This window comes from Zootoca vivipara, chromosome 10, assembly GCF_963506605.1.
Source record: "Zootoca vivipara chromosome 10, rZooViv1.1, whole genome shotgun sequence".
NCBI classification, from domain to species: Eukaryota; Metazoa; Chordata; class Lepidosauria; order Squamata; family Lacertidae; genus Zootoca; species Zootoca vivipara.
In genome coordinates this window covers 39,529,180-39,599,852 of record NC_083285.1, presented here as the reverse complement: position 1 = coordinate 39,599,852, position 70,673 = coordinate 39,529,180, and the positions used below count along the sequence as shown (strand labels likewise).

At 45.8% G+C, this 70,673-nt stretch overlaps 3 protein-coding genes and 1 long non-coding RNA gene across 11 annotated transcripts in view; 1 reads left to right on the top strand and 3 right to left on the bottom strand.

Annotated features, from left to right (window-relative positions):
- The window catches only part of MGP (matrix Gla protein), a 9,380-nt gene extending 8,126 nt beyond the window's left edge, over nt 1–1,254 (bottom strand). The window contains exon 1 of the mRNA XM_035128537.2: nt 1,166–1,254. The gene's annotated coding sequence lies outside the window, so the exon portion shown is untranslated. The remainder of the gene's footprint in view (nt 1–1,165) is intronic.
- Nucleotides 1,255–12,401: 11,147 nt separating this feature from the next.
- Nucleotides 12,402–22,953, top strand: LOC118090733 (uncharacterized). Its single transcript, XR_004693303.2, has 6 exons — nt 12,402–12,501; nt 13,868–13,981; nt 14,481–14,589; nt 15,590–16,743; nt 20,905–21,013; nt 21,341–22,953. It is a non-coding gene; the product is annotated as an uncharacterized LOC118090733 (long non-coding RNA).
- On the bottom strand, nt 22,774–48,680 carry ERP27 (endoplasmic reticulum protein 27). 6 transcript variants are annotated; one of them, XM_035126803.2, is made up of 7 exons: nt 47,512–48,680; nt 47,133–47,233; nt 43,583–43,720; nt 33,797–33,913; nt 30,748–30,873; nt 27,594–27,791; nt 22,774–24,607 (listed from the first exon to the last, which is right to left on the bottom strand). In XM_035126803.2, exons 1-7 carry the CDS (start codon nt 47,723–47,725, stop codon nt 24,560–24,562), a joined length of 942 nt encoding a protein of 313 aa, XP_034982694.1. In that variant the 5' UTR covers nt 47,726–48,680; the 3' UTR covers nt 22,774–24,559. The 6 variants fall into 6 exon arrangements, with proteins under 6 accessions (XP_034982694.1, XP_034982693.1, XP_034982695.1 ...); XM_035126802.2 differs by lacking the exon at nt 22,774–24,607 and having other exon boundaries at nt 24,614–27,791; XM_035126807.2 differs by lacking the exon at nt 22,774–24,607 and having other exon boundaries at nt 27,594–29,327.
- Nucleotides 48,681–48,795: 115 nt separating this feature from the next.
- ARHGDIB (Rho GDP dissociation inhibitor beta) lies at nt 48,796–69,601 on the bottom strand. Of its 3 annotated transcripts, none has more exons than XM_035126799.2 (6): nt 69,331–69,601; nt 55,139–55,399; nt 52,702–52,785; nt 51,188–51,264; nt 50,001–50,064; nt 48,796–49,513 (listed from the first exon to the last, which is right to left on the bottom strand). In XM_035126799.2, the coding sequence occupies exons 2-6, from the start codon at nt 55,314–55,316 to the stop codon at nt 49,314–49,316; spliced, it is 603 nt and encodes a 200-aa protein (XP_034982690.1). In that variant the 5' UTR covers nt 55,317–55,399; nt 69,331–69,601; the 3' UTR covers nt 48,796–49,313. The 3 variants fall into 3 exon arrangements, with proteins under 3 accessions (XP_034982690.1, XP_034982688.1, XP_034982689.1); XM_035126797.2 differs by having other exon boundaries at nt 55,139–55,402; nt 69,331–69,598; XM_035126798.2 differs by lacking the exon at nt 69,331–69,601 and adding an exon at nt 58,293–58,848 and having other exon boundaries at nt 55,139–55,402.
- Nucleotides 69,602–70,673: the final 1,072 nt, after the last annotated feature.

Genomic DNA, 70,673 nt, shown 5'->3' with positions numbered 1-70,673 from the left:
GTGATGGAGAAAGAACAGAAGAAAAATAAGCTTGGGGGAAAGGCTTCAGGTGAGGAGGGGACAAGCTGTAAAGAGACTTCTAACAGTGATACGTTGTCACAAAAAGCGGAGCCCAATTCACTTTCTTAACAGCCGTTCTCGTCTTCGGCCTTTCTCCAAGAGCATGCTGCGAGAAAGACCGCCACCGTTTCTCTGGCTAACTTTTTCCTCCTTGGTCTCTTTTGATTTGTTACCTCTGTCACCACATTAATTGCCAACATTACCGAAGCGTGGATGGGTTTTTTAAACACCATGTTGATACTATAAACATCTTACCCACAAAATGCCTAACATTTTCCGAGGGCAACTAAGAGCTTGGTAAAGATTTTGTTAACATAATAAAGTTTCAGTGAAAGGCCTGATTTTGATCCATCCAGGTTTTCATCAGCATGTCAATGACCTATGGCTGGCAACTCAGAGAAACTCTGACATTTTTCTGGGTGTCATCATGATAACACCTGGAAGAATTTTACTTGTTTATAAGTAAACAAGTGCTCAATATGCTCAGGAAGTTCTTTGCCAGAAACATTGCTGCTTTCAGTTCTGAGCCAGAATTCATGGAAAGTAATGTCAACCATTTCCACCAAAATTACCTGGCTACATACAAGCAGCTTGTTCCTTCGTTGTCAACGATGGGGAGAATCATTTAGAGAAATGGAACAGCCACCAATATTTTTACACAGCCTGATCTGGAGCCTCTTTCATAGGGGAAGAAGAGTATTATTGCTTGTGTGCCTGTCCTAAGTCTTTTTAATTATAAGCAAGTACCATTGAGACTGATCTTGAGTTTCCCAATCAGCAAAAGCCCAGATCAGCCCATTTTAAAACCCTACAACCCCAAACAGGTAATCCATACACATTAGCACCCTCAGATCACTTTTCTTCCCAGCCTTTACAATTTTACAACATCTTTCTTTTTGTAGGCAAAACCCAGGAGCAAGTATTGATTCAGTAAATGACGATTCTGCATTTGTTGGGCTGGCAAAAAAGTAGCTCTCTGGATCTTTTCACATCGAACTGGTTCGTAACAGCAAGTCACTGCATCTCTGCCATTTACTTATTATTATTTATTTTGCATGTGCAAGGCACCCCCAATACAGACATTAGTAAGGTCCTGCATACTCACTGTAATGTGCTGCACTTCTTTCTGTAGATGGGACTTGTCTGAAGGTTCTCTTCTCCCAGTGTCCCTGCAGTCATTCACTGGCAAAGAAGGGGACCTTTTTATCTGTGATAAGTGACCCCTCCCTCCCAAAGCCCTCCCTCTCCCTATGCATCCTCCTCCAGTCTGGCACCTCTTTTCTAAACATCGGCCTTCCCTCACTCAGGAAATCAGAAACCTCAGGAAATTGAACCAGGAGAGAGTATGAACACGGACGTCAGTGGCGAACGGGGTCAAAGCCACATCTTGGGGGCAGAGTGTCTGTGCCTAAGCCATTAACCACTAAGGGCCTTGAATGGAGGCCTTGAAAGGCAGTAGGAGTTTTGAATGGGGGCTCTTTGATGGCCAGATCTCCTCTGTCCTCATTCCCTCCTCCAGCAATCGTCCTGTGCCCTGTACCACAAGCACTCTCAGACAAGAGCACACTTGCAAAGTCTTGTGGATAAACACAGAAGCCCTCGGAACCTTCACCGTTTGGTTTGCATTCCTTAGTGGCAGAGGAAAGTAGGAGTGAAAAGTACTTGGGCTTTTCTGTTCAAATTTGCTTCTCTCCCCCCACCCCATCCCCCAGCCAAAAAAGAGAGACATGTTGAAGATTAAGAGAACACAAAACAAAGTATTTGAACTGAGTGGGAGTTTGGCACCCAAAGGAACCAAATTCTAAATTAGTTGCAGCAGGTGAATGAAGGTTTAAAGAAATCCGTTGTGCATGTAATGACAAAAGAAGCAGCCCATTACATAAGCACATGCATGGCCAATGCAGCAATTCTGCTTGCCATCAAAATATCATTTTGTGTGTGTGTGTGTGTGTGTGTGTGTGTGTGTGTGAGAGAGAGAGAGAGAGAGAGAGAGAGAGAGAGAGAGAGAGAGAGAGAGAGAGAGAGAGAGAGAGAGAGAGAGAGTTAAAATCCCCATGCTTGGAGGAGAGACCACCTGGTTCAACAGAGTGTAAGTATAGCTAGGTCTTATTTTTCATCCAACAGAGTTCGTATTAACACCACATGACAGCTCCCTTTAGTGTGTTTGTTCAATATAACAAATATTTAACCACTTGAACCCATCAAAGTTTTAGTGCTACAAAGTTTCCTTTCAGAGGAGGAAAATCCAGACAGCAACCTTGCATACTCCTGAGTGGGTGCAACTGGGCACACACATTAGCAGCGTCCCGATCAAAGACTGGTACCTATCCCAATGGGATGCTCACTGCAGGCAGTGGTGGATTTTTTTTTAAAAAAAAAAGTCCTCATAAAACACCAGCAGCGTTTTAGTGCGGATTTCTCTCAATACGTATTTGTATGCAATTTTGCCTAATTATACATGTTTCTGCAAAACAATTTTCCTTAGAATAATTCATTTTTGTATGTTACTTTCGCTAATACTTGCATTTCTATGGGTTTTTTGTGCATTTTTGTGCACATGACTGGGCTGGACAAATGCATTGCAAAATCTGGAGTCGTGTGAATAACACAGCTGGTGTGTTATTTCAGAAAGTGTAGATTAAGCTGTTTTGCCTTTACGTGTGAACTGAATCACATTGCTCCTTCATCCCTAGCCTCATTCCCCCCTTCAAGTGCCCCCAACTGCTGCATTCCCCAAATGGTAAGAAGTCCCCAGCTTAGTTTCCCTTGAATAAGAAAACTCTGGAGCCCTGTGACGTATTTGTAGTGCCTGTTTCTTTACACACATACAAGAAGATAACATGGATATATTTTGTTTAAACATTAGCAGACACATCTTGATGGTAAGGATAGCTTAACTATGGAACCAATTGCCTAGGGTAGAGTGGTGTCCCTCACGGATGGTCTTCAAGTCTTGGCTGAACACTCAACTGCTGGAGATGCTATAGTACTAGATTTCCTGCTTTGACGGGGGTTGGAATAGATAGCAGACAAAGCCCTCTCCAACTCTGTGATTCTATTACTGCCCAGGGCCGGCTCTAAGGCAAGCCTGGGTGGCGCAGGGCGCCAGGGCACCGGGCCACCAGGGGGACGCCGCGTGGCTGCGCCCGCTGCAGCGGCGCTGTGCGCTGCGCCCGCCAGACAGCCACAGTGGGAAACGGGGCGGGGGGGGCCGTCGGAGCGATCTTCGCACCACGGCGCCCGGGCGCCCGATATGCTTAAGACGGCCCTGTTACTGCCATAGACATTCATGTTAAACTCAGACCCATCCCTACAGATAAACAGGAAAACATTGTCAGTTGTTAGCGCCTCTTTGAGCAAACACTTACCATTCTTCACCATTACCAATCAATCAGCTTCACAATCCAGCAGCCATAGCATTGTGTGACACACATCTGTTGCGTGCCATGTCCCTGAGAATATCTGGACGTTTGTCTGTGTAATGGTCTGAGAACTGTCCTGATCACATGTTGGTTTTTGCTTTAGCTTAGCACATTGCAAGAGAGTGTGCAGAACTAAACGATTGTAGTGCATGAAATTGTGATTCCTGAAATTCTTCCCCACCCCCATACCTGCCAAGTCCTGGACTGCAAAATCCGGGATGGGCAGCCGTGTGACACCGGAAGTTGCGTAGACGCAACTTCTGGTGTCTCTTTGCCTATCTATGGGCACCGAAAATGGCCGGCGCCAGCAACGGAAGTCACATCTACACATATCCGGAAGTGCGTAGACGCAACTTCCGGTGTCGCTTTGCCCGGAGCTGGCCATTTTTGGTTCCCATAGATGGGCAAAGCAGAGGAAAAAAATGTCCACCAGCAGGAGCGGAATAAGGGAGAATAACGGGAGAGGAACTGATACGGGGGGCTGCCGGGAAACGGTATGAAAAAATGGGGGTTTTCCGGGAGATACGGGGTACTTGGCAGCTATGCACACACCCTAAAATGAAGGGCCTAAAAATGGCGGACACCCAGTTGTCTGCATATTCCAAGAGATCTTCCTGTTATCCCAAAAGAGCTTCATGCATGGGAACTGAGGTAGAAATTCTGTAAAAACCTTTTACCGGTGAAGCCACTGTCATGTACACAAGAGTGTAGCCTGATGACAAAACTGACAAGAACCAGTTTATGAGGAACCTACTGGCTGAATGTTAAAATTAAAAAAAATTCCAGATAAGGTACAAAGAGGGCTCTGCATGTACGGTAACAAAAATGGGTTGAGTAAGTGTTTCCATGGACTGTGGTTCAATGAGAGATTGTGAGGTGATGGGGTGGCAGAAGGTGGTTGGGGAGAGGATGAAACGGCCAAGATGACATGTTGATATTGTGTGTTTCATAATGGAAAGTTTTTGCAGACTCTCTAGACTCTGTCCTGTAATGCATTGCGCAATCCAGTCTGACCAATTGGGAACTTGGTGTGAGCCTCTGTAATTGATCCCCCAAATGGCGTTTTCTCCCACAGGATGCGTGAGGAAGCAACAGGCAAGTACAAATGTGCTACAATCAATGCAAACAGATATTACACACGGCAAAAGATGGCTACCTGGCCATGCCTGCAGTGCACCATTACCTGTGAGCACCACAGCAGATGTTCTGACCAAATAGTGAGAGGCTCTCACCATCTAGGGGGAAATTATGTAAATGGATTCTCTAAACTTAGCTTCCACTCAATGATTCCTTCATCACACTCCCCCAGACTAATCAAGCTATTACTCCTACGGACAGGAAAGGAAGGAAGGAGAGAAGGAATGGGGTTTGGGTTTTTTTTAAAAGAGCTGTCAACATTATTTTGATCTCTGTAATAGTTGCTGGTGCTTTGACAAGGGGTCCGTACAACTAATCAAATCCTTGTAAGACTAAGCGAAGCCAGGCAAAACATCAAATAGCTCATTGAAATATGAATCAGAAGCACTCATTCCTCTGTATTTCCTCTCTCATCTATCTCCTTGTTCTTTTGCACAAATTTATGTCCTGAGCTGACTCATTCTCTGCAGCCAGATGTGATTTATCTACATTATTTTCCTGCCCAGACTTGAAAAGTGATAAGAAATGCTTTGGACTACAAGCTGCTTTATACCAGTAAATAGTCCTTTTTTATCCTTTGCGCCAAGTTGCCTTAGGCCAACCCATTGCGTAAGATTCAAAGTTCCCAGATGTTTTCTATATTGAGTTGGACTCCATCTGTTGTTGTAAAATGGACATCATCCAGGTACCAATTTTCCCCACCAGGAATAGTCCTGTTTGACAATGTTTTAGCAAACAGTATACTTCATTTTTACGACGATGGAACTGCATTCAAATGCATACAATTATTTCTTTCCAGCATATGCACAAAATCCATATGTTATCCCAGGATGATATACCATAAGGGAGAGAACTTCTCACTGAATGGAGTAACTGCCAATCCCAATATTTTAAGCCATTCAATTAAAATGATTTCAACCTGAAGCTCAAGCCTGATACATGCTTAGGCAACAAATCAATATTTACATCTGGAATAGATTGTGGTGGTGGTGGTGAACACATTTATAGTATGCAAAGTACTTTAGGGCAGTTATATTCCCTCTATCTATAGGTCAAAAAGTTAAAATGAAGGTGGGGCAATGTGATCTTTGCAGAATCCCTAAAATACATCAACCTAGATTATGTTTCTTTTATTAATACATCTCTGGCAAGTTCCTGCATCAATGAAAAATGGGGCAGTGGTACAAAAAATTCATTCATCCAATTCTGCCATTCATTTTGTAAGGAGAAGGAAGAAATTCCTATGCCTTAAAGTACATGGTTCAGATAATCTTATCTTACTGCACAGGACTATAGATGGAATTAACTGCAAAGAGTCTAAACTCTAGTCAAATAATTTTGACATGATTGCTGTTTTGTTGTTTAGTCGTTTAGTCATGTCTGACTCTTCATGACCCCATGGACCAGAGCACGCCAGGCACTCCTGTCTTCCACTGCCTCCTGCAGTTTGGTCAGACTCATGTTGGTGGCTTCGAGAACACTATTACCTTCTGTGGTAATAACTTCCACAGGCCAAGTGCATGCTTTTTAAAGATGTATGGCTTCTTTTTTGCAGTCAGCTTAATGGCAGTTAATTTTTGGCACTTGGATTCCATGAATTAGAGAAGATACAAAAGAACTGATTAATATTCAAATGCTGCTTCATCTAGGTAAAGGTAAAAGGTAAAAGGACTTAACTGGATGGTTAAGTCCGGTCAAAGGTGACTATGGGTTGCAGCGCTCATCTCGCTTTCAGGCCGAGGGAGCCGGTGTTTGTCCACAGACAGCTTTTCGGTTCATGTGGCCAGCATGACTAAACTGCTTCTGGCGCAACAGAACACCATGACAGAAGCCAGAGTGTATGGCATTATCAATCTTCACTGTTGCTGGTGCTTTCAGTCCACAAATGATAAACAATTTATTATGTTTTCCCCATTTTCACTGTGTTCCCTTTGCACTGAAATTAATGGAGTGGAATAATATAATGACAACATAATTTACATACTTTTAAGCAAATTTACACAAATTACATAAGTAATTTTGCCACAGCAGACAGTGAGATGAATAACATATTTTTGGCAGAAGATGAACTGTAGTGGTATGGAAACAGTGCCGCATGCGGCAAATGCAGGGTGAAACAAAAAACAATGCCTTCTTTCATCCCTAGTGTTCAGTGGAACTTAGCCTCCCACAACTGTATTTGGCATTCCAGCTTCAGGCTTGTTTCTCTCACTCTCTTGCCACATCCTTGGTGCATTCAACAACAGGGTATGAAGTTTGATGATAGCTGCATCTGACAAATGCAGCCTGGGAACTGATGGGAGCTGGCACTATTTCCCAACTTTTACTGGCTAACTGACTGTGTGTGTGTTGGTACCTTGTGGAAAAGCCCCTAAAGTGGAGTGAGTTTCTCTCCTGCATGGCAGAAGGGAAAAGAGGGGAAGAGGTAACAAGAAATGGTCCTTCAGGCCCTGATGCTTGGCAGCATGCCCAAACTAGTGAGTCAGAATATGCACAAGGAAATGAGGCAGGCAGGGTTTTGTGAGCTGCTTCCTCTCATGGCTGGCTTCAACATTCCACATGATCTGCAGGGTGTAGTCAGGCAGTGCATAGATCTCATTTTGTACTTTGTGTAAATATGAGCTCACTTGTTGCTTCCACTCTTTTCCTCCCTCTGAGAAGCACATGGCTGGATCAGCAATGCAAGATGGGATGCAGCTGTTTCTCTCCCTTTTCAGACTCTGAAATACCAAGAGTCCCTCAAACATTTTTATATTCAAATGGAGTCGGATTTTCTTGCGCATGTAATGGATTTAAATAGGTACCATCCATTATGTTGTCATTTCAAACAAACTTTGGAAGTGCCTTTGAACCCCTGGATACAGTGGAGACATGATATTAACCTCAGCTTGCAGCAGACAGAAACTCAAAGTGTGCCAAAAACAAAATAGCATCTTAGGATCACTTCACAAATTGCAGTTTTATGCTCGCCAACCCTGCCTACCAACCACCCCTCCCTTTACACTTCACTCATTTCCCCCATTCCCTCACAGCTCCTTCAAGCCCCCTGCATGTATCCTCGCAGCCCCTCTGTGTCCCTCCAGCAACCCTCTGCTGTTGTTGAAAACGGCCGTTTTAAAACCTGCCTTCTCTTATGCGTCCCTCCCATGCCCTGACTTCATGCAAATCTAGGAGTGTATTAAGGCACTACAAATTCTCCAGTGGGGACTGCATGATGACGGCCTTACATTTTTATGTATATAGGAAGATATAAACAAGATGTTTTCCTCATGCATGCAGCAATATATTTATGAATGTGGGAAAGGAGGGTATTCCAAAGGTATCCATATCAAGATGAGGTTGGCCTCTGCTTCCTTGCACTCAGTGTCAAGCATATTACTTGAATAGTTCTTAAAGCTTGTTTATGAGTAAAGTGCCAAAGGTTAGCTTTTCAAGGAACCACAGATGTTTTCAGTACACACCCTTGCTGAGTATGCTGGGTCATTTAAAGTCACTCATTTTGTTTTTCTCAGGAATGGTAAGCTTACCCATCAACTCTTTCATAACCACTTAATCTGGATGAAATATATGTTAGTTAGGCACCTCTGATCTTGATGGGAGTTGTCTAACTCCTGTAGCAAACCAATTCTTTATTCATCCCTGGAATATGTAAACAAACTAGAGGGTTGAATGAGTTCGGTGGTTGCTATCCCAGGATACCTGGCTGTGTAAACAAAGCCCTGAAACATATAGCTTTAATGGGAAAAACTGTTTGTATATTAGGTTTGTCCAGTGTTTGAATTATAGGAGAAGAGGTAGGGGGCACTTCAGGAAATCCACAAGCCTCCTCTGACTCTCCCAATTTTAGCTGAATAATGCCCCCCAAGCCTTCTAAGGCAGCCAACACAAAAAGTGAGGGGCAGCAACGGGCCTCTGCCCCTTGAACGCTGGGCTCATCTCACGTCTTCTCCCTCCAAACAACCCAAATATAACAAGGAGCCTATTCTATTAAGAATGTGACCAGAGACCTTCCAGACAACATGTTTATTGAACATTCATCCTGATATGTTTTCAGGGAGGTTATACAATGTTGCATCAAACAAGGGTCATCCCAAACTTTCCAGTGCATTTCCCATTTATTTTCCTTATCACAGGGATGGGGGAACGTTTTTAAGTCGGAGGGTCATATTCTCTTCTGGGCAATATTCTGGAGGCTGCATACCAGTAGTGGGTGGGGCCAGAATAAAAGTGGTCGGATTAGTTAATGTTAATTTCACCTTTGTACAGTACACTAGTTTCTATACCCTTCTCTGTTCAAGCAAGCAAGAGTTCAAGGAAACATTCCAAACAGGCAAAACATTCAAGGATAGTATGGCTGGGCAGTGGTAATGGACTGGGGAGAGTCTCAAACGTCAGATAACAACACTCAAACAGCTGTTTTGGGCCCCTGGGTCTGAGGTTCCTCAACCCTGCCTTGTTGCAAAAAGTCTGTTGGTTTTGTTTTTTTTTGCTGGAATTGAGTTCCAAGACCACTGATCAGCTTTAGATGCACAACCTACTTGGTAAATGATTAAGTAGTTGCCAAAAATAGCAACATTCTTGAAGGTCCCTAATTGTAGTTTTCAACCAACATCTAAAAGCTAGTTCACACCTTGTGCAGAGGCAAACCTGGGTTTACTAGTGAATTACACACTAAATAGGATCTTGGAGGTAAATTTGACTCCCTCACATACAGTACCGACCTTTATGATAGTTGTGCTCACAAACATTCACTCTTTATACGTTTATGTGTGTGCTCGGAAATACCATAGGTGCAAATATTTAAAAATGTGATGCATGAGAAAGCTCACAGCTCTTTCAGCGAGCTAACAATTATTACTATATTTCCTCTGATATGGGAACAGCTACACAATTTCGTATGTTGCCGCAGGTTTCAAAACATAAGAGCTCCCCCCAAAAATGTCTTGAATGCAGACGGATTACTGAAAGCAATACCCTGTAGGGTTTGAAGGTCTGGCATGTGAGTTGAAGACCGCCTGGAATGTTTGCCCATCCAGCTGCAACATGCACCTGAGTCTGAAGGAGGCCTGCTCCAGCTTGCTATCAGACAGAGGGAAGAGAACAATACTTATACAGCTCAACAAGCAGCAGCTTCCTACGATTGACTTTGTTGAATACAACCCACCAGGAAGCTCATCCCACTGAAATCAATGGGAGCTGGACAAGTTCCCTCATTTAGCTCCAATTCATTTCAGGGGCTTCTGTGCAGAACAACTTCATGATGAGGAGATAATAATAATTTATTATTTATACCCCACCCATCTGGCTGGGTTTCCCCAGCTACTCTGGACGACTTACAACAGAAAAATGAAATAAAATAATCTATTAAACACTAAAAGCCTCCCTAAACAGGGCTGCCTTCAGATGTCTTCTAAAGATCTGGTAGCTGTTTTTTTCTTTGACATCTGATGGGAGGGTGTTCCACAGGGCGGGCGCCACCACCGAGAAGGCCCTCGGTACTGGACCTCAGTGTCCAGGCAATACGATGGGGGTGGAGAGAGACGCTCCTTCAGGTATACTGGACCGAGGCCTTTTAGGGCTTTAAAAGTCAGCACCAACACTTTGAACTGTGCTCAGAAACGTACAGAATGCAATGTTTGCATTCTTTGGACTACATCTCTGACTGAAGCTATCCAGAGAAGGGTGTTCAGGAGCAGCCCACTGGAGTGTGGTGTAGCATTTTAATTAATTAATTACAAAAAATATCATTGCACTCAGAAAAGCTGTCCATAAATATGTAGAAATGATGAAATTCAAATCGCTAGAGATCAGCAGCACCATTTCAGTCACATGTAAAGCAACAGAGCACATTTAAGCCGCAAAATAAAAACCCACTAAAGTTGACATTTGGAGAGATCTAGGAAAATAAAAAGGCCTTCATTTGGTGCTGAAAAGACCTAAGTGCAGGCATCAAAAAGCTTTCCCAGGAATATCATTCCAGAAACAGAGTACTATATTCCAAAAGACTTTCACCCCAGTCACCACCTGGCCCAAGTCTCTTGAAACACAAAATATTGTGTTGATTTATATATTTTAAGAATTTGCTGTACTTGCTAACGTTAGCCCAGCTTTCAATATTCTACAAAAGAATGCCAAGCAAAAAATCATTCCAAGTCTCACATTCCTGGTTAATAGACTCTATAGATGTATTTCTGTGGCATCAGTGGGTTGTAGGCCTCTCGTTTCATAGGCCGTATTGACCGGAAATCCTTCGAGATCCAACATAAAACCATTTGGATCAGACTTCAGGGGCAGAACATTTTAATAGACCAGGGTTTCCAAACTGTGGTCCGTGGACCACCAATGGGTGGCACGTTTCAGTGGTCCCTGCATTGATGCTTAGGAGAAGCTTCCTCTTCACTCCCCATGAGATTCTGAGTAAGTGAGTAAGTAATTGAATAGCATTTAGGCCAGGGGTTCCACAGGCCCCTCGTGATCTGCAAGCTTCATTCAGGTGGTCCATGGAGTGTCTGTATAGCTGAAGACAGGAGATGGCACATCCATTACATTAAATATTCAAATGGAATTTGAATTCTATTTTTCATTGTATTTTATTTTTTATTTTTTTGCAAGTGGGGAGGGAGGCAGGCAGGCAGGCAGGGCCTAGTTAGATAGAGTTGCCATACGTCTGCAATTTCCCATACAATTTCCAGAATACTGCAGTCGGAAGCAGAAATCCAGACTTATGGCAACTCATGTTGGCAGTGCTTTGGGGGGGGGGGTTGCAAAACTAAAAAAAAAAATTTGGCCAATTTTTTTTTCACTGTTTGAAATAGTTGGGAGAAGTTAAAAGCTCCCATTGGTAGTGGGTGCAAAAAAGGCAGCGGCGATGACACCAGCCGTCCTGTAACCCCACTTACCCACCCCAGGCAATTATCATCCAGCCAATCTGCCTCTTATGCCTCTCACCCTACACAACTAACTCTCTTTCCGCAGCCAGAGCAATCTGGGGTGATTTTTGAGCTTCACCCCGGTGGGGGCCGGTTTCGCCAACTCCTAGGTATGCCCAGTGGCAGAGGAACCCTTTCCGGCACCCGGGGCAGGGCAAACCATCCAGTGGGGCACGTGCGATGTCCATACAGAGTGCACATGTGCAGCATCCCGTATGATTGCACACGCGTGGCAGCCCACCACTCGTGCGGCAACCATATGGGCTGCCGCACATGCTCACTCTGTACAGGATGCTGCACATGCGCACTCCGTACGGGATGCCGCTCATGCGGTGTCCGTACGGGCTGCCGCTCGCGCGTGCCATCCATACAGGTGTCTGTACGGACTGCACATGTGTGGCATCCTGTATGGAGTGCACATGCGCAGCAGCCCGTATGGACGCCTGTATGGACAGCGCGCGAGAGTGGCGGCCTGTACGGACCCTGCACGAGCGGCGCCCATACCGACTGTGCATGTCCTCAGCCGCTCTACAGCTGGGGAGAGGCAGGGGCCATCTTGTTAAAAAAAAAAAACCCCAAGTGGCACCCGGGGCGGACTGCCTCCTCTGCCCCCCACTTCATATGCCCCTGGGTAAGCCCCTGGTGAAGCAGTGAAATGGGGAATGATTAAATACCCTCCCAAGACTGCTGAGCCAATTAAAACAAGGCCACCTTCAAACAACTTCACACACACACACATTCTAATCTCATCTCTCCTACGTTAAATCAGATTTTGCCAGTGTCAGCAGCCATAAAAGTACATGCCCAGATGCAAAAGTGATGCAAGCACAGTTCTTGTTTACACTGCTGTATTGACAACCCAGTGGGTGTGTGATTTACGGATCAGGAACCTGTGTTAGTGATGTTTATGAAGCCGAGGCTTTTCACAGATTTTACGAAGAAAGGATGACAAGGTAGGAGAGTGTTTACCTTGAAATTGAGTTCACTCCCCCACACATGCACACCTCTTCACAGCCACAATAACATGATATGGTCTGGACCTTGTTTTTCAGCCACAGACAAATTCTCTGAGACCGAGTTAATTTATTAAACAAAAATAAAACATGGGCTGAGACTTGGCGCATATTCGCCGCCCAAAATAGAAGCTGTCTCTTTCTCAGTTTTGGGGTTTGGACGCTCTGATTTGTTAAAGCAGGGGAGGAATGAGACTAAACATGGTTTATATTAAACAGCACGCACCACCCACATATTTTAGAGCAGGATAAGGTTTCAAAACACAGAGCCTCCAGGATATATGACTAAGCTCAACTAATTCCGTGTTCTGTACTCAGAGGGATGAGGGTGCTTTTCTCTCTTGGGCTCAGGAAACATCATTGGGAAATGGATTTAGTGGCAAGGGCGTACCCACCATGCGGCAAGTTAGGGCAGCTGCCCTACTCTAGAAGCAGGGCTGGTGGGCAGAGGCGGAGCACAGCCCGGCGGAGCGCGAGTTCGCCATTCCTGCCGCACCGCGCCACACCCTCCCTCCAGCTCCCCGGCGCGCCCTCAGGCAAGGCCAAGCGCGGCGGGGAACCAGGGAGCGCGGCGCGGCGGGCGGGAACGCTGAACTCACGCTCCGCTGGGCTGGGCTCCGCCTCCGCCCACCAGCCCTGCTTCTAGGGAGGGGCACAGCCCGGCGGAGCGCGAGTTCGCTGTTCCCGCCCACTTTGTGGCCCCTCCCCTTCCGTGCCTTGGCCCCTCCCCTTGCCCCCCCCTAGTTTTGATCCTGGGTACGCCCATGTTTAGTGGTATGTACATTATGGTATGTACATTAAGCAGTAACAGAGCATAAGCAGAGTATTCAGACACAATGCACAAGCTTGTCCTAGTATCAGTTTAAATTGATGCTGGGGAAAGTAACTCCCAAAGTTTTTTTTACAGACCCAAAGAATCATCTCCAGGCATTGTAGTTTCTTCCTGGGGAACATTTTGTTGTTGCTTTTTAAGTGAATGAGGATATATGTATATCGAACCAAGTTTAAATGTGCTTGGAGCAAACACCATTGTGCTAGCTCTACTACAAAACTCTACTTCCAAACCTCTCTCTCCAACAAAAAGTACAAAGAAAACTCAGGGGAGAAACTCAACATTAACTTAATGTGTAGCTTGACCCCCTCCAGTAGGTAGACTTGGGTTGTGTTTTCCGTGATTTGCCTATCTTCTTGCTGTTTCTTGTGTGACTAATGTGAATCATCATATTCTCCCTCCCTGCATCCTATTGTTTTGTTTTGTTTTGCAGAAAATTAGACATGCCTTTTCATCCTTGTGCTCTCTTTGCAGGAAGAGAAGTGTGTTGGATTTAACTGTGCGCTGCTAATGGACCCTTAAATTCAACACACAGAAAGGACTTTCACCAAAATCATTTTCGGTGATGTACAATGGATCTAGTTACAGGTAGGTAGCCGTGTTGGTCTGAGTCGAAACAAAATAAAAAAATTCCTTCAGTAGCACCTTAAAGACCAACTAAGTTTTTATTTTGGTATGAGCTTTCGTGTGCATGCACACTTCATCAGATACACTGAAACAGAAGAAGCCAGACCCTTATGTATATTCAGAGGGTGGGGGTGATGGGAATGGGTGATGGGCTGATAGGAGTGGTAAACCTGTTGGTGACTGTTAACGACTGTTAATGACTGCAATTGGTCTTGCGGGGGGGAGCAAGGGCTGAGGTGCTAAGGAAAGCTTGATCATATATAATGAGATAAGAATCCTATGTCTTTGTTCATTCCAGGTGGCTCCATGGTTTTAAGCTTGCTAATGAGTTGCAATGGACAATGTACAATGGATGCATGTGGCATCCCAGGGGCAGGCTTCCAGCCATAGCCTATGTGCATTTATTGTTAGGTCTGAAAAGACTCCCTGCGTTTACAGCTGTCTCTCTTTGCACGCTCAGGAATGCTGTGAAATGAATTTTTCAGACCATACAATGAACACACGAAGGGGAGTTAGGGGCAGAACCAGCCACCACAAGGCCATGCTCCCTCCTCCACGCATCTGACAAGGTTTGTATGGTTGCATCCAACTAAACTCTCCTCAGAGTAGACTCATTTAAATTAATAGTCCCAAGTTGGCCATGTCCATTCATTTCAACGGATCTGCTCTGAGATTATGGCAAATATTGACTACAGCTCATAATAACTAACTGGGCAGGATAGTGCCAGGCCCATTTATTTAAACCTGGGTCTGCCCCAATAACAGCTTTTCTGCCACCGGAGCACATCTCAGCTGTGGGGAAAGGCCAGAGCTCAGTGGCAGAGCACTTGCTTCATGTGTCCAAGATTCAACCCCTCACATCTCCAGAGAAGACTGGAGTCAGTGTCAACAGCACTGGTTTAGATGAACCAATGTTCTGACTACACCATTATATTATTTATTTTATTCTTTATTATGTATTAAATTCGCGCACCACCCTTCATCTGAAGATCACATGGTGGTTCACAACATAAAAATACAAAATGAGGACACAAAATACATAATAAAACGAAAACAAATCAATAACCCCCCCCCCCACCTTCCCACAAGCACATTTAAAAGGCCAGCAAATGTTCAATCTGCCAAAGGCCTGGTTATAGAGAAACATTTTCACCTGGCTCCTAAGGATACGTGATGAAGCTTGGCTGAAGAAAAAAGCACTTGGAGGGGGGACAAAATATGGGGTGGTCAGCTTTGAGGTACCTTTCTGAGTGCCCCTTTTGATCCCACCTGCAAGATCCAGACAGACAAATTTAAACAAATGTGTCATCTGTTGTTGCTAAGTCTAGCTTGACTTTGGCCCCAAGGCAAGGACTAACAGGACTGGGAATCTGTTTCCTGTATCCTCCAACCTTGGCTCTGAACGGTCACCTGCCCATCCTTGGAGCTGTGGCAGGTTTTCTCCAGCAGGTCTCCTCCCGTCCAGTTCTCTCCCCTTTCAGCTTCACAATCTGGAATGATAACCTCACTGGGATTGTTGGCAGTGCTGGTACATCTGTTACCCACAATGCTCTTGCCTTCCCTTTGCAGCCGTTGTCCTGACCAAACCACCAGCCTGTGCCCTGAGGACACCTACTCAAGTTCCTCCGGACATTGTGAGAATTTGAAGGTAGGCAAGAGAGACTTGAGGAAAATATGAAATCCATAGCATAAACACAATTCTCACAAAGGACCAAACCCATCATAACAAATCATTCAACGGTGATGCTTAGTAGCAGCAGCTGAATAGAATCAGTTTGTCTAATTGGGTCTAATAATTTCCTGTGGAGGAAGAAGCATCTTATAACCCACTGCCTTAAACAGGGCTGGCAAACCTTGTCCAGCCTGAGGGCCACATTTTCTTCTTGGTAACTTTCTGAGGGCCAAATGCCAATGGGGGTGGGGCCAGGGCAAAAAGTGGGCGGAGCAGCAAATGTGAATATTACCATTTTAAAACAGGCACATTTCTATGAAAATTCTCACATGCCTTGCTATCCTCTATCGAGGCAAGCAAAAGTTCTTTGACAACACATCCCAACCAGGCAAAAACAGTCTGGCTGAGGCCAGACTGAGGTGGATGGGGCAGCACCCCATGAGCCCAGTGGACCCACATCCATTGGCCTTCCTAATGAGAAGCAGGTCTAGGTAATAACCTGGATGGGACACAGCCTGGAAACTTCCTGTATTTATTCTGCCTTATATTCCATCATGGAAGAAAGGCAGCATTAAGTGGAATCAATACTAACATGTTCCTCTTGCAAGTTTTTTTTAATCTCTTCATCAGTGTGGGATATTTTCCCGTGGATGAGAAAAGGGCTGGGAAACCAACATAAGACCTTCATATTTCCAGGAGCTCAGGAAAGACATTGAAGATGGGAAGACCTCATGACGAAGGCCTACGTTGGAAACCTCTGGGATCCCAAGAAAACATTAACAATTGCATCCCAAAGAATATTCCCATTGGCGTGAAATGCAGTGAAAGAGGAGCTGTGTGGGATGATGAGGCTGTGGTATTTAACCAAAGTGTCTCAAACACAAGCCAATACTCCCTCTCCTGAACAGATGTCATTGCCCTGCCTTGGAAATAATTGCTACGCAGCTGAACCTTTTATTTGTATATTTTTTGGCAGGGAACAAGGATCTGCTGGTGGACAGTGAGCTGGTGCTTAGGAGAAGCTTCCTCTTGCCTTTCCATGTGACTTCAAGTAAGTCATTACATATCTCTTAAGTAACCTATTTGAAGCAAAGCTGAATAGCTCTTAGGTCATGTCTGCAACACAAGTTAAATCACCTATTTGACACAAAGTTGGTGTGCTACATTTGATTCAATCAGATGCTGTCCATTTGAAGCTAACTACCATGTGTTCATACGCCCTTGGATTATAAAATCTCCTGCTATAGTAGTCCAATGTAGACATTCTGCTCAGGTGTAAACCTACAGGTGAGTAGGGAGAGGATGGAGGCAAGTGTCCACCTGTACTCACAGAGGCACCTGCCCATGTGATTTAGAACTCTACACAACTGAGATCTGGGGGGGGGGGGGCTCCATGAGTACAGGAGCCTCCTCAGATCTCTGCCCTCCCTGAGCTGGAACCTAGAAGATACTCATTCCTGCTTATGTGTAGGTTTTATGCCAAGTTTTTGCTCAAGGTTTGTATGACCTCTAAGCAGAGGGTGGATGGTATACCAACAACAGCCATTGTTTAGTGTCTCCTTGGCCCAATACTGGGTGCAGGCTCTCACAGCTGATGAAAGATCTGTGGAGCACAGAAACTCCTGTGCTGATGCTGTACCAAGTGTCCAGGTGGGCACAGCTGGGTCAGATCAACTCCTCTAAGCACACCCACCCAGGTCTTAGTAGATCAAATCATGGATGAGTGTGGTCTTATTATGTAGTGATCCAGCATTAAACAGCAGTGGTGGGCACAGCAGGTTCTTAATTGTTGAACAAGGCAGAGATGCCTTCACCTTCCATGGTAACTTATCACTTCCACCCCCACCCCACCGGCTCTATCTTACTCTACCTACGATCATTGAAAATAGGGTGGCATTATCTCTCTGTCCTCGCCATAGTCATGCAGCCTACCTCCACGCATCAATGCGCACCTTTCAGTGGGCATTTGGGCTGTTGAGACAGCCACTGCCTCTTCTGCTTCATAACAATGTTGTTAGTGGTATTGGAAAAACTAGTTATGTGGCAAGTGACTCAGCCTTGTGGTCGGTGGAGGTAGACGTAGAGGTTTGGTTCTAATTCCAAATCCTTGTCTTGGCTCATTAATTCCCGAGAACCACCAGAACGTAGCAGGCTGCCCTCGGTAACAGCCACAAAAGCCACCCACAGAGTATCTATCGTGCCATATTTTGGTTCCATCAAGACAAGAAGGGAATCTCAGGGGACAGAGAGTCGTAGAAGCAAAGCGTCTCATCTGATTGTCCTACCCCTACAGGACTCATAGCTGTCAACTTTCCCCTTTTTTAAGGGAAATTCCCTTATTCCGAATAGGATTCCTTGCGAGAAAAGGGAAAAGTTGACAGCTATGCTACAGGTATCGCACAAAACTAAGATAACTCAATATTCAAAAGGCTGAATACTACACATCTAGTGTAATAGAGGTTAAGAGCACTGGGCGTAGAAAGCAGGGACTTCCAAAGGAATAAGTATGATCATCCAAGCAAAGTCCCAAAGGCTATTCTAGCTAAAATCTCAAGGCTGTTTCTGAAAATGCTGTGGGGCAGCAGGAAGACTGGCATGGGGCTTCTCCAGACTTTGCCTTGAGAATAATCAGTTTCAGTTCTCCTTTTCTGAACGCATGGGCTTTGGAGGAGGAGGACTTATGTTGCTCATCATCAATGACATCGCAGACACTACCCAATAGTCATCTTCTAAACAACTCTCCTAATCGCAATGCGGAAAGAACTGCAATTTGGCAGCGACCCCACATTATGAGCGGTTTGAGAAAGCATAGTATTTTATTTTATTAACAGGATTTTATACTGCTTAACTGTAAATAAAATATCAAAGTTGTTTACCAAGAATATAAAATATACATTTAAAATGTCAACAAAACCAATGTTAAAAACAAATTAAATTAAAAACATAATGAATTAACACAACAGTTAAAAGTATGTGCTATAAGCTACAATTGTGGATAAAAATGCATGTTAGCTTTACATGTTCTTTAAACAGAAGCACTCCTTGGGATGGGAAACATCTGTACAGCTGCTTCACTCTATGACATTGTCTTGCAACAAACTAGAGTGGAGCAGCTGCGGCCAATTTTTCTTGCAATATCTCCTGGCAAAGGTCCAGTTCACACTAGCTAGTGGTTCATACCAGTTCATACCAGATAGTACCCTGGGGTGGGCAGATCATCAGCTGGTTTGAACTGGTCTAATAAATATGTTCTCCATTAAATATCTGCAGCAACACCATCATAGTGTTTACGCATGTTGGTCCCATTTCTCAAAAGTGCTGACTTGAGCCTTTTGAGGAAATCTTCTGCCCCCACACTTGACAACTACTCCACTAACTGGAGGGTCTTGTGAGGACATCTGACTGCAACTTTCTATATTTTAGCACTCTGGCTGTGGCCAGCTGTGGGAGGATAGGGGATGGCTTCTTGGCCACACGGTGGTTTAAGGGCTTGTTGTTTCGAATGCGGTCTTCTAGACAAGAGAGAAAAGGAATTAAAGTTTACCAATGTACATAGCAAGCCTCTTTAAAAAGTTGTCTCTATAATTATCTATGTACACTCGTGGGACAGGCGTTGAGGAAACATCTCCTCATGAACACGTTAGCATAACCACAAGGTCCCTGTACATCCTGTTTTGTTTTTCCTCTGGCTTATTTGACTGAAAATGATTCACATTGCTACAATCTGAGAGGCAAATCAATATAGCTGTTCTGCTCCTTATTTTGTAGTTAGCCAGCTCTTCAGACTCATAGAACTATATGGTGTTTGAAGGGACCCCGAGGGTTATCTAGCCCAACCCCCTGCAATGCAGGAATCTCAACTATCCATGAAAACATCCTTGTGGCCTAATCCTTTTGAACATGTTATACCCCTCAATTCCTACATTCCCATCATAGGTCTCATCCCATCAGGTTTCAGTAATGCCTACCGGGTCATATTTGCCATCCTGCATTAAAAGCTCCAATTCGTCTTGCTTGTTTCCCATACTCTGTGCATATGTTATACAAGTTATACAGTGCCTTTGGTTGGCCCATTCCCCTGTCTTTTGTTATTTGCATGAAATAGGGACATGGAACCTGTGGCTCTCCAGAGGCTGTTGAATTCATCATCCCTGACGATTGGCCATGCTGACTGGGACCAGCAGTGGAGGGAGTTGTGGTGGGGTGGAGACACTTGACTGACCTCCCAGCAGATGAGTCGCTGCTGCTTACCAGGAGGAGGGTGAGGATCAAGGTGGTGGAGAGGGTGGTTTGGTGCAAGAGCACCAGCAGAGCCACTGCAACACTCCTATTAGCTCGTATGCACTGCGCTACCCTCCCTGACACCTTGCCCTTCCCTTTAAGCAGCAGCCATTCACCTGCCAGGAGGTCAGGAAAGTACCTCTACCCCACTCCGCTGTCCACTACTGGATGTCATGAGACCCGTGGGGACATTGCAGAAAGGGTAGTCAGATGAGGATGAGGAATGGGAAGAACGCAGGGAATTGGAGGAGGCTGACCCAAGGGAAGACCCTAGCAAGTTGAGGGATGAGCACTTAGGACCACACAGGAGATTGACCCAGGGATGGTCCTAGTAAATTGGGAGGTGGGAGGTGGGGATCTGGATTCAGGGGAAGGGTCTAGTGGCCTAGCAGAAGAACAGCCTGCCTCTATGGTACTGGATGTCCTATGCACCTCATCCCTCAAGGAAGACACCTGGGAATAAGTCTGACAGGGAGCCAGCTATGTCACCTCCACCTTTGTCTCCAAAGGAGCAAGGGAACAGTGCTGGCTCAAGCAAATCTTGCATGTCCTGCCTGTGTGAATAGCTGTACACACCACTCTCTCAGAGGGAGCATGTCAAGTGTTGGATCAATAGCTTAGTTACGCCTAGTCATGTATCATAGTACTCTGTCATGCCTTACCTGTGTGTAACCTGTAGACCCGTAGTGGGATGCTGTACAGTGGTACCTTGGGTTACAGACGCTTCAGGTTACAGACTCCACTAACTCAGAAATAGTACCTCGGGTTAAGAACTTTGCTTCAGGATGAGAACAGAAATCGTGTGGCGGCAGCAGAAGGCCCACTAGCTGAAGTGGTGCCTCAGGTTAAGAACAGTTTCAGGTTAAGAACAGACCTCTAGAACGAATTAAGTTCTTAACCCGAGGTACCACTGTACTGAATTCATCAACAGAACTTTCAAAACCTCCAGATGTGACAACAGTTCAAGTTCCGAGTTCAAGAGGGAGAGACAGGGCACTGGCTGGGACCAATGGGATTTGGATCCAAACAACATTTGGAAGGTAAAAGATTTCCTAGCCTTGGTATAAATGAATTACAAGTGTGTGACACTTAGGTATTTAAGGCAAGGCCCTCCTACGAAGTGAATATGTTCTGAAGCCTAATTTCCCCAAAAGAGATTTGCCTATGAAACCATTACATTTCACCATGTGCTGAGATCGTGGGAAAGATATTGTGATGGTCATATGATATGAACATCCTCTTGCTCTGAGGATCTTTGGACACCCAGCAGTCAGTGGAAACAGTACAGGACAAATAGATATGTATGGAATTTGCCAATAGGACTGATAAAGGTGGGGAACTGGTTTTGACAAATTTTCTCTTTGCAGGTCGGGTGATGGAAACGTTCCTTTCCATTGGGGAATATTCAAAATGTCTGGATAATTATAAGTTCAGATAAATAGGAGTGGTGATGATGACATGAAGTTCTATGGATGTGAAGGTCAAACTGAAATGATGAGATCAGATTCATTAGGCAATACAGATCAGCAAGGTTGAGTTGAGAGTTTATGTTTACCATGTTCAGTGGAGGCAGGACTGATGGAGAACTTCACCCAAGAAGAGCCCAAATAGATCATCCCAAAGGACCATCTGGTCCAGCATCCTATTCTCACAGTGGCCAACCAGATCATTGAGAAGCCTGCATGCAGGACATGAATGCAACAGCACTCTCACCCCATGAGCATGGGCATTGCCATTGGAGAAGGTACATATCTTACCTGCCATGAACTTTTCTAATTCCTTCTTAAAGAAATCCAAGTTGGCTGCCCTTGCTACTTGCTGCAGTAGCAAATTCCAGTTCAGCTATGTACTCTGTGAAGAAGTGATTCCTAACCAGTCACTTCTGTGCAGCGCTGATCTCTCTATCCATTCCAGACAGTAGGAAAGCAGGTGTGGGGTTTTGTGTCTGTAGGTGTGCCTGCAATACGTTCCTGGGTGTTGTTGTTGTTGTTTTCAAGTTGGCGATTTGCGCTTGTGTGTTTCTGCACTGCCAGTTCTCAGCAGGGTAGAACCCAGCGCTTTAACCGTGTGCCAACTCCACTCACCCCGTTGTGCCAAGATCCCATAGTAGGGCTGTTCAGCTTTGAGTTCTGGTGTTGCAATTCAGAGTGGAAAATGAAATCCTGAGATGAGGAAGAATTAGCAAGGGACAAATGGAGGCACCCAAGAACTTGTGAGTGGCCTTGTAAGTTGCAACAAGAGGCTGTTTTAGAGGACAGAGATCCTTTGACTGCTGCACTGTGGGCCATGCAAGTCCATCTCATTCCCTTGGCTGTTGTGTCTTGCTGCTGCTGCCGCCACCACTGCACATTGCTGCTGGTAACTCCACTTTCAGAGATGGAGGCGGCTGAGCAGGGATTAGGAGAACAAGAGTAGCCTTTTACTCCTAGCTTTGCCCTTGGGGACAGGGGGTGTTCTGTGGTTTCTCTGCTCTGCAGTACTTAGCAGTTCCCCTCAAGTCAAATGCCTTCCTGAGAGACAACGTGGCAACTGTTCACATGGCAGCAGCAATCTGTCAGGGTTAGAAAGGGTATCCCAAGAGCGAAGCGGGATAGCTCTCTGCCACATCTTGGATGCAGTGATATTCTTCATCTGTAGCAGCCTTCCTCTTCCCTACTCTTCAGCAGTCTGACTCAGCAAGCACTTCAGTTAAAAGACAGTCAGCTATAACCTCCCCCCCAACTACATTTTTACAATTCTGTTGTAAAGTGAACCCCTTGCAGACTACGTTTTCACTGGAGACTCTGACAGGATGCATTTTAAACACCCTGGCTGAAGTAAAACAGAATCTTAAGTATTGAATTGGACCAAGCAATGCTTTTTGTGCCCCATAATACAGTTGTGAGGTTTGGGCGGGGGGGGGGGGGTCAGCCTGCATGATGCCAGAATCCCTTGTGATGCTGGAATCCTAAGTCCAGCAAGGGCTAAAATCTAATGTAGGATTTCATTGTTGAATTAGCCAAGGATTCTCATTACTATTTACGTAAGTACAGTCCTTAGTATGACAAGCGAAGTTTCTCTGTGTCAGAGGGCAAATGGATGGGCCCTTCTTCCTCACCTTGCTGGTAGTGAGAAAGACAAAAGCCACTTGTGTGAGAGAGAGCTGGAAGGAGGCTGCTGGCAGAAACCAGAGAGACAGAACCATGCTTGATTTCTGCTTGAATCCAAGGCTATGACTATGGGAAAAACAAGAGCCTCTTGGAGTGTTAATGCTGTGATACCCTGCATTGTAGGCTCAGGTTATATATGTGTGTAAATAAACCATACATCATAAAGACACCACAGTCTCCGCTGTCCCTCTTTCCTAGGAAACCGAGCCCCGAACCCTCTAGAATTCCACATTGCTTGGGGTGGCAAACAACACAATGCAACTCTCATCTAACAGCTGCCATCCCATCTGGCTTTCTGAACTGTTTCCATGCCAGCTGGTTGTTATAAGAACGTAGCTTTCAAGACGTGGAGGCTGAGCTTGCTTTTTTCCCATCCTGTTTTCTTTGGGGATCTTTATAAAGCTGCTCGAGGAGGCGCTTCAGCTAAAGAGTGCTTTAAAGAAACAACCAACTAATTAAATACATCCAGGTTTAGGCCTCAAAGCTGTACTGCTGTAAGATTTTCCTTCAAGTGGCTCTTACAAGATCCTGTAGAGGAGCTGTCTCATGCCTTAATCATAGGTCTTTCTTGACAGACAGACAGACAGACAGACAGACAGACAGACAGACAGACAGACAGACACACACACACACACACACACACACACACACACACCAGTTGTGATGCAACATCCCTCTTCAGACACCCTTTTATTGCACATTCATGGTTATATGTGCTCATGGTGCTAATGGGGAGCTCACGCATGAGCTATCACTACTGTTTGTGCCTGTAAAAGTTTGGTCACATTGCTTTATTCCCAGTCTGTGCATATCCTGTAACCTCCTGTTGGAATATTTATTATACCACAAATGTTCTTTTTTTATTTTTGTTCCACTTTTGTTGCACTATAACCCCTTCAGACAGCAATAATATGGCAGCATAGGGAAAGCATTGCAGAACAAACTGAAATAGGATAAACCCACCACTAAGGTGGCATTGCCATGTCAAGAGCCAACTACCTGGTAGCCTGTCCAAAGCTAGCAGATCTCAGCAGCCCTTAATCTCATTGTTTGCAAAACAGGGCAGAGCTTGAATTACCAAAGAATAAAACTGGAAAGATGGATCTGGTAAAGTAGGAAAGACAATGGGGCAGACCCAGACTATACCTTTAAAGCATATTCAATGCACATGTAAAGCACATGACTTTGCCCAAATAACCCTACAGTTCCCAGGATTCTCTGGTGAAAGCCAGAGGTATAGTGTGGTATAGTGTGGGTCTGCCCAATGGGAGCATTTATCGGAGGATTGAGGAAGCATTGAACTTGGCTGACATGGTCTGGCACATTTCTGTTGTGTGACTGTTGGTTGTGGCTGATTATCCCCCCCCCCCCCAAGACAAGAGAATGCGCAGAACTAGAGCAGGAATTAGGTTGTGGCTGGAGGCTGTTGGAACAGGGTCAGAGTTCCTCTTTGAAGATCTTATCCCCTGGCTTAGAGTTTTCTTTCTGAAATAAAGCAGAACAAAAGGAACCACGTCAAGATCATGATTTTTAGTGGAAAGATGAACTGGGAGTGGAGACACTTGAGATCCCGAAAGAGCACTTGGTGTCTCTCACTATGCATAGAACCATAGAATTGTAGCGTTATCCTGAGATCCATCTAGTCCAAGCCCCTGCAATGCAGGAATCACTTGCCCAACATGGGGCTGAAACCCACAAGTCCGAGATCAAGAGTGTCATCCTCTACCAACTGAGCCACATTAATATGGGGACACAGGTGGTGCTGTGGGTTAAACCACAGAGCCTAGGGCTTGCTGATCAGAAGGTCGGCGGTTTGAATCCCTGCGATGGGGTGAGCTCCCGTTGCTCGGTCCCAGCTCCTGCCAACCTAGCAGTTCGAAAGCACGTCAAAGTGCAAGTAGATAAATAGGTACCGCTACAGTGGGAAGGTAAATGGTGTTTCTGTGTGCTGCTCTGGTTCGCCAGAAGCGGCTTTGTCATGCTGGCCACATGACCTGGAAGCTGTACGCCAGCTCCCTCGGCCAATAATGCGAGATGAACACGCAACCCCAGAGTCGGTCACGACTGGACCTAATGATCAGGGGTCCCTTTACCTTAATCTCTTATACTATTTTAGTTTTCCTCCCATCACTCAAACAAGACCTCTGAACATAGCTGCCAAGTCTCCCGTTTTTCGCGGGAAACCACCGGATTTTAATCTGTTTCCCGCTGTTATCCCAAATAGAAAAAAATCCCGTAAATCCCCCAGTTTCCTACCTGCCAGGGAGGCTCCTTCTGCGCATGTCTGGACATGCGCAGAACCGATTTCGGGTACCGCTCTGCCCATGTCTGGGCACCGGAAATTGGGCAGCACCGGCACCAAAAGTTGCTTCTACGCATGTCCAGACATGTGTAGAAGCGACTTCCAGTGCCGCGCCGCTGCTGATCCTGGCTTTTTCAACGGGAGACTTGGCAGCTATGCCTCTGAAGGCAGGAAATCTCTGTTGTGTGTGTGTGTGTGTGTGTGTTGTAATTGTATAAAATTATATTGTATCACTGTATTTACCTGTTATGTGCTGGTTACTGTAGGAAATCTGGAATGCATATCCCTATAATATTATACATATAATGAATATTTCATGTGATATTTTTTTCATATTTTTAGCAGAACAAGGAGGTAGGGGACTCGCTTCACATCAAGATTAAAGAGCAAGACAGGAATTAGGAGGAAAAAAATATGTGCAGATAAACTTGGCACCAAAATATTCTGAAGATCCATTCCCTAGTGGATCTCTTCTGTCTCCACAACAGCAGCAGGCCCCATAATTCCTAAGGTTTCCTCTTTCAAGGAAATGAGGCAGAGTTGCTTTTGCCAGTTCCCAAACTTTTCCCCATCATCTGGAGTCCCTGTGCCCTGACTGTTGCATGCATATTCCACCACAATTCTCCAGTTTTCCATGAGTCCAAACCTCCTTACCCAAATCCTAGAAAAACAAAAATAAAACATTTCCATTGCTCGGGGGGGGGGGGTGTCAAGCTGTTTAGCCAGAGGAGAAAACGTACAAACTGAATGTAATTGTTCACATTTGTTCCATTTGCTTAATTCATTCCAATCCTATAATTTCAGATTTAAGAAATTATTTTTAGCACAGATCTCTAAATCTTTTGAGACTGTACAGCTTTTCAGAAGGAGAAGTTATTCTACTTCCATGGTAGACTGAGCTGCACAGAGATGGTTTTTACATGGACATATTTTCTTAGGGCAGCTATAGAGAATATTTCGCAATCACCCAAGAGGACGCATATTGTGACTCTGAACTGGCTCAGGGGAAGATATGGATGGCTGTGCTTGGTGATCACTGATGCAATAGCACTGCTATAGCCCACTAATAATTCAGAAAAAAATGATACATGGGGGGAAAATACGAGAGAGAGATATTGCACATACTTTTGTAAATCAAGAAATCCTTAATAATAAAACTGTATTTAAAAAAAGAACTGTTGACAGATGGGGATGCACACAGTACCTGCTATGTCAGAAATTATCTGCATTATTGAGTTAAATGCATCTTTAGGGACCCAGGTGGCGCTGTGGGTTAAACCACAGAGTCTAGGGCTTGCTGATCAGAAGGTGAGCTCCCGTTGCTTGGTCCCAGCTCCTGCCCACCTAGCAGTTCGAAAGCACGTCAAAGTGCAAGTAGATAAATAGGGATCGCTCCGGCGGGAAGGTAAACGCATTTCCGTGCACTGCTCTGGTTCGCCAGAAGCAGCTTTGTCATGCTGGCCACATGACCCGGAAGCTGTCTGCAGACAAACGCCGGCTCCCTCGGCCTATAGAGCGAGATGAGCGCCGCAACCCCAGAGTCAGACACGACTGGACCTGATGGTCAGGGGCTCCTTTACCTTTAAATGCTTCTTTGCATTTAGACTGCATGATTTTAAAAACAAGCACTGGGAAGGCAGACAGTTATCAGAATCTCACCAGGTAGGGATGAGTACGTTTAACCCTTTCCTCCCCAGGTGTAGCCCTGATGAAAATAGCCCCTTAGTAGCTGTTATTTGCATTGGAAGGAAATCCTCCATAGGCACCAATAAGAGACCTTAGCATTCCAGGAAAGGGTTAAACACCTCCATCACCACCAGTGGCTGTCTTGATAATCATCAATCCCCTCTGTCCCCCATTGTCTGATATTTGATTTTTAGAAGAAGAAGAAGAGAAGAAGAAGAAGAAGAAGAAGAAGAAGAAGAAGAAGAAGAAGAAGAAGAAGAAGAAGAAGAAGTAAAAAGATACACTTAATATCACATCTAGTTTGGTCCTCTGTTTATTATTTAGGTGCAAAAGCATTGCTCTGAAGCACTACCAGCTGTGTCAGGTATAAAACTAGACATCAGATTGAAGTGGAAAAGTGGGTACAACATTTCCAGGGGGTGGGGTTGATAATGGAGCAGAAGGCTGTGATTGGTCAGCCCAGTTGTCATCCTGTGCACTCACCAATTCCTTTCTCTGTAAGAAACCATTGCAAAAACCCCTTACAGTCTCCAGGGAGACTTCATCCATGGACAGCACCTCCTGCTCCTCATCTGGAGTGTGGTATGCAGCCAGTGCAGGCAGCTGAGACTTCTTCAGGTGAAAATAAGACATAACCCTGTCATTGCCCTTTGCACGGACGTCCACGGAGATAAAAAGAATCTTCAAGGAGGCAATAGGAAAGGCGTAGAGATATTTTAGAATGCTCACACAGGCAAATGAATGTTATCACACAGATTATGAGAGCTCAGAGGAGCTCCAGTAACCTATATTTGCAAACTGTTGGCCTACGGGCCAGATCTCGCCCCCAAACCATGTTTCGTGGCCCATCAGACACCCAGACACACAGCAGTAACATCATGGAGCTGGGCTAGACATGGGGATTCAAACCTCACCAGTGGCAGGAAGTGGAGGAAATCACATCCTCTCTGCTTTTCAGATCTGAAGAGCAGAGAGGGCAGGTAACACTGGGGGTTCTGGTCTGGTCAGAGGCGTTTAGACCTTTCTGTGTAGCACCATGATGAAAGGAATACTATTGTGTGTATCTGTAGTCAGAATCAGCTTTGGGTACTATGCACCTTGGCTTAAGGAACGGTGTGTGTGTGTGTGTGTGTGTGTGTGTGTGTGTGTGTGTGTGTGTGTGTGTTGCTGTTTTGCCTTGGGCAGCAAAATGGGCCAGCATTGCAGCCTCCTGTAACTGAAAATAGCAAACCTGAATTAGCAGAGGGGACAGAGGAATGGGAGGCAAGGCCAATTGAGAAGTGGAGTCTGGGCAATCAAAAGTAGGGAATGACCATCCTTAGGGGTCCCTCCAGACATTCTTTTTATGCTGCCTTCCTTATGATTTGTGCTCATGATAGTATCATCTGCAAAAACAAAAAGTCTAGAGTGGCTCTATATCACTCCCCATCCCAAAGTCATATCTTTCCATCTACCTTTACTCACATAGAAAAGAAAAATGCTTCTGTGTTGTGCCACCCTATTCTGTTCTTTATTTAAATCTCCATCAGGAATTTTTCCCAGCTCTACCTGGAGAAGCCAGAGACTGAATCTGGGACCCTGTGCATGCAAAGCATTTGCTCTATCTCTGAGCTTCCCCACATTTGTATTTTGTATGCAAATAATAATAATAGATGGGAAAGCATGGTTTGGGGGAGGGTATGGGATGGGGAGAGTGACTCAAAGCTGTGTGTTCCCCATGTTTGATTCTAGCTAGACTATGTGGACCAGACAGTTTATGAAGCTCTGTCTTTAATATGGGTTCCGCATAAAAGCGCCATGGACTTTAGGCAAAGATTGTTGGACCTGCTCCTGCCCAAACACCAGCCTTTGATCCTGCATGTCTCAGAAGTCTTTTCACCTATTAAAACAACATTTGTGTAGAAGATGTTTGGAACTGAAAAGCTGGGGAAAAGAATTCACATGAGATCACCTACAGGTTTCTGAAGCCCCTGGTGTTTAGGTCAGTAATTTAAACAGAAGCAACAAAGAAACCTCTACTACGACATTATAAGCTCTGAAATTCTGACTGAGTGTCCTCAGCGCAGTTCACCTGGCAAGTCCAAGAGAGGGTTATGCTGCCATTTGAAGAAAGTTCTTCAGGCATATGGAATATTCAGAGACATCAGGAGGTGGCCAATGGAACAGCAGCAGCACTCCACAGCCACTGGCCACTCCAAGTTCTTTTCCAGAGTTGAACTGTGACATATATGTGATATAATAATATATGTGATATAATAAAAATGGAAGCTGGCTATCAGCAAAGGAAATGGATCCCAAATGTCTTTTGAAATACATAGCATTTCTACTTTGGCAAGTGACTACTAGTATTAAACCCAAAGTTCCCCAATGAGTTTTCATGTATTCCACAAAGTTATTTTCAATTCTAATCTCCTATCTCCATGACTGTTGTCCCAGGCTACATCCACACCAGACATTAAAAGCACTCTTATACCACTTTAACAGTCTTGGCTTCCTCCAAAGCATCCTGGGAACTGTCATTTGTTCAGGTTACTGAGAATTGCAAAGAGAGAGATTGCTATTCCCGTCACAGAGCTGCAATTCCCAGAGTTCCCTGGGAAGAGGGATTGATTGTTAAACCACTCTGAGAATTGTAATTCTGTGTGGGGAAGAGAGGTTTCCTAACAACTCTCGGCACACTTAACGAATTACAATTCCCAGGATGCTTTGGGAGAAGACATGACTGTTAAAGTGGTATAATAGTGCTTTAAAGTTATAGTGTAGATTTGGCCCTGATCTCCTGTTGCCACTCCTGTTGCTGACTCAGTTGGTATTATTTCCTGAGCAGGGGGGCAGGGAGAACAAAGTGTGAGGAAGTTAGTTCTTTCTGCTTTTCATTGCTCACCATACCTGCCAAGTTGCTGTCGGAGAAATAAGGGACCGGGCGGAAGTAGCAGACCGGAAGTCGCACTGCAGCCATTTTGGAACTGGGCAGAGCAGCATCAAAAGTCGCTTCTGAGCATGCTCCACCCAGTTCCAAAATGGCCACCACGCCAGAATAAACCAGGAAAAAACAAAAAAATGTTTTTTCTGCTAGGAATAGCTGGAAAAACGGGGATTTCCCAGGGAATACGGGAGACTTGGCAGCTATGTTGCTCACCTGCTGCTACTGGGGAGTGAGTCTTGGCAAGTGCTTGTTGATGCCAACAGCTGATATCAACCCCAGCGGCATAGCTAGCCACTCAGGTGCCTGCTGCAGGGGCATGTCCTGCAGCCAGGGGCAGGGCAAGCCACCCATGGGGCCCGGGCGAGCCTCTCCGCCGCTTCCCCCTCAGCTGTAGGGAGGCTGAGGGAGAGGCAGTAGGCAGAGGCAAGACCCACACTGTGGTTTCAGGCAGCGTGGAACCTGCAGGCACCTAAGCCACCAAGTCACTCCTAAAAAGTTTCGCAAGCCCAATTTTTTATTGCTAAACTCATTTTGTCACCCACCCCCCGCTCAGTGATGACACCCGGTGTGGACCGCACCCCCCACACACACCCCATTCCTCCGCCACTGTTCAACCCCGTTTTAGATCGTGGCATGTCCAAGCATAAATTACTGCTTCTGTCTGGAAGGATCCAAGAAAAACCCTTGCACCCCAAGTCGCATCAGACTTACCTTCCCTTGGAAGAGAACTGCTGCTTCACGATACTTGTCCATCATCTCCACATGCTTTGGGGATGACTTGTCAGTGAACAAGAGAAGGTGGGTCTGAATGGTACTATTAAAGAGACCTACTGCAGTCTGTCAATATATCAGAGATGAAGAAATATGTTGATTAGGGAATGTGAGTACTGAGGCACTCTTGGAGCACCAAGTCCTAACACCTAAAACACTGAAAACATAAGGCTTGCCCTCAGAATCATGGCAATGCTCCCTCGAGTTTGTATCCAAATAAAAGAGGCGAATGCAACGGATTAAAAGCAGAGAGGCAAAGAGCAGAGGTGATTTACATTTCAGGATCAAGTAGAGCTGGACGGAGGTGGTGCAGTTGAATCTGCGCAAAGGTCAAGCAAGGCCAGCTAAGATGGTTAGTAAGCTCGGTGTTACTTGGTTTGTCAGAACATCGATCAGTTTTGCTCTGATTAATCTATTTATCAACCCTCAACTGTTTTCCTTTTTGTGTTTGCACATTGTATTTGTTAAACTGGCAAACAAAAAACCCAGCAGCCCACAATTAAGAAGAATTCACAGGTGTGCTATTTTTAGAACTGCTGGATTCAGACATAGGCCGATAGATGCCTGAATTCAAGCAAAAGAAGAGGCCTCTCAACACCTTCTTCAAACAACAAATAGGTGAATAAGTCAGTACAGGACTGTGCTATTGGCTGCACCCCACCCCCAGCCTTCAATGGCTGCATACTGAGCTTGACATCCGGAAAGGGGAAGCATAGGCAATTGGTAAGCATTTGTTATACATTAGGCAATGAACAATTTCTAAGGTCAAGCCACGTTAACCAACATCCTCCTTTCCTATTTTGGACTTCTCCTATTTATATTTTGTTCCTATGTTACTATAATTGTTCAAAACAGTAATAAAACTTCTCTCTCTCTCTCTCTCTCTCTCTCTCTCTCTCTCTCTCTCTCTCTCTCTCTCTCTGTGTGTGTGTGTGTGTGTGTGTGTGTGTTTTAAGAGTTGCTTGGCAGAGAATATGTGTTTTTGTTTCAGGTGAGGATTTGGAAACTCTAGATTTTCTCAAAAACACAAACCCAGGTCCCAAATTGATGGTGGAATTAAATATTTAGTTCCTAAAGGGGGGAGTGCCTTTTGTTGTATTTCTGTTGTTGTTTAATCTGTAAGAATAAAAGCAATTAAACATCATTATTTTTTAAGGAAGTCAATATTTTTTAAAAAGACAAGAGCTTGATATTTTAAATCAAGGTCCTCTCCAGATGGGTGGTGGTGGTGGTGGTGGTTGCTGTGTATTCTGCAACAGCATATTGACCTTGAGACAATAACAGCGGTGGATTGATCCTGATTTTGTTTGTTTTGAGATGCATCCCCTATGCTACCACGCACAAACAATATTGAAAGTAGGGCCTCATATGAGCACAGAACAAGAATATATTGGGGGGGGGGCTTGTTTGTTTGCTTGTTCGTTTGCATTGGACAAAGTTGATTCTCCACAGTTCACATTTGAGATTGCAGATCCCAGTTGTCCTTTTAATGTTCATCAATGTTATGTCTTTGTGTTTGCCCTTAAGGTTGCTGGCTGCCCTGTCAAACACAGCTTTTAAGATCTTCAGCTCAGTCCATTACCTCTTTAACTGGAAGGATGCCCAACTGAGTTCAACAGGACTTACTCCCAGCATGCGAGAACGCAGCCTTCACTGCTCCATTTCCATGTATTTTCTTTACCACTCTGCATGTATACTTTTTAATCACCATGGAATTCTATATTTCCTATTTTTTTATTTAAAAAAACCTTATGTGAGTCTTTAGTCTAAACGTTATATAGCTATGCCACCATTTGGCTTAAGCTGCTTCTCTGAGTCAGACTGCAAACCTTAAGAAGTGAAGGATGGAAAATCCTGTGGACGTGTTAACACTGCAATGGCAACCAAGAACACACACACACACACACAAACACAAGTATACCTTTCTGATGCTATCATTCCCATTTAGAAAAACCATAGCAGAAGCCTGGAAAACATCTCAACACCGATCTGAACTGTGTTTGAAAGCCACAAGTCCAAGCAGACTGGATGCTAACAACATGGAAAGTAGACCTGGAACTCTCCATATATCACTGGGCTGACTGAGCTGCACACACTAGCCCTCTGTGAAGAGCCTCAAGTCATCTGGCACTGCCAATGGGCTCCTCGCATAGTTTTCCGCCGGTGGATAATTTGTCATCTGACTTTTTCCTTCCCCTTGCACTTCCCCCCCACCCTTCTCCCACAAACCAAACAAGGGCCTGTGGACACCCTACAACTGACCTGCCGCCTCCCTGTGCGCTACACCCACCCACAGGGAGATTGGCAGGATGGGGTGGGGGTGGGGGTTGAGAGAGGCTCTGTGTCAATAAAAAGAAGGAAAGTGTGTGTGTGTATTCCAGAATTCACAAGAAAAGGTCAGAGAGTGCATTTCTCGAAGAGCCTTCCAGCTCAAGAGCTGTGGGACTTGGAGCATTGTGGGAGGTCCAGCGTTCTAGGCCCTGCATCAAGCTCCCCGCTCGGTTTCTCCGTTCACAGAAGACGGGAAGGTTGAAGGAGCAGCAGGTAGGAAATGCAAGGAAAGCTTAGGGAGAGAGAGAGATCAGAACATAAGGAAAGCCTGCTGGATCAGGCCAATGGCCCATCCAGTTCTGCATACTCTTCTCACATTGGACAACCAGATGCCTATAGGAAACCTGCAAGCAGGATTCGAGCACAAGAGCCCTCTCCCCTCCTGTGGTTTCCAGCAACTGGTATTCCGAACCGTTGCTGCCTCCAACTGTGGAGGCAGGTCAAAGCAACCATGGCTAGTAGCCATCGATAGCCATGGATTTGTCCATTCGTCTTTAAAAGCCACCTGAGTTGGTGGCCATCACTGCCACTATTCAATTAACTCATTCTCGGGTCAAGAAAGGGGCAGTAATTTCACGGGTTTGCTCTCTCCAAAGTGAACTCGGTCTTCAAATGTCTAGATATAACTCCAGCATGATATAGAGACGTCCTTTCTTACCATAGGGTTGTACTCAGTTACCCAGCGGAGTTCATTGATCCGAACAAAGCGACTCAGCTTGGTGGCATCAATTCCGCTGCTGTCTTCGATTTCCAGGTCTTGCCGCTTGTTATCCACCTGAAGCGAAGCAAATAGCCTCACCATTGTCACTCTGCCCCAGTCATTGACCCTTAAAACACTTGCAAAATCAATGCCATGTGTCCTGGGAGGCAGGAAAGCCAACAGGGTCTCTGGGCCCAGTAAATTAGCCAGATTATGGAAGTTCTACGACCTCAGTGCCCCCCCACAATATTCAACTGTACTGTTAATCTCCACACAACCCAGCTGTGAGGCAGCAATACACTATCTTTCCACTCCCACAAATGCACAGTATGCATTCATGTGTATGGTTCATGTTTTGGCCTAAGATTTTCATGAGGACTATCCGACTGATTTATCCCAGAGCCTCGAATAAACCTTTTAATTTGCTCTTTTGCCATAAGCTGAAGGGTATGATAGAAACATTTAAAAAAATAAAATCAGATGTGGCCGGTATCAGTTGCATTAAATTACCCTAGACATTAGAGATATGGGGATTAGCAAGCAAACATTTGTGGGACCTCTGAAAAAGGATCTTAAACCAACCTAAATCTCTTTCCTTTTTGAAAATATTTGCCTGCTCACTTCATTACTTCTAAACCTAATAAACACTGGCACAGGCATGTATGGATTTCCTGGAAACATTGTGCAAGCAAGAATCCTCTCCAATAAATAGAGGAATTTTTCCAGCAGATCAAGAAAAGAAAATATTCAGGCTCCACAAATACCGTTTTTTGGAAAAGGTTCTTTGACATCTTCCTGGATCTATCTTCTTGATGGACCTCTTAATAGGCCGGCAGGCAGGAAACAAAAACTCAACAAGAAATCCCAGAAGGATAGTAAGGTGTTCAGTTAATGTACGGGCCCAGCAAGGCAAAGCTGAATCCTTGTGATTATTTCTTTAAAAGAAAATTATGGACTATACGGAACTTAGGAAATGGCACATAGAAATCCTATACTGTCACACCCCATAAATGGAGTTGTCATTTCCAGAAACAGGTCTACCAACATAGTCCTCTTTTGCTTTTCCCTAGAGCTAGTTCTTGACTCTGGGGCATTGCTAGCCCTCTTTAGGCCACAGCTGAGAGGACTGAGGGCTGAGTCTTCTCTCACCAGCTTGGAAGGAAAACAAGAGCAGCTCCGTGGAAAGTAAAGAGTGTTAGGCTGGCACTAAACTAAAGTGAGCCAGAGTACATAAACCTTTGGGATGGTTCCAAGGACCACCAGAGTCAGTGGAAAGCGTCTTCATTGGGGGTTTGAATAGACTGCAGACTACTGCAAGAACATTGATCAAGTCTAATCTAATGCTTTGCATTTACCCCCTGTTCTAGAAAAAAAACCATAAGTGTGTATGTGCGTGTGTGTTTTCTATTGACATACCTGCAAACAAACATATATACACCCACATACACAGGGTGGTGTGACCCATGCAATCCCACTAGATTGGGCCAGGGCTCAAGAGTCATGTTTTTTTAATTGCAAAATTGATGGTATCTCAAGCTGAAGTTCTTGGAAGACATGCAAAGTGCATAAAGGTCGGTGTGTGTGTGTGTTAAAACAGGCTCTAACACAGGTACCTGCATAGAAACAGTTATTTATAAAGGGAACCAGGAATGTGTGTCTGTGGTTGTTGTTTTTAATAATGGCACAGTGTTTTTGAGCATGTGCAGAGTGCCTTTCCCTTTGGAAGTAGAAGCTGTTGGGATGTTTTTAAAAAGTCAATGGAAAGATGAATTTGTCATTCACTGAACCACAGGGACTATCAAAATGGCACCAAATGCAAATTCACCTCATGCCAAAGAGAACTCTGGAAAGAACAGGGGAGGAAATGCAAATGGGTTGCACAGGAAGCAAAAGTAAACATATCAAAATAACTCCAGTGCAGGGCAGATTTTACCTACGTTTCCTGGGAAATTAAGTCTTTTCTTCCATTAAGGGGGTTAAACGTGGCAGAAGTTTGACTCTTACGGTAGTCTTATCACAATGCATGAGGCTTGTCTCACTGAATGCAGTAGGACTTTGAATCAGGGCCAGAGCCATAAACTGCTTGTATGAATTTGATTGGAGTGCAATAGCCATGTCTATCCAGAATTAGTTCCTTCTGCACTGAATGACATTTACTCCCAGGCAAGTGAGGAGGGATTGCAACTTAAGGCCGTAGTGCTATCCAAACTTTTCTGGGAATAAGTCTCATTGAACACAGCTGGACTTGCTTCCGAGTAAAGTTGCAAAGAATGAAGAAATAATTGTTTGATTTATTGCAGTCAGATTCATTTTCTTATGCATTTTTTCACAATTCTACAGATATTTTGTTCCGGACTCCTGCCTCAGTTCCCCGCACCTCTTTTCACTTCTTCCAAATTTATTCAAGGGAAGGCAGGCTTAGAGGGAACTATATAAATTCTTCAAAAAAAAATTGTGAGACGACTGGCAAAGCTGTATATCTACCCTGTCAACCTAGTGTAATTTTAGCTGCATCTATTTGTTTATCTCATATTAAGGAGAAGCATGAATCTAGAAGGGTGTATTGTCGGCGATCCTCAATCAATTGATGTTATTTATTTCGCTCATAGTACAGATCTTTTAAGCGTCTTTGGAAGAGGAACGTTATGACCAATGGAAACAGGCCAGTGAAATCTGGTTTCCATTCGTAACACCTGTTGAAATTACATATAAAGTTAATGGTGAGTCAGCCTAACAAGCTTGCCACATTTCATTGTACTTCATTAATTTGGGAGTGAAGGTGAGACTATTCCGTCCCGAATAGGTTACCAGCTGCCTCTAACTTGCACAACATTTTAAAATCCCAGATGAAGGCATAACAAAGTTACCATTATAATTATACCATTATAATTGGGATAAAGGGCTTTTTAGAGACTTGCTGCTGTTTATAGAGACTTGCCTCCCTAATATAGAAAAAGATTGGACTGACCCACAGTCAACTTCCAGTACTAAATTGGAAGCTACAACTAACCCATCACTCTACCCCTACATCTCTATATGGCAAGCATCTATGCATGCAGTGGCCAAGTTAACTTCAACAGTGGAAGCGCTAACCTGCTCTGCCTAGGGTTGCCAGACTCAATAGAGGACATGACTTCTGTGCCTTGAATTGCCCTGCTCTCTTTTGAGTCTGGAAACCTTAAAGAGAAACCAGCAGACCCTTTGTTTAATTTCCAAGCAAAGGTTCTGCTGGTTTCTCTTTAAGGTTTCCAGACTCAAAAGAGAGCAGGGCAATTAAAGGCACAGTCCTGTCCTCTATTGAGTCTGGCAACCCTAGCTCTGCCCCAGGATTCAGACCCCACCCCACACAGCCCAGCAAGCTGCCTCCTTCCCTGGTGGCTTCTGGGCTGACAAAAGACCACAACAAACCAGGATGCTACCTAGCCAAGGAAGCTGCTCCCACTATGCCTACGCAAAGTAAGCTGAAGGATTTCCTGTGCACTGCTATGAACTGCAATGTCAGGTTACCAGGGGGGGGCTGTGTTTGTACACCCCCTCCATTCCTTCTCCGGCTTCTGCCAGTAAGCAAATAAGAGCATTGTTAGCTTTGCCACCTCTCCCACAGAGAGGGGGTGGGATACCTTCCTGACCACAGCTCATTTACTGGTGTGATTTGAATTTTGCTGTCTAGCCCTTGTGAAAGTCCCTACTGCATAAAGCTGAGGGTAAAGGCTGAAGAGAGTTAGAAATCAGCAGCAAAACTCTGCCTGGATGGCCTAGTGGCAGGAAAGGCAAATAGCAGGGGGAGTATGGGGAGAGAGAGAGAGAGAGAGAGAGAGAGAGAGAGAGAGAGAGAGAGAGAGCCTAGAACAGGCATGTCAAACCTGCGGCCCTCCAGATGTTTTGGCCTACAACTCCCATGAGCCCTAGCTAGCAGGACCAGTGGTTGGGGAAGATGGGAATTGTAGTCCAAAACATCTGGAGGGCCGCAGGTTTGACATGCCTGGCCTAGAAGGTAACACTAGTTGATCTGTTCATGCCTTGGGCATTTGTTCAGGGTGGAAATGGACTTGCCATGAAGGGCCAACATAAAGCAAAAGTAAGAGTGTGGTACTGATGGGAGTAAAGCAGTAACACTTGCAATATTTTACCAGAACTGGGCAGCAGCAGCAATAGACAGAAAAGCAAGCTATTCTCCATTCACAGATTCCTCCTTAAGTAACTGCGTGGACTCGTGGAATTGTAAAGGACCCCCAAGGGTCATCTAGTCCCAACCTCCTGAAATGCAGGAATCTCAGCTGAAGCATCCATGACCGATGGCCATCCAACCTCTGCTTAAAAACCTTCAAGGAAGGAGAGTCCGCACCCTCCCGAGGGAAACCATTCCACTATCAAACAGCTCTTACTGTCAGAAAGGTTTTTCCACATGTCTAGTCGGAATCTCCTTCCTTGTAATTTGAATCCATTGATTCGGGTCCTACCCTCCAGAGCAGGAGAACACAAGTTTGTTGGTAAGGTAGATAACTTGAGGCCTGCCTGCCTTCCTGTTTCCTCCCTAAGTTTCATTAGTTCAAGCCAGTTGCATGATGAGCTAGCATGTGCCAGCATCTCCTCAGTGTCCACACGTGAAGCCTGTGCTCAGAATGGCTTTGTAAGGAGAACACTTGTTTGAAAGAAACACCAACAGCATAAGAACCTTTTGGATCAGGGCAGTGGCCCATCTAGTCCCTCAACTTGCTCTCACAGTGGCCGCACTGTTAAGTCGCCTGTGGGGAACCAGCAAGCAGGAATCGAGCACAAGAGTCTTCTTCCCTCCTGTGCATCCCCAGCAACTAGTATTCAGAACCATTGCTGCCTCCAGTCATGGCTTGAAGCATGGGCGTACCCAGGATCAAAACTAGGGGGGGCAAGGGGAGGGGCCAAGGCTCGGAAGGGGAGGGGCCACAAAGTGGGCGGGAACAGCGAACAAAGTGGGCGGGAACAGATGCTTTTAAAATGTTCTTAAAATAGAACATTTGATGAGCGTATCTGCTGGTGGCTTAAGGTTTGCGGATTGCAATAGATGTGTGTGGTAGAGAAGGACATATGTTAATGCAAGACGAGTAAAGACAGAGCACAGCATATATATACTGTATATAGCAACTCCGTTGGGAAAACGGTCTCTGCTAGGATTATATGGGCTGCGGGAGGTTGTGTGGCGGCCAGCCTGATCGCAAACGGGTTACCTCTTACTACGTAACAAGACACGTATCGAAGTATTGTCGCACCGCAGCATCCCTTGGAACAAACCTGCCCCTTTATCCCTAATTGATGTCTCACAAAAAGATAGCCGCGGTTCTGCCGACGGCGTCTTAATTATTTTGCTTTGGGTCTGACAACCGCGTTGCAAAAAGCGGGGATGTCTACCGGGAGGAAAGGAAATACGGGGCTTTGGGGGAAGGAGGCAGGAAAAGGTCTGCGTAGAGATAATGGAGGGGGCGGTGGAAATCCCGCCAGTCTCGCTGGAGAACCTGCGCATCCCTGCAGTGCATCTGTTGAGTCAGCCCCGCCGCGTTCATCGAGGCCGATTCCGAATCCGTGCGCGCTGTGCACACAACCGTCGCCTTGCAAACCCTGAGCCCGCTTGAAATGAAGGCACTGCAGGCAGGCACAGGCAATGATCGAGCAGCTTTCGAGAGGGGGGCGGGTGCCCAGTACCGTATTTGTGGGGGGTGGGGAGAAGGAAGTGGGTGGGATGGGAGAAGCCCTCTCACCGCGTTGCTGCAAAGGAGGCGCGGGCTCTGAGAGCGGAACTCAAATCCGCAGCGCCTTGTTGCAGGGAGGAAGCCTTTTGGCAGCGCTCCTGACGCTGTAGGCTGTGCGAGGAGGAGCGTGGGTTCCCCGCTCCCTGGTTCCCCGCCGCGCTTGGCCTTGCCTGAGGGCGCGCCGGGGAGCTGGAGGGAGGGTGCGGCGCGGCGCGGCGCGGCGGGAATGGCGAACTCGCGCTCCGCCGGGCTGTGCTCCGCCTCTGCCCACCAGCCCTGCTTCTAGAGTAGGGCAGCTGCCCTAACTTGCCGTATGGTGGGTACGCCCTTGGCTTGAAGCCTTCGACAGCCGTCTCCTCCATGAATTTGTCTAATCCTCATTAAAAGCCATCCAATTGGGAGCGAGTTCCATAGTTTAACCATCAATAGAAAGCTACACACAAGCTCTCTACACAAGCTGCTCTACACAAGCATGTCCATTTTCTATGTGCAGGGTTTTAAAAAAAGATATTCGGACATAATTTTATTTCACTTCACCACCACCCATAGACTTAATGGCTTACTCCAGGAAGTCCTGTACATTTTAATTAGTCTGATCCAGCTGATTCTCCTAATGGACATCATGCCCAGGATTCACTTCATGCTGTTCTTTCATTTGTCCTGCAGGTTCAATTTAAACATATGTTCAATAGCGGTGGGACAGCAACACACCACAGACTGTAGCCTGCCCCATGAGAGATGGAAGGGAGGTGAGCACACCAGCTAACTTGTTTCCTCCGAGGGTCTTCATCACTACGGCTACCTCTCATGCATAGCCCCGACCTGGTGTCAGTCAGGGGGTTCTCAGAGGACAAATCAAGACACACCACTGGCCAGGGGTCTGGAGGAGCAGGAAGGGTCCCTTGAAACCAACAATGGGCTGAAGAACCATTGGAACTGTCATAGGAGGAGCCGCCACCATCTAGTCCTCAAGAACACTTGGGGTTCTCAAGGTCCAGGGCTTAGGGGGCTGAATGGCAGCACAAAGCCTGTATCTACAGATCCAGATCTGCCTCGTGGCTTGTAAGGGGTCTCCTTCTAAGTAAGCAATGCCTGGAACACCTTCACTATTAGCAGCTGAGCTTAGGATGTGGTCTAGGAGGTCAGCATGTCTAAGGTTTCCCTTTGGGGCTTTCCAGATGCTGGAAACAACACAGGACTCTGGGCTCTTTGTTATTTCCTTTGCGGTGTTGTATCTCGCCTGAACTCCCTGTGATATTGATCTTGGGCTGTTGCCTTGCCTCTGGATCATGCTTTGGTTCCAAGACTGATTTTCTGGGGTTTGTTTGGACTGTTCTGCATCTGCAGCCCTGCCCTTGTTGGTGAGTGGTTTTGTTTATGTTTTTTTTTTTGCTAATAGACTTATACCTGCTGAGATTGGGACCATTGAAGCATGACTTAAAAATAAATTTACTTATTTATTTGTTTATTTGTTTGTTTATTTATTTATTTATTTATTTATGGTTTTGCATGGCAATAATTGAAACAGTTATTGCCATGGTATTTTCAGGGGGGGGGGGGAGAATTCTAGTAGTTGACTGAAGCAGCAATTAGGATAGGAGAACAGGGGGAAATGTATCCATCAAAAACCTAGTCTAGACTGATTGGCTGTGTCCAGACAGGGCCGTTATCTTGCACAACAAGTTGCTTAGATCTGATTTGTCCATGTAAGGGTGTCCATAGACAAGCTGTTTACATTTTCTGCCTCTGATTCCTAAACCAGTGACCCGTATCCACACTATGTGGCTCCACTGATCCCTTGATCCAAAGAAATCAACTTAAGTTCTGCAGCCCTGGACCATCTCACTGCACAGGGAAGTCAGATGCATGTGACCGTTTAATCTTAGAACAGCAAGGCAGTGGTCAAGTGTTATGTAGAGGTTCTAGCAATTGCCACAGGGCAGCTGACATGATTTTTTTTTAATGAGACAGTCATATGTGCCTTGCCAAAGTCTACAAGTCTATGGTTACTGGGCATATGTTAATCAGGACTGCAATCCTTTGATCTTCATTTTAGCAAAGTTGTAGCTGAACTAAAGTCCTTCCAAAATATTCCATTGACCTTTAAAAGAGAGAGAGGAGGGGGTATGTTCTCTTCATGCCTTGTATGTAGAGCGTACAGATTTCAAGGGCCAACATTCCTACCTAGCGCATTCCATGTCTTTTTTGTTGCTGTTGGAAAGACTTAGCCTCTCCTTCTGAGTTTAATATTGATTTCTACCAAAAAACGGTCAGAAGAAAAGAACCGAGTTAACACACCAAGTTACAGCAGCACCTGGATCAGCGAAGGCTTCTTCATTGGGGTGAATAGAGCACTACCCCACCAATGTTAGTCTGACTTAGCCACTCTCCACATGCCTGCCTTCTTACTTATAAGCAGGGGGTTAGAATTGCTTATCAGCTTTCTCCTCCTTGCCTCAGTGTTGCTTGTTGTAAAGGTAAAGGGACCCCTGACCATTAGGTCCAGTCATGACTGAGTCTAGGGCTGTGGCGCTCATCTCGCGTTATTGGCTGAGGGAGCCGGCATACAGCTTCCAGGTCATGTGGCCAGCATGACAAAGCCGCTTCTGGCGAACCAGAGCAGCGCACGGAAACACCGTTTACCTTCCCGCCAGAGCGGTACCTATTTATCTACAGGTACTTGCACTTTGACATGCTTTCAAACTGCTAGGTTGGCAGGAGCTGGGACCGAGCAACGGGAGCTCACCCCGTGGCAGGGATTCGAACCACCGACCTTCTGATCGGCAAGCCCTAGGCTCTGTGGTTTAACCCACAGCGCCACCCGTGTCCCTCGATCATCACAGTGGTTTAGTGGTTTACAACAATATAAAAACGATGTCAAAACATTTTCACTCTAGCAGTAAAGGGATAAAACCTCTTAGACCAGGGGTCCCCAGACTTTCTGCGCGGCGGGCCGGTGCCCGCCGCGCCGACCGCGCGGTGGGCCGGAGGGTAGGGGAGTGCGCGCGCAGCGGGCCGGAGGGCGGGGGAGTGCGCGCCCGTGCGCATGCGCACACGCACACGGGCGGGAAAAAATCGCCAAAAATCGCTTGTGCGCATGCGTATGGGCCTCCCCCGACCCGGAAGTGCACCAGAAATGACCTCTTCCGGGTCGGGAGAGGCCCATACGCATGCGCACAAAGGATTTTCGGCGATTTTTTGCCGATTTTTTAGATCGTCGCTGCGCCGCGCGCCGTGAGAGCGGGCGGCGGCAGCGGGCGGCGGGAGTCGTCGCGGGCCGGATTGGAAGGCCGATTGGGCCGCATCCGGCCCGGGGGCTGTAGTTTGGGGACCCCTGTCTTAGACCTTGGCAGACTATGGCTAAATGTGGCTGCATTTGGAAATGCTTAAAGACTGCCCTGCACCTTGTCATTCTCTGATTATCAGCCATCAACTTGGTGCTGCCCAGTACAAATGAGAACAGACTCGAGGCAGCCACTGTAGTCATCTTGTAGAACCAGAGCAGCGCACGGAAATGCCGTTTACCTTCCCGCTGTAGCAGTACCTATTTATCTACTTGCACTTTGACGTGCTTTCGAACTGCTAGGTTGGCAGGAGCTGGGACCGAGCAACGGAAGCTCATCCCATTGCGGGTATTCGAACCGCCAACCTTCTGATCAGCAAGCCCTAGGCTCTGTGGTTTAACCCACAGCGCCACCCGCATTGTAGAACTCAGTAAAGAGGTTAAAGACTGGAATCAGTTGGCTTGGCCTGTCCTTGGTTCTGGCGCCACCTACTGTTAGCCTCCCTGCCTTCTACCCTACCAGTTCCAACAGGGCCGGCTCTAGGGGTAGGCTGGGTGGCGCAGGGCGCCGGGTCAGCAGGGGGGCGCTGCACGGCGAAGCCGCACGGAAACCACGCTGCACGCTGCGCCCGCCCACCAGCAGCAGGAAGAAGGGCGCCCGACCGCTTAAGTCGGCCCTGAGTTCCAATGGTAGATGCTGGAAGAAGCAGAACTACAAGCCAGAAAGCAAAAACCTACCATACGGAAGAGGGAGATGGTGTTTGTTGTGACGTTATAATGGGAAAGAACATTAGAGGAGGTGCAGAGCCCAAATGGTACATCCTGCATATCTTGTACCATTTTAAGGAATTCTGAAAGTTCTGGTCGCTCTGGATCCTGAAAAGGAGAGGGGAAGAAAGAGAATGAGAAAAAATGGGGAGGAGGACAATCCTACGCTACAAATTTATATCGCTTATAAACCCAGTTTTAAGTGGAAGGGTTTCCCCAAAGAGTCCTGGAAACTGGGGAAGGTGCTGGAAATTATCCATGAGGAGACACTCTGCACGTCTCATTGAACCTTTGGGGTGGGTAGGGAATAAATATTTTTGCATTCACCCCAATCTCTGAGTGGTGAGAGTCAAGGAGTTCTGGGACATATCCTGAGATTGGCTTCCATGGATGCCTCAAGCCACAGCTTTGAGTTCAGCACAGAACAAGACAAGCCTCTGTGTCTCCAACTCCCAGCATCAGCCAAAAACTCACACCCAGTCGTCGTCCTCCTCTGACTTATTGCTCTCCTTCCTATCATGCTGGCATCCTGGTAAGATGGGAAGTCTTGCCTATTGGTCTGTGTAGCAACAGAGCTCACTCTTTCGACATGCCAATGGAAGTACTTAACTGGCCAGCTGAAGCCATCACCTTAACAAAGGAACTGCTTTCGCTGGTTCAGCAGGTTTCTTCTTACAGTATATAGATTCTATGCTCATAAATACAGGATCACAAGTTGGGGGGGACCCGCGAGTAGTCATCCACACTACCCTATAACACTATCAAAGGCATTTTAGTCTATAGTGGAGGTAGAATGAGAGAAAAAGAGAAAGGCGGAGGATATGGAGGGTAGGGTTGGCAGACTCAATAGCGGACAGAACTTCTGTGCCTTTAATTGCCCTGCTCTCTTTTGAGTCTGGAAACCTTAAAAAGAAACCAGCAGACCCTTTGCTTGGAAATTAAACAAAGGGTCTGCTGGTTTCTCTTTAAGGTTTCCAGACTCAAAAGTCTGGAAGTAAAGGGACATTAAAGGGCAATTAAAGGCACAGAAATCCTGTCCTCTATTGAGTCTGGAAACCCTAATGGAGGGGGGAGTGGAGAAAAATAGAGCAGGAAAATGGACTAAATAAAGATTAAGAAAGCAGCTCTGTAGGCAGAAATCTCTGCCTCAGATTTTTTTTCAGGGCTTTTGCTTTCCACTGCAATTTAAGTGAAGGATGCTGACATCTAGCGGCTACTAGTAGCTGTGCAGGTTAATAATAATACAGTAATAATAATAATACCCCGCCCATCTGACTGGCTTTCCCCAGCCACTCTGGGCGGCTCCCAACAGAACACTAAAAACAGAATAAAACTTTGAATATTAAAAACTTTCCTAAACAGGTTTCTCTACGGCCCTTATTCTGCATGAGTCAGTATTCCATGACAAGGATTACTGGACATCCCTCAATAAATGAATATTCTGGATGACCTTCCAGACTGGGCACCTGTTGTATTTAAAAGAAAATGAGCAATGCATTCCTGCTACTGTGGCTGCATTTATAAACCAGATGCAATGAAGGCCATGAGGCTCCTTAAATAGTGCAGGGTGCTTGATTTTCCTTTGTGCTCTGTTGAACCTTAGGCCCTGAGACTGTTATTTGACAGCACTTCCTCACTGGGAGATATCACCTGTTTTTCTGTCCTTTGGAGCCAATACAGCAATCTCTATCTACAGTACTTATTGAGATTCGAAAACTGTTTCATGGGTACTAAAAGAGTGGGCATTAAAACAAATTAAATATCTCTCTCTGCCACCATCAAAAAAGGATGTCAAGGTGTTAGTGAACCACACATAGCTGTTTGTTTTCTGATCCATTCCATCCCAGCCCTCCTGTCATCTTTAGACAGACTCTGTAGCACTCAAAGGAGATTGGAAATGCACAACTTATCAAATATGTTGAGATAATTTTGCTCTGCATCCTTTCTACATCTCAAGTATCAGTGACGGTTGGCCCTTTAAAACCTCTATTTCCTGAAACTGTCTTCAATCAAGTTAAAATTCTCAAAGCCCCTTTAAAATAAAACTGAGATCGAAACCAAGTTTACAGCTAATGTGGTTCAGTTGGGGAAAAGGAGTTGGGTTGAGCGACCTCATATTAAACAAAGGCCTCTTCATCATTTTTTAATTATTGTTGAGCAGCTGGTTCTAGAGCGGAAGCAGAAGTGTGGAATGAAAACACATCAGTAAGTTCAAACTGAGGAAGAAAGTGCTTTTGAGTATTCAGTGATTAATCAACTGGGCTTTAGCTGGACGAACCAAATTCCAAGCCTTTGAAAACTTGGCTTCACATTTGTACAGTATATTTATAGAGACAGTGATATTTTTAACAATAGCAGTGCAATGTTCTGTTGAAGTGCAGCACAATGTTTAGTAAGTCCACTGAACTATTGCTAGGATCGTTGTTTGTCCTACTTTACAGCAAACAGTCCTCCATTTGAAGGAGCCTTCTATTGGTACACATTTGAGTCTTGGTGGTGGTTTGTTTTGCGGGGACAATTGGCACAACCCCACCAGAAATCAGTGGCAGAAGCAGCAGGACAAGTGGTGCAGGTCAACAGTGGCAGCACTTCTTGTTGTGGCAAAACAGGAAACGCCACCCCTGTTTTTCAGTGACATTCCTCCCATTCACTGGACAACTGCCATTTTTAATTTCCCACAATGCTCCAGTGTCAATATATCAGGTGCTCTATAGTGTGTGTGTGAGGGGGGGGATAGATATAGCAGTAGTAGCTTGTAGCTTGCCTGGTGAGGAGCCATGACAAACATTGATCCTTACTGGGTCATTTGGGCCCTGGAAGCTGCCAGAAGATGTCAAGTACTGACGCCAAGAAAAGGTACCTTTACCTTTATGCTTTTGGAACTTGGACTGTGTGCTCACACAACAGCCACAGTTCTCCTTCCTGAACCAGGCAGCGTTAAGGTGTTATATTGCCCTCCGATGACATTGTCACTGCTCACAAAAGTCTGACGACTTATGCTGACAAAATTTTAACAACCATAGATGGGAGCAACTATTTTTTTACACTGTCCTACACATAATACATGGGACCCAGGTGGCGCTGTGGTTAAACCACTGAGCCTAGGGCTTGCTGATCAGAAGGTCGGCGGTTCGAATCCCTGTGACGGGGTGAGCTCCCGTTGCTTGGTCCCAGCTCCTGCCAACCTAGCAGTTCGAAAGCACCTCAAAATGCAAGTAGATAAATAGGAACCGCTACAGCGGGAAGGTAAACGGCGTTTCCATGTGCTGCTCTGGTTTGCCAGAAGCGGCTTTGTCATGCTGGCCACATGACCTGGAAGCTATACGCCGGCTCCCTCGGCCAATAATGCGAGACGAGCGCGCAACCCCAGAGTCGGTCACAACTGGACCTAATGGTCAGGGGGCCCTTTACCTTTACCTTTTTACACATAATACAGGGTTGTAAGGAGGTTGTGCTAGAGTGCCCAGCATGAAAGGCCTGTCTAGTTTAAGTCCACAGGCACAGAGTCATCTCAACAAACCTGGAAGAATCCAACGACAACCACCTCAGCTGTACTGACAAATGCAGCCGCGGCTGCAACATTCTCCAACTGCACTGGTTTTCTCGCATCTTCGGGAGTACCTGTGAAGTGGAGGAATGTATAGCCAGCCTCTTTTTGCAGCCACGCGAACGCACACAAACACACTGTACCCGACCCTCCTTGAATGTTTTTATCAGATTTTACAGACAGAAGGGATGAGCCTTCATGGCTGCCTTCAGAACGCTTCCCCACATTCTTACTTGGGAGCAGCAGTACCTCAGCTAAAGTGGCTGCTTCAATCTGGATGAGCCCTCCTGCTCTATGTGCCAATCCCCACAGCCACACCACCTCTTTGAAATTCAAGCCATTCCTCCCTTACCTTTGGGTGCTGGCTCCTTCACAGCACATCCCAACATGAAGACACAACTGAGAAGGGACGCAAGGAACCACTGCTGCAAGACAGAGGTTTTCATTGCCTTGCCTCGTTTCTCTCCTTGCCACGAGCCCTGCTTCGAGCCAGACATCGGAAAGGTGACTTGCCACCTGTCCCGGAATCTGATGTGGCAACACCTAAAGCTGTGGGAGTGAAACATCTGGGAATGTCCAGATCTGTTATTTCCCAAGATAAGAGACTTCAGGGACAAGAGGCTCCCGGAGGTTTCCTTTTACAAGTGTTCTGTTCCTCATTTTGTTGGCAATAGGACTCCCTTTTTCACAGTGGTCTAGGCACAGCGAAGGTAACAAAGAAAGACCTTATTTATTATAATCAGTGCCTTGTCTCCCACTTATTATGCAACCAAGGCACTCTAGGGTTGAGTGCTTGCCCCAAAACAATTTTTAATTGAGCTTCGCTCAGTTAAAGGTATCTCAGTAGTTTAATTTAATGCGTTTCCACCCCCACCGTTCAGCCCAGACACTGAGATCCAGCGCCGAGGGGCTTCTGGCGGTTCACTCATTGCGAGAAGTGAGGTTACAGGGAACTAGACAGAGGGCCTTCTCGGTAGCAGCACCTGCCCTGTGGAACGCCCTTCAATCAGATTTCAAGGAAATAAGCAGCTATCCTAATTTTAAAAGACATCTGAAGGCAGCCCTGTTTAGGGAAGCTTTTAATATTTAATGCTGTATTGTTTTAATATTCAATTGGGAGCCACCCAGAGTGACTGGGGAGACTCAGCCAGATGGGCGGGCTATAAATAGTAAATTATTATTATTATTATTATTCTGCATGAATATTGTATAGGAATGAACCAAGAGTTCTGAGGGAAAAGGCATTTTTTATGTGCTCTTAAACATTGATTGCATAATCTCAGAAGAGGTATGCATCCCCTCCATGTGAGGGAGAAGGAAAGCCTCTTCTGAGATGATGCAGATAGATGGCAGGTGTCCTCCCTTCTTAGAACAGTATCTCATAAACACCATGCCCTCTGGACAAGGATTAGGGTAGGTCATGTCTATGTTCCATGCAGCACCTTGCTGAGTGTAAGCACTCAATAAATAGGCTTCAGTAAAAGGGAGGGAGAAACCGTAAGTCGAACAATACTGACCCATGAAAGCATTCGGATCTATCTTTAAAACTCATTGTAGATCTGAATATGTTTGACATTCTCCGTGTGCAAAGGACAGAAAAATCCATTTACTATATGAAACACGAGACACTCGGAAGCAAAGGACAAAACTGGCTTTATTTTCAAAGACACAGACATTTTCACAGGCCAAGGCAGGAACTGTGTCTCCTGCTACTCTCAAAGGCAAGTTTTCCACATACACAAAAACAAGCCTAAATTAGATAGAATCCACTCATAGGCAAGTACGTTTCCAGTGAATGCAGACTGCAAGGAAACTAGGCTGACGGCCATAGATCTTTAAATGGGGACAACCTAGATAGCAATTGTGTTGGGTTAGTATCTGTGCGTCTTCCTAGCAAAGGCACTTCAAGGACTGATCCTATGCAAGCATAGGATTTGTCCCAGTTTTAATTCCTTGTGGTTTATTTTTTTTCAGCGCAGGAGAGACAGAGTCTGTCCCAAGGCCTGTGTTAAAACAGAATTTCTTGTGACAGTAAAAGGGCCAGGTGGGGGGGTGCTGGAGGAAGCGTGGCATGCAGGAGCCAGAGACTGGCACACCTGGAGAACAGTGCAAGAGGCAGGAGGAAGCAAAGGGGGAGGAGAAATGAGGTGGGTCTCATTCCGTCCACTCCTTCTTAATGGCCAAGTTCCACTCCCAGGTGAGATGGTCGTGCTTGTCATCGTCGGTGAAGAAGGACTTGTTGCGGTAGTTTCCTCGAGCCATCATGCCTTTAGGTGCCTCCTCGAGAGGTGTGATGAATTCGTATTCCTCCGGCCGTGGCCCATAGCTGCCCACCATGAATGTCACTTTGTCCACTAGGAGAGAACAGCCCGCAAGAAAGTTATCAGAGGCAGGGCACAAACACAGCCTGCTGAGAGACAGTCACACAAGCAGATCAGCTCTGCAGTTTCTCTGCTGCATTAGCCTGCAGTGAGGGAGTCCTGTGTACGCTGCTGCTGCTCTGTAACCATGCACAGAAAACAGCCCAGAAAGGATTTTAATGCTCTTTCCATAAACTAGGTTGCCTCCCAACTGGCAGTATTTTGTGGGAGGGATCTGAGGGCATATCCAAACTTTACGTTTATGCATTTAATTTTGATCAAAGCAGTCTGTTAGGGCAACAGACACAACAAATTCAGCTTTTTTTTAAAAAAATGGAATGTTTGCAGTTTGGAAAGTGATGGGGAATACATGGGGAAGTGAGTGAGATTAGGTGAGCTGGAGCAGTAGAGGAGAACAGTCTGCAAGGAGGTGGGAAGAAGCTTTGCTAAGGAAGAAGAAAAATAGCTCATTTTTACTTACCTTTCACCCCTGTCCGGTAAGTGTGCTGCACATATTTCAAGCCAGATACAATTTCTCTATTTACCTGCAAGACAAAAGCATCATCATTCAAGCTTCTGCTGCCCCTTTTGCCTTGGTAATAGGACTCTGTTTTATTTTCCTCCTTGCTTGTGCCACGTTTTGCCATCCCTCACCCTTTTTGGCTGTTGGGAGATGGCATGGAGGAACAAAGCCCACCCTACCCAATTTCAGAGTACCTCCTCATAGCAGCTATAAGAGGTGGTTGCCAATAATGAAACTCCTTTGCATGAGAAGTTTACTCTAGGCCAGCACAGGGATTAAGCTGAGAAATTGATAGCTCTTATTACATTTTAGAATGATAAATTTAGTGTTACTTTTTCAGATAAACTCACTCACATTTAGTAATGGGTTTGCAAGTGCAATTTAATTATATAAATTAACCAATTACTGTTTTTTTTTCAGATACCACACAAACCTACCCCCCCCCCCCCACACACACTTGATTTGCTGCTTTTGGATAGGCTGCTTGGAGATCAGTCTAAGCAGTGCTTTTTTTCTTTAAAAAAATGCTTAGGGGAACTCTCATTTTCCTATCATATTGAAATAGATTCACAAATTTTTTTGGGGGGGGGGTATGCGTACCCCTGCATACCCCCAGAAAAAAAGCACTGAGTTTAAGCACCTTTCTCCAAGTACACCTTCAAGTCAGTTTTGCACAAGTGTAAAATTCTCCGTGAAGTAAGAAAATATCACAGATTTGAAAAAAGGTGATTTTATGAAAGCGGTAAACATTGTAAAAAAAATTTCTGAAAAGACAACTATTACAACATTTATATGTTGCTCTTCTGATGGGGAGCACCACTCTGGTTGATTTGCAACATTTACCATTCTAATAAAATATATTCAAGAATAACAATATAAACTAAATAAACTACCAGTCCCAGCAGTGGGGTTTAGGAATGGAAGAGCCTGCATTGTGGAAAGCCATTTTGGCCTGGTACAGCCTAATGCTGTGTTTGCGCAATATGCACTTTTAATTTAGCAGTGCTTTTACTATTTAGACTGTCAGGGTTTGAAACATGTGAAGCTACCACCCAATACACAGGTTTGCATTGCACCAGGGATCAGCAGGGGGCAGAATCCAGCACTAGACACCCACAGAAAACACAAGTAGAAGAGTGACTCACTTTGAAGTGGATCTTGGCACAATATTCAGATCCTTCCTTTATTACAAATGTCTGTTTCTTGAGAGCTTCAAGGTCCCCTGAAAGGGGTCAGGGAGAGAAGACCAGGGAGAGATGAGAGGCACCCAGTTAATCTTGTGAAGAAGACAAGCCACAAGAGAACACATTTACCCATAGACTGTTCTAACTATAGTATGTTGAAGGATTGTGATACATGTGGACATTTAAACATCTGCCCTTCAAATATGCATTGATTTCGCACAAGGTAAACTGGAGTATGTTTGATGAAGGCATACACATGTTTTAAACAAATACACTGACACTGAGGGGGTTGTGTAAGGGGTGAAGCTGTTGCTAGGTGGGTTTAAGAGCAGCCTAGGTGCTCGCACAAAACAGGCTGCATAACGTTGAGATAATCAAGAAACCGTTTGTGGTATTGCCTCCCCAGAGATTTCAGCTGAAGAGGAAGCATCCTAGCTCTGCTGAGCCCCAACTTCCTCTCTCAGATAAGAAGTCCATTTAAGGCAAAGCGTGACTCTCTCACATGGGTGTGAAGCTCAGAGAAACGCTGGCTGCTTATTTAGTCTGCGAAAAGGACTGATGCTCTAGTGTCTGTGCCAGCAAAAAGGGCTTGGGAAGAACTATTCTTTGTACACTTCATAGGACTCTGGGAAAAGTTTCTATGACCTACTTACAGAGATGTGTTACTTTACTGTCGCTTTGTTGTTGTTTTAAGCATCCACTTAAGCACCTGGGATATCAAAGTGCCCAGTTCAAGTCATGAGTGCCATATGTCTTGACAGCCATATGTCAGGAATGCTTTGATGGTGTTTCCTGCTTGGCAGGGGGTTGGACTGGATGGCCCTTGTGGTCTCTTCCAACTCTATGATTCTGATTCTATGATTCTAAGTCTCTGCCTCGTGGGCCAATCTTGACACACACACCCCGGGGTTCCAATTCGGCCCATGAAGCCGTTTTACCCAATCAACACCCACCTGTCAACCAGCTGATATCCCCTGTTGTATCAGCCCTCAACCATTTTTTTTCTCTCTCCCTCCCCCACTCAAGACCTGAATTTTCTTTTTGCAGTGACAACAGAAAGAAAACAAAATTAAACAAGATAAAGAATGGGAAGAAGGGTCCCATGACTGGTCAGCCCTCCTCAACCATCAGATCAATTGTTTGGGGTTAAGGGGGCAATAACCTAATAATGCATAATCTGCATAGATCAGCTGAGGAGAAGCTATTTATGTGAGTGTGTCTGCATGAATGTGAAAGTGCAGGATGGTCACACGAACTACTGGCATGTGATCCCTGGAGGGTTAGAAAAGGATGGATGTGGCCTAGGGGATAACAACAAAAAACAGGTTAGCCTTATGCGGTGCTTTTTTTCTGGCGGGACGCATACCCCTAAACATTTTGTGAATCTGGGAGTAGGAAAATGAGAGCACCCCTAAACATTTTTAAGGAAAAAAAGCACTGGGCTTATGCTGTGAAAGGAAGGGAATTTCACCTACCAGTGAGGTCCATGGTAATTGGCCCTGGAGCACTGTTACAAACCAGGGTGAGCCGAGTGACAGTCACATTGGCAACTGTAGGGTCTGTGGGAACAGGAAAGGTAGGTAAGTCAGCTTGTTAAGGAAACACGGTCCTATCCCTTTGTTGCTCAAAAGACTTCTACAGCATCAGTCACTCTGTAGAAAAGCACCTGCTCGGTTGGCAGGAGCTGGGACCGAACAACGGGAGTTCACCCCCGTCGCGTGGGATTCGAACTGCTGACCTTCCGATCGACAGGCCCGAGGCTCTGTGGTTTAGACCACAGCGCCACCCGCACCCAAAAGCATATTGATCCCAAAATTATCTTGAGTACATAGTTTTCTCCCTCCTCAGTTCTCGGTGTGTTTTCTGAAGGCCATTTCTCACATTTATGGCCAGCATCAGGGTGGGAGAGGGAGGGATGGGAGGGGGGAAAGGGGGGAATTGTAATTGGTTATGGAACTTGTATTGTTTAAAAAATTCTTCAAGTTCTTCAATAAAAATATTTATTTAAAAAGCGCCTTGGGAAGCAGCTAGTGCCCCCTTGCCCACCCACCCCCACTCCTTTCTTAATTTTTGACCTGGCGCTCCATACAACATCAGGCAGTTGGTTCTAGCTACTCTTCCTTTATCACTATGCCCCTTAGATAGCATTGCTCTGGGGCACTGTGAGACCCAACTGTCCAGCATGACTTGGCATGCCCCCACCATAGCCAGGTAAGACCAGGGGGGCTCACTAGCAGAGGAGGGTCCCCCCACAGAGGACACATTGTCCAGGGTCCCCTCGAACATGCATCCAGCGCTGCCCAATATTCTCAGACAAAATCACTTTTTTAAAATGCTTGCTTTAAATGTTTTAAGTTCCTTTGAGTTGCTGCCCGGGGGGGGGGGGACCCTAATGAATTTAATGAATACTACCAATAACAATGGTGATAAAGGTATTCCAGGATTAGAAACACATGATGAAGCTATACACTTCAAGCCGCAAAGTGTTATCAGCATGCTGAAATACCCTCCATCTCTTCTTTTTATGAGAGCGTATTCAATCGCATAACCGCACAATTCCTGTTCCTGCCATCTTAAGAGCACTACAGTCACGCTTGAGCATTGCCATTTGATTCTGCCGATTGTACAAGCTGTTCCTCTCCTCCCCCCACTAGTAGAGATGCTTAGGACTGCAGCCTAACAACCCTTTTGAGCACATATCTGGCTCCCTTCTCTGCCCGACGAGAACAATCCCACATCCACACTTCCCAAAATAATTCTTGCGAGTCCCTCCCAATATGTTCAACCACATATTTGTGAAGGCCCCAAATGAGAGCAGCTAAGCATGAATTCACTCAGTTGGATTTTACTGGGTACATGTATGTACCAAATGCCTCCTAAAACTGTGGCACTGGAAGCACTGATACACTGCGGGAGCAGATCTCCAGGATCATGAGCAGAAAGCTGTGTATACACTATACACTTAAAGTACATCCCACTCCTGTAGTTTAAGGGTGCTGGCAATCATAGTTCTGTACAGGGTAAAACACGGGATTCTCTTTTTTTCTTCCTTCCCCTGGCTCTGTGCTTTAAATGTATGGTGTGTACACAGCTGGAGTTTTTCTCAGCACCGCTGGGTATGATCCTTTTGGTCGCAAGTGCTCATAACTCTGAGCTTCGAAACAGGTATCCCTAGTCAAAGGGAGAATGTATTTGGATGCTGAAAATAGAACCCAAATTTTCCTGTAAGCAACCCACGCAAAATAGAATTATCCCTTTTTTATAGCAAACCAAAATAATTTCTTTCCCCACATTTAAGATTTAGTCCTATTCTCTCATCCATAACAATGCTAGTCCTGCTACATAATGCCAAATCAGCTCCTTCCCTATTCTGAAAGGTGTCCTACATCAGGGTTGGGCAACCTTCAGCCCACAAGCCCGTCTCTGCCTGCCAGGGGAGTCCAATTTGGCCCAGCTGGCCATTTGCCCCAAACCCAACCCACCTGCCCAGCAGCTGATGTAGCTGCTGACATCAAGTGATGAGCGGGAGCACAGGATTTAATCCTGCATCAGCTGCATCACCCTGGAACAGGAAGGTGAAGCCTAGGCAGCAGGATTTAATCTCCACTCATCAAATAATGAGAAATCAGAGCCATAACCATGCAAGATTGAGGACTTAAAAGCAAAGCGGGGGGGAGGGGGGTTATGATCCACAAAGGTTTTTGCAAGCCTCCACCCATTACCCGTTTAAGATCAGAGCAAACCAAATTTGACAATCATGTGACATCATAATGTCATCACATGATTGCCACGTGGTAAGCCCCTCCCACTCTCAATTTTGGCCCGTGAGGTCAGGCCTGTGGAGCGAAAAAGGTTCCCCACCCTTGTGCCACAGGACCAATCCCATTCCCACCGAGGTCTCTTGAGCCATACCTGCCACAACAGGTCCATCCCCCAGCAGGGACTTCTTGTACTTTGCAAGGCTCTCGTCGTCCTTGTCCAGCTCCTGCAGTTCCTGAAGCGTCTTCTGAGGTGGGGGCTTATAGTTCAATTTGCTATCTAGCTCATCCTCATCCTCTTCCACATGCACCTCGGGGTCTTTCTCAGTCATGGTTGTCTGGACTCAGAAGAGGAAGCCGCCAGTGAGTGTAAAAGCGCAACGCTGGTGGGTCTCCTAAGTCCTTAGCTGGGCTTCTGCTGCAATAAAGAGCAAAGGTACAGCCATCTGAATTAAGGGTACCGGATTTTTTTTTTCAATGAATCCGGGGAAACTTTAAACAAACAAACACACACACATTCAGGACGTTTATGCTGCAGCGATGCCGGTGGCAGAGGGGCCGCCGCCGCCTTCACCTCAACCACCACGTTTCCCCTTCCTCCGAGGCTTCTATCTCCTTTCTCCATGAGCCTGGGCAGCCCCTGAGTTGTTGGTTCTTCAGTGGTGGTGGTGGTGGGGAAGCGGTGCATGGTGGGTCAGGCATGGAAGGCAGAGAAGGAGGGCTGAGAGGGCGGCGGCAGCAAGGCTCGGGCAGCACGATGCCTCCCTTCCCATCGGAGCAACCCCAATCCCATTCCTACTTGCATGCAAGCAGGAGGGGGGCGGGGATCCCTCAGCTGGGAAGGGAGGCTTCCCGTTGCCTAACTGGGAGATCCCCGCCCCCTCCTGCTTGCACGCAAGCTCTGATAGACAGCGTGAAGCCTCCCTTCACAGCTGAAAGATCCCCGCCCCGCTCCTGCTTGCAGGCAAGTAGGAATTGGGAGGTTGCTCCAATAGGCAGCATGAAGCCTCCCTTCACAACTTGGTTGCTAGGGTCAGGGAAGGTGGAGGCAGTCCGGAAGCTGTATCTTAGAGCCCCTGCACCACCATCATATGGGGACTTCCGAGCAGCTCCTGGAGCCAGCCAGAGCCAACTGCTCTGGGGTACTGAGACTGCCACTACTGCGTTTCCCGGGGACATTAGATGAAATCCGGGGACATTCCGGGGATGGAATTTGTCCGAGGACTTATTCGTAAATCCGGGGACTGTCCCCGGGAAACGGGGACTTCTGGTAACCCTAATCTAAATGGTTTCGTAAGCACAAATGTCACTGACATTTATCTGGCATTTAAAATTAAGATTCTGTTGCATCTAAACATGTAACAGCTGTACTGTACTACAGTCAATTCTATACAAAGAGATGTGAACAGCAGCCTGACTGCTGGCACCTGAACGCTGCTGGGCCTGTCAAACCAACAGGAGCCTATCTAGCAAAATATTATTTGTGCAGCATTTCCTAACCCCAGACATTCTGCACAGAAAGTATACAAACAGCGCAAGATGTCACGCCAGTCCCTGTCAGTTACCTCCATCAATGTAATGGTTGGGGACATGCCCAACAAGCGAGGGCAAGCTGGCCCCCTTAACAACCATTAATATTACTGCCTCCTGTGAACTCATCTAATACTGTGATTAGCAACTATATATATATATGTACAGTGGTACCTCGCAAGACGAATGCCCTGCAAGACGAATGCGTCTTGCGATCTGATGGTGACTCGCAAGACTAATTCGTTTTGCGAAAAATTCGTCTTGCGAATCGCAGTTTCCCATAGGAATGCATTGAAATTTAATTAATGCGTTCCTATGGGCAAAAAAAGAAATGTCAATGCATTCCTATGGGAAACCGCGATTCACAATACGAATTTTTCGCAAAACGAATTGACTCGAGGAACGAATTAGATTTGTCTTGCAATGCACCACTGCATTATTTATTTATTTTTAAATAAACCAAACCAAGTTGCACTTGGTTCTTTGGGCACCAAACCATAAAAGGTATAAAATACAACCATCTGCTGACAGTCTGCATCTAGGCCATACCTGTCAAGTTGCTGTCAGAGAAATAAGGGACCGGGCCGGAAATAGCAGACCGGAAGTAGCGCTGCCGCCATTTTGGAACTGGACGGAGCATGCTCAGAAGTGACTTTTGATGCTGCTTTGCCCAGTTCCAAAATGGCCACCGCGCCAGAAGTCGCGCACTGCAGCCATTTTGGAACTGGGCAGAGCAGCATCAAAAGTCGCTTCTGAGCATGCTCCGCCCAGTTCCAAAATGGCCACCGCGCCAGAATAAACCGGGGAAAAACAAAAAAATCTGTTTTTTCAGCTAGGAACAGCTGGGAAAACAGGGATTTCCAGGGGAAAACGGGAGACTTGGCAGCTATGATCTAGGCCAGGTTCTGAGGCAGTGAGCAAAGATTTTATTTTCTACCTAGAGAGAAATCCACAGCCATCTAAGTTAGCTATTCTAATGGGCAGCTCTCTCTTGAATATTATATGGCAGAAAAACATATCTGAGCACATATAAAGCATATAATACATACACACATGCATGCACATGCACAGAAACACACTTCCCTCTTCCTCTATCCAACTGGAATCACAGAGAGCAACTAACGCAGAAACAGAACCTGGCACTGATTTATAGCACTTGGCATATTATGGTTTCTATACATTTCCATTAGTGGAACCTCAAAATACCCATTGCAACTTGTGAAAACTGGTGAGTTTTGAGCAGGCGAGATTCCCCTGCACTTTTAGCATATCTTCAATCCAATAATTTAGTTACTTGAGGTGGCTGGTGCCACACCTACAGTTTTCAGATACACCTGGTTGCTGGGACCACCCACAGGGAATCAATACAACAAGCCTGGGGTTCTCTTCTGTGTTGCTCATTGAACTGATTTATAGGGCTGATCATTGCAACTGGATTCAAAACGTTCTGAACTGATTTAAGCAGAAAAATCTGCTAAGCGCACATATCCTATTCTGAGTAACAAGACACCTCGCACAGCTCCAGCAGCGACCCAGCAAACCCCACCAGGAGCCGCCTTTGCGGAACAAATGCCTCCACGGCACGCTGACACAGGAACAGCCCACCACACACAGCGCCTGAGCAGCACAGCAACTGAGATCCACTGCAGCCTTGATCAATTCCGCTACAATCAAAATCAATCAAATATGCCATGCAGCAAATCATAGGGCTTTGTCTCAGTTAAGGACAGGCTAGAGATGGCGTTCAGAAAGAAAAGCAAGGAATGAGGGGGAAATACCTGGATGGAGCTCATAACACAAGCTTGAAAAAAAAAATTAAATGAAGAATGCCGATGAATCCAGCTGCAAATATCGTGTAGTTTCTTGACTGCAGAAGAGTTAAAATAGCTGTTGTCTGCGCTATGACCAGGTCCCTTTCCTGTGCAGGAAGCATGTGGTGGCTTGTTCCTATGACAACACATGCCCTGGCTGCAGACTCCTACCCGGTACTAGCAGCAGTAGCAGCAGCCGTTAAGCACTGAAACTTCTCCAAAAGAGGAGGAAGTAAGAAAGGCTAAAATCAGCATGCTGCATTCTCAGCAGCGGCAAAAACTGGCACTCCCTTTGCAATGCCAGAAGAACATGTCTCCTCTTGTGGTTTGAGGTTAAGAGGCAAAGACAGAGGAAGGAACAGCGAGAGGGTTCATGAGTACCCAAGATGGCCAGACCAGGAACACCTCTGTGATGGACAGCACTAGAGAGGTGAGTGTGCAGAGGAAAGAAGCACGTGGGTGTAGTGGTAAAATCTGAAGTGCAGGAGCTCACCATGTCAGCTGCCACAGCCACACCTCCAAAATGCAGGAGGCAGAGATAGATAGATAAATAGATTGCATATAATATACACACCCTCACACAAATGCAGGGCAATGAGCAGAAGTGCCTAGAATAAAGTCCGGTTTCTCGGGATGCAAAATCAGTGCTGCTTACTTAGAACTCCGTAGGTTCAACTTGTAAAGCACACTGAGCTTTAACAACGGATCCTCAGCCAGCTGAAATGAACCCAGTGAATTGCATGGATGATTTGAACCAAGGTCTCCCTAATTCTAGGGGCGTGGGTAGCGGTGTGGTCTAAATCACAGAGCCTAGGGTTTGCCGATTGGAAGGTCGGCGGTTCGAATCCCTGTGATGGGGTGAGCTCCCGTTGCTCAGTCCCAGCTCCTGCCAACCTAGCAGTTCGAAAACACATCAAAGTGCAAGTGGATAAATAGGTACCGCTCCGGTGGGAAGGTTAACGGCGTTTCCGTGCGCTGCTCTGGTTCGCCAGAAGCGGCGTAGTCATGCTGGCCACATGTCCCGGAAGGTGTACGCCGGCTCCCTTGGCCAGGAAAGCAAGATGAGCATCGCAACCCCAGAGTCGTCCGTGACTGGACCTGACTGTCAGGGGTCCCTTTATCTTTACCTAATTCTAATCTAATAACTACATCACACTAGCCATGCCTTCTGAAACCATATTAACGGCATGTTGGTGAGTAGAAAAGGACCTGATCTTGAAAGAGATGCAATCCTACAGTCCTTTGATTGTATAATAAATGCAGGGTTTTTAAACCATTTGTAGCTCACACTCCAGCTATCTACCCAGATTGCAGATCGATACCATAGAGATTACATTTTATGTAGGTAGATGGGAGCTGTTCTATACCGTAAGACCATTGGTCCACCTAGCTTAGTACTGTCTACACTGACTGGCAGCTGTCTCTTTGTGGCTCAGCTCCTCTCCACACGCCCTTTTCAGTGCTCTTTTAATACTGCTTCTGCTTGCAAGTTTTGGGGTGGTCATATTGCTTCGTCACCAATCAGTGCATGCCCTGTAACACCTGAATGGAATCATGTGACTTTTGATACCAGAAATGTTCTGGATTTTGGTTTTTTTGTCCCATTTTTGTTGCTTCACAGTGCAAGTATAATATTGCATGGATAGTCCAGTATGAATCCAACACTAATACTTTATTATTGCATCAATGACATGTTGAAAAATATACCTGCAAAAAAAGAACCAGCCTGGAATGGTCCAATAAGCCCTTCTCCTATCTATCTATCTATCTATCTATCTATCTATCTATCTATCTACCTACCTACCTACCTACCTACCTACCTACTCCAATATTTTCACAATAACCTTCAAATTGCCATTATTTTGTCATTTTTCTTCCGTTGCTTTTATCCAAATCATTGGACTGTATTTTTTTTAAAAAATAATAATCCATGGAAGGCCTCCATTCTGCCCCATCCAAACCCCTTCTAGTATGGTAGGTTGGGAGCTTAGAATGCTCAGTTAGCTCCCATGTGCTGTGCCCAAAAAGATGGGAACTAAGTCTCCCCTAGGGATATGGAACCTGTGCCTCCTCTTGATGTTGCTGAACAACAGCAGCCATCCCTGACCCTTGGCCATGCTGATATCTGGAAGGCAACTGGCTCCCCATTCCTGAACTGCACACACTGTGCCTATGTACACACACACTATACCTTTAAATTGCATTCAAAGCACATTCTTTCTCTCAAAGAATTCTGGGCACTGTAGTTTGCTAAGGAATGGTGGGGAATGTGCTGCTGAGAGGCATAAACTACAATTTCCAGAATTCTCTGAGAGAAAGAATGTGCTTTTAAGGTACAGTGTGTACATAGCCTGTGGCTTTTAAAATTACATGCGATAAACACATCATTCCTAACCAGACTTTTTTAATCCAAAAAAGAAGATGTGCCAAATATACTTAGCCAGCAGCGAAACAAGATTTCATGTGCTACCGGGAAGTCAGAGATAAGAGTAGTTTATAAGCCTCATTCAGACAAATAAGCTGCAATGTGGTGGACAACAGAAATGGAAATCTTGCTGAGGCTGTTCTGTGTGGGCAAGCCATGGGCCGCTTCTCAGCTTTGCAATGCAAATAATTCCACCACAGCACCACACGCCTCCAAAAAAACCCAGTCTGCTGTGCCATGATGCCCAAGCCCAGTGGCCACACACATACAGCTTCCCACGTGGACCTCAAGCAGTTCTGGATGTCAAGAGGCAGCTGCTTAAATGCAAATCAAACCTTGAGATATATTTGCATGAATGGGAATGCAGAACTATCAAACTTTAAGACTACAGTAAATTGCACATAGAGAAGAAGAAGAAGAAGAAGAAGAAGAAGAAGAAGAAGAAGAAGAAGAAGAAGAAGAAGAAGAAGAAGAAGAAGAAGAAGAAGAAGAAGAAGAAGAAGAAGAAGAAGAGGAGGAGGAGGAGGAGGAGGAGGAGGAGGAGGAGGAGGAGGAGGAGGAGGAGGAGGAGGAGGAGGAGGAGGAGGAGTTTTGATTTGATATCCCGCTTTATCACTACCCTATGGAGTCTCAAAGCGGCTAACATTCTCCTTTCCCTTCCTCCCCCACAACAAACACTCTGTGAGGTAAGTGGGGCTGAGAGACTTCAGAGAAGTGTGACTAGCCCAAGGTCACCCAGCAGCTGCATGTGGAGGAGCGGAGACATGAACCCGGTTCCCCAGATTACGAGTCTACTGCTTTTAACCACTACACCACACTGGCTCAAAGGCACAAAGACACATTTCCATCAAATAAAGAACCAGTAACCACGCAAAAAAAGAAAAAGAGAACAGGCGTACACAATGATGCCATCAGGGCAGGACTTTGGGGCAGAAGTCCAGGGCCCTAGCCATCAGAAGGTGCAGCAGGCCTGCCATACCACACCTTCAAGTAATACCCTTTGCCATCCAAAAGGGCCACTGACTTCAGAGTCTAAGATTACATAACTGCATCACTTGAGCATACAAAGATATGGCAAAATATGGGTACTCAAATTACTGTGTAATGCAGAGAATACAGCTATGCTGAGTTGCAATGCATTTTGCCAGCTATTCAGTATAAATCAGCCCTCCCCAGTTCAGAAATGCATACCGGTATGCCCCAAAGCACTGAAACAAAAGGCCACACACACACACAGAGAGAGAGAGAGAGAGAGAGAGAGAGAGAGAGAGAGAGAGAGAGAGAGAGAGAGAGAGAGATCTGCTTGAAAGAAGAAGTGAGAGAGAAAGGAGGAGGTTAAATGCAGAGGTTCAATAGATAGACTTCAGCAGAGGGGTGCATTAGAGAGATAAAAAGGAGAGTGGAGACACACCAGGCACTCACTCACTCCATAAGTGCTCCTTGTACAAGTTAGGTTTTCTTCTCTGTGCCTTTTCCTGAGAAGCAGTTGATCACAGCCCTCTCTGATTCACGGAGGCTGGCAATTGCAGCGCCTCTTGTTCAATCTCTCAACCACCCCCGCTCCTATTTTTAAATGTGTAATAATACAGGGATGCAACAAGAAGTGAAATGGGGACCACAACATCTTACCCCCCCAAAAAATAAGAGAGGGAGGGTTATGTGCCTTGTCCCAAAGACAGCACTGCCGTCTGCTCTTGCTACATACAGGAAAAAGCCAGCTGTAATCTATCTCCACTCAATAACATAAATTTCTACATCTCCATGGTGGGAGCTAGAGAAAGCATGACTTGAAGGTGGACTCCTACATCCATGGCACTCATCCATATTGCTATGCTTTCTCCTACTAACTCCAGAGCTTGGTCCCAGAGAGTGTGCATTGTTATGTCTATGGCAGATCCATCTAGACTAGGATTCCTCTGGCCTAAGCCTGGAATAGTCCACCCCAGGACTTAGAGAGAATTCTGGAAGGAAGAACACAAATCTGTATGCAACTGTGAAAAAGGAAAGGACCATAAAATAATCATCGTCTTTTAATAACCCATAGCCTCAGTCCAGCTGCTTATTTCTAAGAGACCCACGCCTCTGAACTAAACATGTGTATCAGTCACTTAGCCTAGCAATGAAACCACCCACAGGAGCCTTCAAAAAATCCTCTAGCTGGTTGCATGGTAAAGCCAGTGCGGGGCAGGAGTCCATTTCCATTTCTGAATTTTGTAGGAAAATAGATGGCCTGCCCTCAAAAAGGTTCCCTGCACCAAACTGCTCCCCAACAAATTTACATATGCATTTATTATGACAAGTGAGAATCCTTTCCCCACCATTACTGAACTTTAAAGTTGAGGCAGTTTAATTACATGACACTTCACTGGTAAGAGGGCAACACAGTTGTACTTTGGATCTCAAATGCTCTGGAACTCAGAAGTGATTGTTCCGGTTTGCGAACGTTCTTTTGGAACCCGAACATCCGACAGGGTTTCCGTGGCTTCTGATTGGCTGCAGGAGCTTCCTGCAGCCAATCAGAAGCCACAATTTGGTTTTGGAAGTCAAACGGACTTCCGGAACGGATTCCATTTGACTTCCAAGGTACGACTGTACACTGAAAAGCTCCTTCAAGAATGTGTGGGTCAGATACTGCCCTTCCCCGTGCACATTGGTTTGCCTGTCTGCAGGGGGTGGGACTGTACATGTGCAACACTGTCATAATTTCCTCCCTCATGGCTTGAATTTGTGGACTACTCGAAATGAGGCTGCATTTTAAATTTTAATACTGTATTTTGGTCTGTATTTTAATTAATTGCTTTTTATGTTTTATTGTCATTTTATTGGTGTGAGCCGCCCTGAGCCCGGTTTTGACTGGGGAGGGCGGGGTATAAATAAAAATTTATTATTATTATTATTATTATTATTATTATTATTATTATTAATCTAATGAATGGAGTATTAAACTTGAATCATGGGATATCTGGGGTCAAATCCTTAGTCATGAGCGTAAGATGTGATCCTGGGCAACTTACTCTTGTCATGGTTGCAGTTCCCCGTATGCAGAGCTGCCAACTGTACCTCTTACCAGACTGATAAATATGTTGTTTCCTAATCTCAGTTCTTGTTGAAGTTCACCTGGAAGCCAATACCAAGATCAGATTGACTGCATTTATTTATATTTTTAAAGAAAACCGCTGCTTCTGACTGTTGTATTCTGGCAGATTCTGCACACATGGCAACCCTACTAGTTCTACACCAGGCATCCCCAAACTTCGGCCCTCCAGATATTTTGGACTACAATTCCCATCTTCCCCAACCACTGGTCCTGTTAGCTAGGGATCATGGGAGTTGTAGGCCAAAACATCTGGAGGGCTGCAGTTTGGGGATGCCTGTTCTACACCCTTCCGGGCAAGCCCTACAATTGGAAGTATGCCTGTGTATAAAATACTAACATTGGTCTCTCTCAGAGGCTTGATGTACAAGCAGAAAACAAAGCCTGGAAAGTCTTTTTAATGTGCTACATTGCACACTGAGTGACAGAGCTTTTGTGAATCAGGTTCTTCACAGGCCATGGCAGATTCATGACTTTTGATTGAATAATATTAGTTTCAGCCACATAGTGTGGGGAGGGTTACAGACCATGACAACAAACAACAAGAATTAAGGCATTGCATACTACAAATATATTTAAATCAGTGTTACTCCAATCTAACTAGCTAAACCATCCTAGTGATTGTAGTATGGTACAGATGCTAAGAATTTCTTTTTAGAGCACAAACACCCTGGGCAGCTTTACAGAACTACAGCTCCCATGAGTCTAGGGAGAAGGGGATGACTATCAAACCACCTCTGCTGTGAAATAAATGAATACATCAAAAAATGAAAAGCACCAAATACCAAATATCACATCATGAAAACCCAAACACTTCAGAGAAGAAACCCAGTTTCAAAGAATGAATATGCTTTCATAGCACTATATGGCCTGCAAGAATTAAAACTGTGTCAGATAATTTGGGTACATATTTGGTTGATTTTGTAGGTACCTGAAAGTCCCAATTCAGTTAATTGCTTCCTTCAGGCACCACCAGCTATAGAAGCAGGAAGTATTAGTTCAATACACCAGTATGGGTTCCACCTTGAATTCCAGGTTTCCAGTTAACAAATCTGCTCAGGAAAAGACTTTCTAGTGGAAAGAGGAATGAAGGGGAGGATGCACAACATAGCATAGATTCCAAAGGTCCATTGCACATCAGTGTAGATTAAAAACAGCAACAGTCTAAAGAAAGCAGGTAGAGCCCAGATAGTCTCAGGAGAAGAATAGAAGCCTGGGGCTAACAAACAGTGCTTTTAATGTGGGGCGTTGCAAAAATATACGTACAGGCCACAAACATGGGCTTATACTCCAGGTAGCTTAGAGGGCTTCTGTAGAAGGGATCCATGTAGTTTACTGTCTGCCTTTTCTTTTTCTAACAAAAATGGCCTTTAAAAAAAAACCCAAAACAAGCAACAACAACAAAAGATTGCTCCCTCCCTCACCGAGCTGTCCGTTCTTTCACTCTCTGTATCTACTGCCCATCTCCTATAGCTCTTCTTTGTTGACACCCTAGATTTCAAATTGTTTCCATAGTACCGCAGTAGTTCAGCATTTCCAGAGAAGAAACAAAAGCATTGGAATTCCTGAGCTGTTGCTATAAAAAGCAAGCACCAGTTTTAAGAGCAGAAAGAGGGTTTAAGCGATCACTACGAGTAGCAATTCCTCAGAAGGAAGGAAATTTCTGTTCTCCCTTAAGTCAGATATCCAGATTAAAGAAGCAGCGCCGGGGCGCAACTAAACTGGTACAGAAAGTCCTCGTTATTCTTTTCTTTGCTGTATAATTGGTTGTTCTATGGGCAAAGAAGTAAGTCCCTGCTGTGCTGGTGTACCCCTTTGCGATTTCATTTGTCATTTGTAAGTATCCATAAGGCAATTACTGCATTTATCCTGAAAGCAAAGCAGCTCAAGTAAGTACAACTCCCCATCAACCACCACACCCCATTTTACAGGTGGAGTAAGCGTATCAGAAGGGACGCGGGTGGCGCTGTGGTCTAAACCACTGAGCCTAGGGCTTGCCAGTCAGAAGGTCGGTGGTTCGAATCCCCATGACAGGGTGAGCTCCCGTTGCTCGGTCCCTGCTCCTGCCAACCTAGCAGTTCGAAAGCACGTCAAAGTGCAAGTAGATAAATAGGTACCACTACAGCGGGAAGGTAAACAGAGTTTCTGTGTGCTGCTCTGGTTTGCCAGAAGCGGCTTAGTCATGCTGGCCACATGACCTGGAAGCTGTACGCCGGCTCCCTCGGCCAATAACGCGAAATGAGTGCTGCAACCCCAGAGTCGGTCATGACTGGACCGAATGGTCAGGGGTCCCTTTACCTGTACAACAAGCAACACTGAGGCAAGGAGGAGGAAGCTGATAACCAATTCTAACCCCCTGCTTATAAGAAGGCAAGCATGTGGAGAGTGGCTAAGTCGGACTAACATTGGTGGGGCAGTACGCTATTCACCCCAATGAAGAAGCCTTCGCTGATCCAGGTGCTGCTGTAACTTGGTGTGTTAACTCGGTTCTTTTCTTTTGACCGTTTCTTGGTAGAAATCATTATTAAACTCAGAAGGAGAGGCTAAGTCTTTCCAACAGCAACAAAAAAGACATGGAATGCGCTAGGTAGGAATGTTGGCCCATGAAATCTGTACGCTCTACATACAAGGCATGAAGAGAACATACCCCCTCCTCTCTCTCTTTTGAAGGTCAATGGAATATTTTGGAAGGACTTTAGTTCAGCTACAACTTTGCTAAAATGAAGATCAAAGGATTGCAGTCCTGATTAACATATGCCCAGTAACCAGTAAAGTAGATAAATAGGTACTGCTCCGGCGGGAGGGTAAACGGCGTTTTCGTGCGCTGCTCTGGTTCGCCAGAAGCGGCTTAGTCATGCTGGCCACATGACCTGGAACCTGTACGCCAGCTCCCTCGGCCAGTAAAGCGAGGTAAGTGCCACAACCCCAGAGTCATCTGCGACTGGACCTAACGGTCAGGGGTCCGTTTATGTTTACCTTTAAGCATATCAGAAAGGATAGGCGCAAACACGGCATGAAGAGTTTTCTCAGTCTCTAACAACTTCCATCCCCTTGTTCTACATACTCACAGTTGTTAACATAGAGAATTAAATTTCCAATTCATCCAAATCTATATACTAAATAGGATTGCCAAGGCTATTTGTTTGCTTCCTGGTGGGGATCTGGGGCCTTTTAACAGCTGCAATTCAGGAGGTAAAGCCTTTCTTTACATGCAGATAGAGAATGATAGAGGAGGCTTCACTTGCTGGATTTCTGCCTGTCGTGCAGTTGTTAAAGGCAAAGCAGCGAAAAGACCTATCATGGTGGAAATACACTTTTGCTGCTTTCACCACCCTGACCGTGACCACAAAAGATGGCGGAAAGGAAGAGGTAATCTTGAATATGCAATGTATTCACAGTTAAGGTGGTTTCCAGTTAACCTAGTATAAACCGCTGTTCTGTGAACGGGGGAAGAGCCAGGCTGTAGGTCCAGCAAATCAACAGATTATATGTAAGGTGGGATAGGATAGGGGCATCCTATGCAAACCAACTTTAGCAGAAGGTAGAGCATGAAGTGACTTAATCTTCCAATCCAGAGGCTCTGAGCTTGCCCCAGCTCACTAAACTGCAGGAGGAAGAGCTTTCTTTGATCAGCAGTAGCTTTGCTAATTTTAAAGGGGGAGGGGTATTACCACAAGGAAAGCAAACAGGGTTTAGGGGCTCAGTCTTTCTGCAACTCAATAAGTGGCAATTTCTGTGTGGAAATATTTTGTACCTTCTGTATGCCAAGTATTAAGCAAGAAGGGGGTCTTGTGCAGAAACTAGCAATACACTGGGGACAGGATGAGCCAAATTAATTGTCCGAGATCAGCTAATGGTTCTGAACTACGGCAATTCAGGCCCAATAAGGGGATCAAGAGGGGAAATTTGGGACTCATCTGGAGCTAAGACACTTGCTGATGGGCACATGTTTTCTGTGCTGGGTTTGGAGAGCACCCTTGACTTGATTATTTGCAAAGGGCTGAACATCTTAGGAGTTTCAGAGCTCCTTGAAGGTGATTGAAGGCAAGAGAGCATATTTCTCTGTTGTTGTACAATGTTCACTGGTTGCCAATTTCATTTCTGTAAACAATTCAAAATGCTACTTTAGGGCTTATAGATAACAAGCCCTAAATGGGCATTAGGACCAGGTTATTTGGCACATTGTGGTTGACGCTGGAGGCCTTGTTCTGTATTCTGTTGCCTTTAGGGGCTCATCCAGATAAGAAGTAAGACAGGGCCTTTTCAGCTGAGGCACCCCATGATGACTCATTCACTCCTCTCCCCAAGATCCTGTTGGCCTTTGGGCGAGGTTTCTTTTAATCAAAAAAACTTGTTTAGTCTTTAGTTTGGACTACTCCCATACTCTAATTGGGGGCCCAATCTAGCTAGAGGAAGGATTAATTATTCTTTTATCTAAGTATTTCCAATATAAGAATAAAGCTATATGCTGTCTTTCCTGCCTATGCAGATGGTGACCTCTGTGTTTTAGTATGGAGTAAGGAACACAAAAAGAACTCTAGGAAAGATTTTCTCAGTGAGCGCAGAGCCCATACAATACTTCCCTTGTTGCTTCCAGGTGACCTGTTTATTGATAAGGCATCCTGATCGGTTTGCAAGAGGACAACATTGGCTACCTAATGAGCAAACTTTCCAACCTGTTTCCAGGGAGGTTAGGTCACAGCAAAATGTTACCCCATTTTCCCATCCTTTTTCTTACTGGCCTTTTGCAGAAGTAGGCTTTGTTGTGCAAGATCTTCCAACCCACTATGGTTGTGCAACCTCAATTTGCCAGTAACTGAATCCCACCCCCAAAAAATTGCCTGTCTGGAAGCCCCAACCTGACTAAAACTGTTCCCTCAACGCCATTAAAAAAAAACCGAGAGAGACACCCTTATTCTCCCAGCAGCAACTGTCTGAATTCACACAGGAAGCCCGTGGAGGAAGAAGCAAGTCAAGCAGCGACTCTCTCCTTTCCTTAACGAGTCCCTGAGCCGCTGGGCCCCGCGCTCCTTAAAATATGCAGCGACCCAAATCTAAAAATAATGAAATGAGCATCCAGGCCTCCAGAGTTCATGTGAATGACGGGCGAGCTCTGGCACAGGAAGTCGGGTGGAATTTTCCACGGAGAAATGCGCACCAAGGCGAGAAAGCCTCGCCTGCCCAAACTCGGCCACCCCCAGGCAGGTTTCCGGAGGGGCAGAATCCGGAGGGGCGCTTCCCGCCGCCACGTTTCCCAAGCGGACCCCTTCCCTTCCTCCGCCCCCGGGATCCGGCCTGCGCGCCCTGCTGCATTGCAGAGCAAGGCGCGCTTCTTCCCCGCGCTCCGCGCTCCCTGCCGCCTTTTCCCGGTTGTGGATTAAGTCTCCCGGAGGAGGCTGGGAGCGCGGGCAAGGCAAGCGGGTGGGTGGGTGGGTGGGTGTCCCTCCGCCCGCCCCCCCCCCCTGCCAGAAGGCGGACTCACGTACCAGCGGCGGCGAGGGGCGTCTCTGTCCGGGGCTCTGCGCTCAGCTTCGAGCTTGGGCAGTTTAAAAAAGCAGGAAGGAAGTGGGTGAAAAAATAAGAATTAAAAAAAAAAACCGAAGGGGGAAAAAAACCCGACTCTTAGAGGAAGCCCCGGGCTGCGGTGTCGCTGCTTTTCCTGCCGTGCACGAAGCCTCTCTCTCTCTCTCTTTAGGGCGAAAAAAGCATCCTCGCCCACAGAGGAATTGCGTGTGAATTCCTGAAGTGCCCTTGCATATATATATATATATGGACAGAATGGATTCATTCAGGCATTACTGGGCTGCGGTGCAGGGCGCATACCTGGGTTTCTATAGGAAACATGCAGCTCTGTGCAGACGAGGCTTTCTGAAAGTGATATTCCTTGGCTGGGATGTTACTTGACTTTTAGTGCTCGGGTGCGGACGGTTTCTAGGGAGACGGTTCACAAAAATATAGGGTTCTCCTTTTTTGCACTCCGCCCGTTAAAAAATAAGTATGCATGTTTCCTTTTGTGCACGTTGCCCGGTAAATTCCTCTGTTAGGTATTGTAACTCACATCAAGAAGATTATTGGGGGCGGGAGAGGGAGGGAAATATATATATATAATACACACTGTATTTTCTGTTTGATCTTCACACTTCAGAAGCTTGTCTTGCAAAAGGGGTGGGCAGCCTTCAGCATTGTTGGATCTGCTTGTTTTTCCCCCTATGAGAATCCCAAAAGTTGCACACTGAAGCCAGGTGTGAAAGACATTGGCAGAAAGGAAAGTACCTTGCCTATTTACCAAAAGACCCTACAATTGGAATGGATAGCCTCTGAGCACATTTTGCCCCAGATAACACACTCCCACAGGATGTAACACAGGCCAACAATTTGAATGGTTTTGAAAGAGGATTGGACAAATTCATGGAGGCTGCGTATACTTAAAGCACATTAAAAGCATTTACCCTTTACAGCGCTACAATTCCCAGCACCCTTAACAAACTACAGTTCCATCCCAAGAGGTGGAGGGGATGTGCTTTAAATGTAAGGGCCGGGTGCATGCAACCAAAGGCTACCAATGGCTACTTGATATGTTCTGTGTTCTTTGCTGTCGGGCAGTGTGCCTCTGAATAGCAGAGTGGGGACAGTGTTGCTCTGCGCAGGTCCTGCTTTCAGGCTTCCCATAGGGATCTTGTTGGCCGCTATGAGACCAGAATGCTAAATGTGATGGGCCTGCAATCCAGCCAGACTCTTCTTTTGCTTTTGCATTTTTCACACAGTTCCATTATTGATGATGATTACAACAGCCTAACACACGCTGGGGTACGCATACCCCTAAACATTT

Excerpts from the sequence above, each read along its gene's own strand:
- ERP27 (XM_035126802.2), bottom strand. The coding sequence starts at position 47,725 with ATGTTTCACTCCCACAGCTTTAGGTGTTGCCACATCAGATTCCGGGAC. Across the intron at positions 43,721-47,132 it reads TTGTCGTTGGATTCTTCCAG|GATCCAGAGCGACCAGAACT; the intron begins GTTTGTTGAGAT and ends TCTCCTTTTCAG. Across the intron at positions 30,874-33,796 it reads TAACTGAGTACAACCCTATG|ACTGCAGTAGGTCTCTTTAA; the intron begins GTAAGAAAGGAC and ends ATATATTGACAG.
- ARHGDIB (XM_035126799.2), bottom strand. The coding sequence starts at position 55,316 with ATGACTGAGAAAGACCCCGAGGTGCATGTGGAAGAGGATGAGGATGAG. Across the intron at positions 51,265-52,701 it reads AATTACCATGGACCTCACTG|GGGACCTTGAAGCTCTCAAG; the intron begins GTAGGTGAAATT and ends GACCCCTTTCAG. Across the intron at positions 49,514-50,000 it reads TTACCGGACAGGGGTGAAAG|TGGACAAAGTGACATTCATG; the intron begins GTAAGTAAAAAT and ends GTTCTCTCCTAG.